Source organism: Columba livia, chromosome 14, assembly GCF_036013475.1.
Source record: "Columba livia isolate bColLiv1 breed racing homer chromosome 14, bColLiv1.pat.W.v2, whole genome shotgun sequence".
Lineage (NCBI taxonomy): Eukaryota > Metazoa > Chordata > Aves > Columbiformes > Columbidae > Columba > Columba livia.
In genome coordinates this window covers 3,144,516-3,216,604 of record NC_088615.1, presented here as the reverse complement: position 1 = coordinate 3,216,604, position 72,089 = coordinate 3,144,516, and the positions used below count along the sequence as shown (strand labels likewise).

Genomic DNA, 72,089 nt, shown 5'->3' with positions numbered 1-72,089 from the left:
AAAAGCAGCCCCTTTTCCTCAGCCCATTTCCACTCCTTCTCATTAGCGCAGATAACTCTGGTAATGCTAATTCATTAGGCTCTTCCAGGATTATTTCCCTTCAAACAGCTGCTGAGAAAATAGAAATAATCTCCTTGTTGTTGATTGAGCCCATGATTGTGACTGCCAACAATACGTCTCCTGCCAGCGCCATGGGGAGGTGCCAGGTCCCAGCCCTGGGTGGCTGTTTGATGTTCTGGAGAACAGAGAGAATGAGGGCAGGAAACCTGATTTGGGCTGAGTTTTATGGCTTGCATATACTTCATACATAATTGACAGTCATGATTTAAGGGGGAATCCATCTTTGACTGAAAGCAAAGAACAGTGTCTCCTGATGGTACTGGGAATGGTTTCTTGGGGGGTGAGGTTTAAACGGGTTCTGGACAGTGTGTGGGGGTTTTCTTCTTTTTCCCCTTTTCACTAACATCTCACAGCTGCAATGACCATGGGTATCATTTGGCTGTCTGGGAGATGGGTATTTCTCAGTCCCTCTGTGTCTCTCTTACCCTGGGAGGCTTTGGTCCACATCTGCAGTTAGGGTGAGGTTATCTGTGTTTTGCACCCACCTTTGAACCGAGGACCTCAGTTTATACAAATAGGGAGGAGATAGAGGATTAAAAATATCACTTTTCAAACCTTTTTCTTTCTCCTTTTTCCAAAGACGTGAAAGCAGAATCAAAAAGCCTTTCCTGTAGCCCAGCATATAGCAGTGATGGTGATCTGAGCTGCAGTGAGTTCCTTACCTCATATACCTGCAACACATCTTAGGGGAAGAAAAGGGGCAAGGAAAACCCTAAAGTGACTCCATCTTCTTACAGTCTGTCCCTTGTCTGTACAGAAAGCCCCAATCCCAGAAGCAACACAGAAGAAATATGGCGATACGAGTCTTTTTTATTTCAATGGGAGATGGACCACAATACGACTTTTAGGATTCAGGCGTGGTTTTCCTCAGGCTCAATGGCCAGCTGTCAGTCAGGCTGTGCAAGCCTCAGCTTCCCCATCTGCAAACAAAACAAACCAAAACAAACAGAGAGGTCTGCACAGTGCTGTGCATTAGCAGAAGTGTAGATAAGGTCCTTTTAACATGTAGGGCGGTGCATAAAATCCTGCACGCTCATGAATTTCCCATTACATCTGCTGGGTCCTCCACTGCAGAGCACCAGCTATGTGCAGCAGCCCAGGAACCACCCGGTGTTGCTCAGGGCCGGGTAACATGGGCGACTTAGGACAAGGGAGAACAGTCCTTGTTTTTTGGGGGGATGGGAATAATTTCTCTGCAACCATTTTTCACTTTCCCATCTTCTTGCCTTCTTCATGGTGAGATCATCTGAATCCACGCAACACGTAAGGATCTTGTGGCTGTGTAAATGCCAGGAGCTTTTTATTCCGCACTTGCTAGTCCTTCATGGGTTTTCTGGTGCATTTTACAGAACTATTTCCAGCTCTTTTCTAGCAGTTGCAGAGCACAAGACAAATTATCAAGGATTCAAAATAGCACAAAAGGTGTCACTTGATATTTGTTAGTCAGCCAGATATTTCATTATAATCCCACATATCTTCCACCTATTTAAGGAAGCAGAAACACACACATTCATATTCACAAGCTTTTTCACATACATACCAAATAACCCAATGACCAGAGGATTGTAGCACTTGAATATCTTCCTTCCACCCTGCCATCCATTCATCCCACATCTCCCCAAAAAGACAAAAATAGTCCAACATGTGAGCTGCAATTTGATGAGAGGTTTCCAGCAGCTATGAGGACGTGCAGAAGGCAGCCGGGTAGCCTAGCAACAGGATGCAGTTATTTGAGGCTGGTCCAGACAAAAAGCAGAGGAGGACTGATTTCCCTTGGGGAAGGGGCAGTAGCAGAATGGGGACGAGTTTTCCCTCCACAACCAAAAAGCAGGCGGTACCAGGCGTTGTGGTTGCACTTATACCTACATCCTGCTGCCTGTTGTCCTCTGGGACAGAAGGACTTGCAGCTTATCTGCATGACTGTCAGGGTGCTGATGTCCCAGTTGAATGAGTGGGGTGGAAATAAAGACCTCCAAGGTGTTAGGACTGAGGAGGAGTTACATCTAAATAAAAATGCTTGTGTTGTCAGAGCATCTTAAAATGGTCCCAATATACTTTGAGTTACCAGGAGAGTTTGTCTTTAATCATTTCCCCCCACACACACAGAGCAGAGATTTCTGTGATGACTAGAGGGAGTCTTCTGCAATTTATAGTCCCAGCCTGCATCCTCACAACCTGTGGGGCTTTTGCTTGAAGCTTCACCGGTGCTTCATCAAGCCCTTGCATTGCATCCTGGCAGGGCTGCCCTTTCCAACTGACTGCATGGCAATTATTCAGTGCCCCTTAAATCACACCTGGCCCTTCTTTCAAATGATCAGCTCTTCAAGCCTTGCAGTAGGGGTAGCATTACCTACCACCTCAGCCTGGGCAGCAGATGAAGGCTGGAGCCTTTCCTCTGACACTGGCTGGTGGTTGACCTTGAGTCAGCTGTTTGATCTCACCAGGTTTCAGTTTTGCTGTTAGTGAAGGAGCAACAACGATATTTACCTCCCTTTATGAGGCATTCTGCAAGCTAGACATGAAAAACACGTATAAAAATGCAAAGCATGACTATGATTTATTTAACAGCTTCTCCACCCCAGTCCTCAGCCTCTTCATTACCAAGATTGACAACTGTGCTGAATGCAGAAGCAGAAAACGTGGGTTTCCTGAAATGAGCACACAGGCTGGATCTGAGGAGGCAGGAAAGGAGGTTTGAGACATTAGCAAAGGGACGCCTGAGTTCAAATGAGGCATCTTCATCCCAGGGTGTAATTCTACATGTAGGGGGGGCAGTGGCTGGAATTAACAGACATGTTGGAACAGCTCATCTCTTGTGATTGCAAGGCACAACTGGACACAAACCACAAGACAAATCAGCTGCAGGAGGGAGGGATCACAGAATCACAGGATGTCCTGAGTTGGAAGGGACCCGCAAGGATCATCGAGTCCACCTGTCTCTGCACAGGACACCCCACAGGTCACATCGTGTGTCTGAGGACGTTGTCCAGTCTCTTCTTGAACACTGTCAGGTTGGGGCTGTGACACCTCCCTGGGGAGCCTGTTCAGTGTCCAGCACCTCTGGGTGAAGAACCTTTTCCTCATGCCCAACCTAAACATCCCCTCGCATATCTTCTGCCACCCCCTCGGGTTCTGTCATCAGTTGCCAGAGACAAGACATCAACGCCTACTCTTCCTCCTCCCCTTGTGAAGAAGCTGTAGCTGCCTTAGCCTTCTCCAGGCTGAACAAATGTGGACAGAGCAGCAGGACAAACCATGACATGGCACAGGACTTCAAACCAAGGAGAGGGTCCCTTTTCTAGACAGATTGGGTGATTTATTGGTTTTGCTGTCGATTAAAATAGCCTGCTGAGGGGAAGAGAGGCAAGACTACTGTCAGGGTCAATAAGGGGCCTTCTTCCCTTTCCATCCTTATTGTGACCGGTTTTACTCTCATCTAAATGTAAATCTATTACCAGCCTATAAATGATAGTCTCAAATAAAAGGGGCAAGAGAAGTCCGTGGGCAATGTATAGGTGACTGATTCCCTAATGCCAGAGCTACTAATAACTCCCCACATGAGTCAATGTACTTTGGAGCTGAATCCCAGTGAACAGGATGAGAGGTCTTCTGAACGATCTATACACTCCTCACCAGGGACTCTCTTGCATTGATCTGTAAAGATAGGCATTTCATTTCCATAATTTGTCTTGGATAGGTTCCTCTCTGAGTTCTCTAGATGTGTTTGCAGTCAGCTCTCGTCTGTATTTCAAAATGCTTTTCAGCCCAGACAGAAGAATTTGTAAAAGGCTTATGTGTGTGTGCGTGTGTTTTGTGAGCGGCTTTAGCCAAAAACCTTTCAATGCGGGCTGCTATTTTAAAAGTAAGCATTAAATTACTTCAGGATAAATTCCTTTTCTTCGCTTTACTAATAATACAAAAGATCAGGCTCTTTCAGACACATGACATTCCTCAAGACAAGACAGGAGATACTGCTGAGTGACATATTGTCCTTCCATTCCTACAGAGACCTCAGCACTTACCTTCACACTTATTTTCTCCTCATCCTCCCCAGCTCCTCCTCTCTGCCACTGTCAGTAAAACCGATGCGGTCCCCCATGCAAACGGCCGGTCCCGAGCCCTTCTCTTGAGAGCCCCCCCTGCTCTGAAAAAGCAAACTCACCTCTCCTGACCTGTGGAACGGCTTCACACATTTGTTTCGTAAGAAGAGCCCCAAAAGCACTGAAGCAGACAACACTGCAGTCTGTTTCACCTTGATTTAACATCAGATTTTAGGTCTGAAATGTCATCAAGTTAAGCATATAATGACAAAACAAGGTCCCAAGGCAGCAAGGCATTTAAGCATGCACTTAAGCATATGAGTAATCTTGCTGACTGTGTATAGATGTCTAGTTTTGGTGAGAAACATGACCATGTTCTTTGCCAGACTGCAGAGCTGGTAGCCCAAAATATTAGTGTGTAAACAAATCAGGAAAGTGCATGTATAAATAATCACCTTTAACCTTTATTGGTTAAATTATTCAAGTACATATACAATTGCAGTAACTGCACAACCACTTCGCTCCTGATAATGGGCCTGAAAGTTCCTCAAAATCCTGGTGTTTTACCTTTTATTCTTAATACTCACATTAACACACTCATGCCCAAAGTGATGTCTCTACACATCCCTTGTACTTGCTGGTCATTTGATTCTGCTGCAGCAAATCCTGGGGTCTTAAGTAAAAATGCGGTTTCATTCCTAGGGGATAAAGACTAAAATGCATTTCAGTAGTTTGCCTTTTCCGGATTTATTGCTTCAGCATTCTGTCTGGCAAGTCTCTGCCAGGGTGGTGTTGCAGTTTGGTTCAGTTAATTAAGGTTTGGAGGCTCTTTGCCTGATCCCACCCCTGAGAAGGGGACTAATGTTGCCTAACGAGTCTCATCCCCCAGACTGGATGGCACAGGGGGGATTTTCCTGATCCTTTCTACATTAGCAGTGTCACCTGGAGCTGGGAAGAACCCCAATGATTTCTTCACCACAGCCCCTCCACTAATTGAAGACCTGCACTGTGTTTCGATGCTGCCTCACCTACATCATCCCCAAACCCCATGGAGGACTCTGCTCTTGTCCTGATCTCACCCATAACCAACATTAATGCCCAGGGAGGTAACCTGAGGGTTTTAACATCCCCACTCCTGACCTCCATCATGCCAGATTTGCTCTCTGGCTTTGTTTTCTAAGCCCTTGTCTAGCAGCGTTGCTTCTCCCTCCTTCAGTCACTCGCCTGATAAAGCTGCCCCGAGCCCCATCATCCGCTCGCTTCTCCGACACACAGATTAGCCAACAGCTACAAATAAAGGCACCAGCTTTGCTTTTCTGGAAGGGATTAGTGCGCTTCCAGAAGAATATCAAACCCACAAGCTGGTCCCTTTGTTCTGCTCCACTTCATACACATGTGTTTTTGTTGAGGCTTATAAAAAAGAAGAGAAAAAAAAGCGGGGTGGCGGGGGGGAAGGAAAAGAGGGGGAGGAAAAGAGACAGATTGCTTTGCTATTGCTTGGTGTTATCTCTCCTCGGCTTTATCGGGGGCGGAGAGGAGGCAGCAGTGTCAAAGCAACAGTAGATTCTCTGGATGGTGCAGCCGCTCGCCATGCTGCGAGTCAGATGTTAATAATTATTTAGCAGTTGAGTGTGCAGGGAGAGAGAGGGGGAGAAAAAGAATTGAATTTACATGCATCACTACAGTGGCCTTTTAAAGTCTTAGCATGAAAAATGCATGACTGCCCATGCATTATTTATTCAGCAATGAATAGAATTTCCCGAAGATCAGACTCGCAGGTCAAGACTGACAAATTTGGCAGAATTAAGCATTGTGTCTATCAGCCCAATAGCAGATATGAAGCAGAACAGTGCTTCGACATGTAAGGCATTGCTGCTTTGTTGCATAAATCTGGCTTTAGAAGGGCATGCAGGGTTTATTCCGAACAGCGCTCCCTTGCCAGGCTGTGTTTAGTAGAAGAGAGTTGTTTTTCCATTCATGGTGGATTCGGATTGGGTCCACTCCCTCTTTCCACAACGAAAAACCTTTTAATACTAAGTATCTGTGGCAAAATCTAGTCATTTTGATCCATTTCTTTCAGGTTTTCTTGTGTTTATTCTGTCATCAGCAAGGCAGCTTGAATGCAACCTTGAGGCTTCCAGCTGACAAATGCCCCCCAAATTATCTCCATCTCTCTATTTTTGCCTTTCCAATTGTAATACTTGTTTGAAAATAATTTTGTGCAGTCTCTAGTCCAGCTGTCTCCAGAATACCAATGAAGTGCATCTGAGACAGCAACTCTATTTTCACTAGCTGGCCTGATCCAGTATTAGGCAGTATGCAGACCCTTCCAAAAACATGTTTCCCCCCCTACACACGCAGGCTTGCATCCATCGCTCCTGGCACGCCAGTTCCCCCACACACCAAACTTCTAAGCATCCCAGCTGCAGGGGACGAGCTGGACGGTGGGGATAGCTCTGCATGCAGAGCACCCAGCTCCAGGCTCCTGCAAAGAATTACCAAACCTCATTAGCTAATGAATGGGGAAACATCTGATCACTCTGTGGGCTCTCACTCTGGAAAGATAAATCAGACATGCTGGGAGTTCTCTCCCTGTCAGGACTAGAAAGCTATGAAAACAGACACACAGCAGTTTTTTTTGCCCACAGTTTTGCAGCTTATTAAAAAGGAGAACATTTAACTTTTGTGCTGGTTTCCTTACAGAGTCATTTGTTAATTCGTTTGCCTCTGAGCTCTGCTGGGAACACTCTTGACATAGGAGACATGACCTGTAGGTTTTGAAGTCTAATAAATACTTATCCATTGTTTAGTGATGGGAGAAACACATCTGCAATCACTGTATTTTCCTTGCACATATCGACTTTTGAGTGGGAACAAGTCCTTCTCTGTCACAGCTGCTCCAGGGACTCTGTCCCAAAGGGACCCTGTTGAACAGGGCAGACAGACCCAGGCCACCCCAGCAGGACCTAACAGAGGCAAATGTCCTGGGGGAATGAGGAGGGAAAGGGGTCTGGAAGGGGATGAGCTGCATGGAAATCATCATCATTTCCATGGCAAGAACTGAGCAGGGCAGACAAGCAAAAAGAGGCAGGTGGGGAGTGAAACAGAAACAAAGCAATTTGGGGGAAGGAGAAGCATATGGTGCAAAGTGCTACCAAGTGGAGGCTGCAAGAGTGCAGCCAAGGCCCTTCTTGCTTTGGCTCACTCCCATCACATGTAAGCTTTCAGCTGGAGAGGGCTGGGAAACACTGCTTGAAGCAAATTGATGCTGTTGCTTTGCAGGGTGGTTGTCTCCCGTGGGGACAGAGGGCTCAGAGGACAAATATGTCATGGGAAGGGACAGCAAACGTCTTGTGTCCTACCACTGTTCCCCACTCTTTGTGCAGAGGAGTCCATAGCATGAGTTCTAGTTCTGCATTCAGAAAGAAAACAAAAAATAAGGTTGTGTGAAACAGACACAAGCCATGCACACACTAAGGAAACAGGAGGGGTTAGCAGCTTGGTTCACTGTTATTCCTGTATAAGGTCAATAAGATTTTCCCCACCACCACCCCCCTCACAAGTGCCATAAGTGCATAATCCACATTCTACGAGTACAGAAGCATCTCAGGAGCAATCTACTCTGGAGCTTGCTTGAAAATTGCTGTTTGCTGTAATGGTACCCGCGGGAGCAGTGCTTTCTAATATTTGTTTAAAGCAGACTGGTAAAAGTAAAGTAATGCCCTTACTTTCTGAATGCAGGCTGTTCGCCACAACATTGAGCAAAATTGAATTGCTGAAAGAATAGCAATAAATTGCTCTGCTCTGGAGTGAGGGATCCTAATCCAATCACAGCATACAGGTAGAGAGGTGAAGCCTATGTAGGAGGCAAGTAACACCTACACTTGGCATTTCGTGTAATGCTTATATCAAGGTTGCCCACCTAAGCTGGGTTTTAGCACTTTTTTGTTGCCTGATTAGGAGCTTGTTTATTTGCTTTTTAAAAAGCAAATGAGAACCTCAGAAGAGAGAGAAAGCATCTGCAGTGGCAGTGGCCAAAACCAGGATGAGCAGAGGCATTTTTGGAGGCTCAAGCTCTAAATGCCTTTAGGAAACAGTCCAGAGGGAAGGCACTGTCAAGGTGATATCATGCATGATGACATGCACAGACTTCTGTAACGAAGCCGGTGGGAGAAAGAGGAATATAGGAGCGCCTGAGAAAAGCTAGAGGCACTGAGCCTCATATATAGTGTTGTGTTTCTGTACAGCGTGGGCTTAGGAAGTGGATGGGGTGATGTGAGACCATTCTCACCTTCTGGTTCAGTGTTAGGGGAGCCAGAGCAGCCGCTACTGCCCTTCACTCACCTCCCAGCTGCATTCAGAAAATAATAATCCCCTGTGCCTAAAGTATCTCCTTTCACACTGAGGCTGCTGCTTTTCACTGCCCATGCTCTGCTTCCCAACAGATGGTCTGATGAAGGTGGCAGGGCTTGTACGTAGAACAATTTTTTCCTTTTTGTTGAAGTTGCCCGGTGTCAGTGTCTCCTTTTGTACAGCTGCACATTGAGGCCCGATGGTGTCTGCCCATGCTGACATGAGGTGAAGCCTGTTCACCCGAGGTCCCTCAGTAGCACTCCCGTTATGCTCTGCATTAATAACGGCAGCAAAACTCAGCCCTGGAAATCACCCATGCGAGGCAATAACCGTGTGTGAACCTTAGCGTTAATGTTTGTGAAGTGCTTTGAGATCCCATCAGGGAAATTGTGTTACAGTGAAATATTAAACTACACAGATACCTACAACCTTGCAGGCAATCGCCGAGTGACCTGAGAGGCTTTTTGTTCTTCCCCAGCCTCTTAGTTTCTTTGTACAAACTGTGGTTTGCTAAGTACAAGATCATCTGCAGTTCAGTTGTAAGGTATATCTTCATACCACTTCCAGGCAAGAGGAGAGGGCGAGTAATAGAATGTAATGCAGAAGCTTTTGTTGCTCGAGTCATATTTACCATTAATTCAGCTACCATTTAGAAAGAGAGAACTAAAGTGGCTGTCCTTAAAAAAATATATTGGTTGAAATAATTCTAGGCATTGTTATTCCTATTGCACGCTGTCGTGTTCATTGTTACCAGAACAGTTCTGTGAAATCGCCGTGGATGTACGAGGCTATTTTCATAATTCACTTTTGACACACATTCTGCGCTGCTGCTTTTACAGTGGACTTTTACTTCTTACCTTTAATCATTTGGGTTGTATATTGCTTTCTTTGCATTCCCATTGCAGCAAGCAGTCATCCCAGAACAGGTATATATATCTCTCCTGAATTTGGTAATTCTGCACGTTCCAGGCAGGTGTGGACTCTTGAATTCCCAATGTGCCTCAATTTGCCCTTAAGTACTGCAACCATTTCCAAAACATTCAGTGTTGCCCCCAGAGCTCACCCTGGGTTCTTTCAGAGTTGTGTTTTGTTAGGTTATATTGGATCACAAAATCCTGAAAACCAGCTTGTGCAGGAAGATTTCTTACAACATTTTGTAATTACTGTAGTAACTTCCATACAAAGATCTCTAAATGTACATTACCAAATGATATTTGTGGCACTCATTGGAGGTCTATAAATATTATTATTCACACTTTTTGGGTAGGGAATTTAAACAAAGAGGAGGAAAGGCGGTGTATCTGAGACTGTGCTGGAACTATTTGGAGAGAATAGGATAACATAAAATCAAATATAGCTCTGACTTCCTAAATCTCACTTCATTAATTTGAATTCTGAACGATGCATCCTTCTTATCCAGAGGGCTGTATGTTGATGTGCTACCACTGGGGCTTTTTTCTGAGGATCAAAAGGGCCATGAGCCCTGTTGGGCTTGGTTGGAGTTCTACATCCTGACTACTCAGTAGCTACAAACACAAAAATGAGAAAAAAAAGAATCAGTCATAGCAAAAATGTTTGTTTCATCCATTTAGTGAGATGGGCACGCTGTGTCTCTGCTGCCCTGGAGATCTCTGGCAATGAGAAGCTGGGGCTACCTGCACAGGTGGCTTTTTGAACTCGGCATAGCCGGGAGTTGATGTCCCTGTAACCAGAGTGAATTAGTGGACTTTCATTTCAGAGCTATCCCTTTGGTGTCCACCTCTTACTAACCTTTAATTATGCCTTCATGCTCACTCTCGCAGGCTCCGTAATTGACCACAAATTTAGTTGTGTGGCCCAAATCAAAGGCAAAGGCACATAACTGTATTAAGGTCAATTATCTTGTGCTACAGTTCTCCTGCAAAGTGAGCTGCTTCTGATAAACCATATTATTAAACAGGCAGTTATTCAAAGCTAAAGTTGCTTTAGTTGTGCCTTTTCCTCCAAGTAACACTAACAGGTCGTCAGCATCACGGAGGATCGCGGTGTTGGAGACAGTGTGGCAGCCAAATCTCATTGCGTGCCTGTGGTCAGGGTTTGAAGTTCCCTAAAAAGGAACAGCTGATGGTGGACTACGGGTTTATCTGCTTTACAGCCAGTTCTTCTGGAGGGTCTAACATCTGAACCTACTCAAGTTCTGCAATATTAATTAAGTCGTCTAATACCCTGTCGAATTGGTATGCATTTTGCAAATGAAAATAGAGCCCTCAAAGTGCAGTTTGTCTGAAGCCAGTCTGAAAATCGGTGGCGAAGGATCATAAAAGCTAGAGAGAGGAAAATCCTGTGAGAACATCAAGTCGCTCCTCTTTTAATGCAGGATTACTTTTAAAGAATAGTGGGCTGAACTGTATGCAGCAGAGGTTTTAAAATCCCATTAAAACAATTAAAAGCGTTAGGGTGATTTTTTGCATGGTGCTAAATGGAAAATCACTCTGTACCCTTGTTTCGCATCTGAAAAAACGCTAGAGAAATAAAACATCTATATAAATGCGGGGAACTGTGTCAGGTAGATTAATTAGGGAACTTCTTGATCTGTGAAAGATGAATTCTCCCTCCCGTATTGCAGCAGGGATTTCAACAGTTAGCAGGGGATTTCTGAATTGCATGGTGGTTTCACAGCTGAGTTTCTCACGGAAGAGGTAAATGGAAATAGATCTCGGTATTAAACAAAGCAAACAAACAGACCGAAAGCCCCAAACTTGATGGTTTTAGTCCCCAATAAGCCACAATCAGCAAGGAAGCTGTGGGTGAATGAATGGGCAGGTACATCCTGTAATCGGGCAAGAGATGGTGTTCCTGTCTGCATTGGGATAAATTACCTATTTACACCTATGGCAGATATTCATCCTCTCTGCTGTCTTTTCAAACAGGGAGCTACTGTTGGAGTTACAGACATTGCTGCTGTTTGTTAAAAGCTGTTGTTTCTATATCAGCGAGAAGCACCTTTAAGGTACAGCTGTGTTTCCATTGCACACCATTTTGCTGTGCTAGGAAGTATCACTCAGGTGTTTTTCTTTTAATAAACATCACACATACAGAAAAGATACACATAGAAAATGCTGCTGTTTTCATTTACAGAGGATAATGCGGTGACTTTTAAGAGAGATAAGGAAATTGTATCACTGTGTCAAAACTGAACTTGGTAACGAAATCAGAAAATAATCGCAGTTTAAGAGAGAAATACTTCAACTTCCAGGAAAAAAGGGCATGTTATTATGAGCTGAAGGTTTATGAATAATCCATTATCTGGAATCTCCAGAGGATTCAATAGGAAAGCCATTGTTGTATTTCCTGCTAGAATTCAATTCAATTTTGTATTCCTCTTTGACATTAAAATATTGATGTTTACATCACTGCTACAGCTAGACACCAAAACTGGTAATGGGAAGACAGTGGGCCACAGTTAACATGAAAATTAGGAGAAAAGGCAGTTCTATTCTAGATTTATGGCTCCCGGTGGTTTTATGGCGTGAGGTGGCAAAGGAATCTCATGGTTTTGTAGTTCAAGATGGGATCTTAGTTTAGGATTTCAGACCTTGACTAAAACAGCTTTGCACTTTCTTTTTCATTTCCCTACAGACAGTATTTTTTGTCAGGATAGTCCTTGAATCTACAGTGCTAGAAAGTGTTGTGTGTCTGTCACACCTGGAATAAATCACTTTCTGTGTGATACACATCAAGCCCCCCAGCCCACCAACCACGGGCAGGATCTGGCCCCTCATGGCTGGTGGTCACTGGGCACATCCCAGTGCCCTGAGCCGGGTCCCCATCTCTCCAGGGGACCCTGTTGCAGGGGACTCTGCCCAGAAAACAGGAGATGGTCCCAAGGACCCACCATCCACAGGCAAACACAACACCCAGGACAACACTTCTCAACCCTAAACCTGAGCTACTGTGGGAATAGAGCTTATCAGTTCATCTCATCTTGATTTAAAGCCAGGATTTCCAGACTCTCTTGATCACTTGCTCTGATGGTAAAGTGCCCTTGCTGTTAAAAAAATAAATTTTAATCATTTGATTTCTAATTTAATCATTGCTGAACTCAACTTCCAGAAATTTAATGCCTTTGTCTGTTGGAATAAAGAACCCTCTTGTACCAAATGTTCTCCCTATGTAGGTACTCACAAACTGTGATTAAATTGTCTCTTAATCTTCTTTTCAATAAGCTTAATTGAACATCGTATTACCAGTTGAATCTCCCAAAAAGGGCCACCTCTTGATAACTGATTTTCCAAAGAATCTTAAACCCACAGGAACAAACTAAGTGTCCCAGTTCCCCCAATATGTTTTTTTCCTTCTGGCCTCTGTTAAATAAAAACAAAACATGTGGCAAGGATTCCGACTTCTGCCCGCTTAGTTGAAGCTCATTTCCAAGGCAGGCTGATGATACAACAAATCAAAAGATTCAAACTCCCCCATGTTGCCAAGGTGCTCTTGGCACTGAATTAAAAATGAATCTGAATAATGAAAGAAATCAAATAAATTCTGGGGCATGTGAATAGGAGATATCCTCCAAGATATCTTGGTAGAGCTATTAAATGGTAACTGGTTATCTATTATCAGTTTCACCAATTATAATTGCTTTTCCCTCCTTATGGCTGTTTTACGAGATCGCCATTCCTCTTTCCTGGCGGCGGGCGAGCTCCCTGCCAGGCGCCCCCTCTCCCCTCCCCACCAGCCGATGCTGCTCAAGGGCACCGGGAGGAACCCACTGGGGATGTTCCCACACTGCCCAGCTCCTTGGTCCCTCTCCCCGTCCCCCCCCAGCATCCCCCACCTCTGCCCAGTGTCCCCTGGGCTGGGGACCTGGCCTGGCCACCTTGTCAGAGAGCAGTTTGCAGTCTCTGGCAAACACCAGGACCAGGAAGGCAACTGGGATTACCAGGTAATTCTGAGCTTTGAAATGTGATGGGAGTGAATTCCTGGTACTTGATGTTCCCTTTCCTTGTATGGAGTCAAGGACTAGGATGTGATTTTTCTTCTTTTCCCCTGTGAGATCTTTGCAAAACTCTTTTTCTGTTTGCACCACAAGCAACACCAAGCCACCAATGCGAGATGCTCCTGTCTGTATAATCGCAGGTTAAACACACAATGCGATCTAAGGGTATGTAAGCAGCTATTCCTCCTGGTGCAGCAACAGAGCTTCTCTCCCCAAGACAGCTAACAAAGCGCAGCATGCAACGGTTTCCAAAATGATCTAAAACTTGTCAGACATTCCATTCACGCCTTAGAAATAGGGATGTCTGCTCAGCAGCCAGCTGACCTGTTCCACTGATAATCCCACATTGCACTGCTTGAAACACTTGCAATAACCAACACTAGAGAAAAGTCCCCAGTCCAGCTGTAGGGCTGTGAGCTCACCCTGCATGAATATGGCTGGTGCAGCATCTTCATCTCCTGTTAGAAGCCTTTAATTCTTTTTCTTTTCCTTCATTTTAAAAACCATAAGCTGAGCCCAGTGCAATAGAAAAGATGTTTCAATCGAGAAATTTGGGGTGTCCCTCCACGGTTGCCTCGTGTAGGCAATGCTATGAAACACTTCCAGCAACAAACAAATGAGAAACAGAAAATGAGCAATGGCAAGCTAAAGCTTGGATGTCAACTTTGCTTTGCCATTTCTTCCGCTGCCTATGTCAGTCACTTTGGCAGAGTGTCAAAAGCTACAACGTTAGCATGTATGCCGAGTTGCACCCCCTCTTATGCCTGTATGTCTGATCTGAACACGTTCACTGAGAATCTGCTTCTCTGCGAATCTCTGCACACGCATCCTCCTGCTCCAGCCATGGGTAGGATCGGAAACAGTATCTGCGTGACAGCTCTGAACAGATGGAAAATACTACTGTCAATGTCTCAATTATTAAGCTTCTGTGTACTCCCAGTGATTGCTGCCATGCTCTAAAGAGCTAAATACATGCACTAAGCCTTTTGTCTAGACTTCCAGGTGTGGCTTGGTTTTGAGTTCTTAGTTCTGGAAAGCATTACCCAGAGTAGCTGATCCACTGCAGTTATTGGTATTTTCTCTTTGACATCTTAACTCCCTTCTGAATCTCCAACATCCCCAAACAAATGCCTCTTGTTCTTCCACTACCATTTTTATGTATTGCCAGAGGGCACGCTGTGGGGCATCACCAAAATAAAACAGCAATTGCAAATGGATATCTTCAATGCAAAAGCCTCAATTGGCAAAAAGAAGGTACTTTGATTGCCAGTGGGAGTCCATGGAACTGCAAGTCTCCAGGTCTTGCATCTGTGTAGCCCCAGGTGGCTTTGAGGGGAAACTTCACAGTGGTGCACATGCACACACAGAGCTGAGAACATAATCCTGTAATCTGGTTATATCTGGTGCTTAGTTGCCAAGGAGCTGCCCGCATTACAGCAGTTGCCAGGTCAATGAAACTCGGCAGCCTTTGGTGTGTATGCACAAGGAACCCAGAGGATGTCGGGGAAACTCCTCTCGAGTTTGATGTTAGGCTTGTGCTTAACTGGGCCTTACACTAGAAAAACATCCATAGACATTCAAAAAATCAAAGATGTATTGCTCTGAATAACTTAATATTTAGAATAAACTTCAGGAATGTACGGTTACTGCACATTGTTTTGTTTTGCTTTTTCTCCCTTTCTGGTTGCCCATTCATTTTATAATTAACAAACCCAGCAGGATAAATCATTGTTTCCAGCAGCTTAGTGTGTATTTCCTGGGACAATGGCCTGGAAACTCTGTATGATACTGTTTATCAGCTATTTTCCATACTCTGGCTGCCAAATAAGGATCCCTGGAAAGAGCTGCTGTTGGCGTTCAGTAAAGTTGTTGCCTGCATCTCGGGGTGCTATAAACTCTGAATTACCCACGCTGTGCTTCACTGGGCTGCTGGGCCTGGCAGGAGGCTGTTGTGGCTCAGCTCCCCATCTCATCTGTGGGAACATTGATTATTTATAGCCCAGCTGCCCTAAAACTTAATCAGTTGAAAAAGCAAGAGAGAAAAGCAGCATTCCCAGGAAAATGGTCAGAGCTCATGGTTCCTTCACTCTGTGAGTCTCCTTCAGGAGATGAGTAGTTGGATCTGTTTTTTCTTAAGGGAAGCACTTAATCACAAGCTTAACTCTGGGCAAGCTTAAGTAGTTTGCTGGATTTTCTGATTGAATAGAAGAAGAGGTGGCAGGAAGGAAAACAGCATAGAGGTTTCCAAAAGAATAAAAGTTAAAACAAAAAAAAAAGACACATAGTCAAAATACACATTTGCAAGAAGAAATAAAAAGATGGGGATTATATTGGGAGGGGGAAAGGGAGAATTCAGGTGTAGTTGAAGGAAAATAAGAGCAGCATAGGCCAACCCGCATACCCCAAACCTGCCCCTCCTGCCAAGTTTGGAAATAAAAAATCAAAGACAAAATACACCTGTCTTAAACTTGAGCTAATATTCCAGTGGTCAGAATAAATTATTCATACTTTGTAGCCCACTTCATGTTTTCCTGATACACAATTGGAATGCTTATTATTATTATTATTATTATTACAAAGAGTAGTTGGTTTCTGGGGGAGTACTAACAAACCAGATCTATTCTTTCCATTTCTCCTTCATGCTCTGCTTGTGCAAGATGAATGTGAATGAAATCAGTGCTCCAACCCCAGCAGTCACACCCCCAGCATCACGAGGCTGTAATATGTTGAGTCACCCCAGGCGTTTGCAGCTGTGGCAGGTGAGGGACCGATGCTTCGGTGCCTTTCTGGTGCTGCAGTCAGGAGAGCTGAGCAGCCTGTGCTGCGCTTGCTCTGATCGCTCAATGTGAATGTTAGAAATCCCGTCTGAGAGCAGGACATGCTGCAAGATGCTGCTATATTCTGTGCTGGAGCTTATGCCACGCTGCCAAGCAGCAACGTACGTCATATGTGCAAACCCAAAGTGCACGGGCAATAAATATAGTAACAGAGTCTTTATGCCTTATGTTCCAATATATTTGCAGGGCAGCACGTGCTGCGGGAGAGTGGAAATTGCATGGATGGGATATGCAGGGCTGTAGCATGGGAGAAGCAGAGCAGAAGACACCCATCACCTGTGAGGGACAGTAGCTCCACGCTCTTAGTGGGACCCCAAATTTCCTCCACAGCATTGTCCTACCTTGGCAAGATGCACTTATGGTGACATGCTCAGGGGTATGGAGAGAAAAGCTGGTTTGCCTCCGCTGATTGCAGGGGCAGGAGGGGAAGGAGACATTTATCCTTGGACAACAATGTGCCTTATTATGGTCTTCAACATATTCTGCCCTGCCACACACCTCGTTGCTCAGCAATCCTTCACTACAGGGAACTGCTGAGCTTCAGGACTCAAATCCTCACCCACAGCAAGTGCACCTGCTATTGACACTTATTACTATGAGTCTGTGATGCTAGAAAGAGTTACTGAAGCTAGAAGGGAAGTAAATTTTTAAATCTGTTGCAGTTCCCTGCCCTGCTGTGTCTCCTCAGTACATTTGGGCTTCCTGGGCTGGCTTCGCACTGGGGTTTATCTCCTCAGGCCAACATGAAAAGCAGCAGCTTCGGTTGCAAGGGGTTGAACCCAAGCTGATCAACATCTCCCCTGTCACCCCAGAGGGGAAAACAGTTTCTGCAAACTGCAGGTAGAAGCAAAATGGGCTATGTGGCCTGGTGAGGACGAGATGAACATGGTGAGGGAATGTGCAGGCTCTAGGCAGCGGAAAGCAGAGCTTGTTCTGGGAGCTTAGAAACTGAACAAGCCTCGGCTAAGCACAGGCATAGGGGTGCGTAGAGGCAGTTCCCTATAGACAGAGGGTTATATACGATCCTCCAGTTGCCAGGATGAAGGCTGGGGAATGCAGGTGTTGAAGCTGTGAGGGAGCAGAGTATATTCAGCTATTAGTCAAGGACTCCTGCAGCTCGGCAGGCTGCAGTGCCGCAGGAGGGAGGAAGAGGAGGAGCAGGGACATGGCACGGAGGCCAGGAACAGACAGCCAGAGACCTTCGTTTCTGCATGAACCTCAACCTTCTGGTTTTGTGCACAGTCTAAACACCGAAACACAATTGGGAAGGCAGCAAATGCACAGAATAAGGAGCTGTTCCCCAAAAGCCCTAGAGCAGCACCCGTTCTTCCCATCTCAGAGTAGCAGCCAAGGCAGACAAACCCCCCTGCAGGCTTTTTGCCTGGGGGAAGGAGCAGAGAAGGACAGAGGAAAGCGTTCCTCCAAACCTTGCACACGCGTGGCCAAGAATTTAATTACATGCCATCTTTTGAGTCTGTCCCATACCTTGCTCCCTCAGGGGCTTGCTGATTTCTTTCCTCTCTGAAACTAATCCCAGTCACCTTGTTTGGATGGTTTAAGCCCTTGGATGGCCCAGATGACTTATTGCTTCTGCCAAGATGCTGTTCTGTTCTAAAATTCATGTTTCGTGACAGAAGACTCCTGATGATACAGATTTTGCTCGATGAACAAACTGGGAAATAAGGAGGATCTACTAACAGAGAAGTGTCAGGTGGCTTGCGCAGCCAGGGGATAGCCTGTCACTGGCTGTTTCCCCAGAGGACCTATACTGTGAAGATGAAGTTATCTGTGTAAAACAGAAAGCCATGTTCAGGGATGTCTCCCTTCCATTCCTGGGGCTTTGGAGTCATCCTTCCACATCTGCTAGGAAATAGCATCTTGTGAGCACCTGCCAACAGCAGCAGTCTGACAATCGCAGCACAAGGGGGTGGATGTGTAATGTCAGGGATGTGGGTAAAGACACACAGTTAATATTTTACATGAGAGCAGATCTGAGAGATCTTTGGTGCTATCTCATAGACTGGCACTTGGGGCTATCCAGAGGCTTTGCTGCTGTTTGTTTGACTGCAGGGAATCCAGTGTGGCCTGGGACACCCATTCCTCACAGCTGCATTGCGTTGGTTTTAATCATTGTGAAGTTTATGTCCAGCAATCCTCATCACAAACTCTACATGACCGCAAATGTGTCCTTGCTTTGGGTTAAAAAGTAGAAACTTCAGATCTGACAAAAGAATGGAGCCACAAGGAGAATTTTTCTTTGGGATCTATTAGTGAGCTCTTTGCAAGTGATGTTTTGGGTTGATATTTAGTTCTCAGCCTACATGGAGTCCAGTGTAGCAGTCAGTGCCCAGTGTGAAAACGGCTTTCTCTTGCACTCCCAGTTTGGTCCTGACTGATTCCACATTCATGCTCTACTCAGTCAATGCATAGTCTGCGTTACCATCCTGACTTGGGCTTCAGGCTTTGCTGGAACATGGGAAAGCAAAAGACAACAAAAATTATCTCCATGGCCCATGGAACATATGTGACCTCTGCATGTGTCACAGTCACTTAGAGAAGAGGGTGCTGTTTGCTTCATAACCATTGCAACATCCCTCACAGGTGGTTAATGCATTCCACCAGCACAAGAAAGAATAATTGGACAGCCACTCTTTTAAGCTGCATGTAACCAACCGTATCAAGTTTATCACTAAATGTCACAGTTCATCCTAATCTAATCACCAGAGAGCGAGAAAAATGAGCATACTTGTCTCCATCAATAAACGAGTGATTATTCAGACAAGAACTACGTTTATTTGCTTTATTTCCATAAATGTTTGAAGTGTTATGAAGATGCTCTGGAGAAAATACTATTTATGTTGGCATCCAGACAGTATAGTGATAGGAGGTTTTAAAAAGCTAAAGAAAGTTATTCATTTAGAAATGATCCAAAAAGTCTTAATTTTTTTATTCTGCAGAAGGCATTGGGGACATCAGTTTATTATTATTTATCAGATTAAAAATACATTGACAGTTCCATCTTGTAGCACGCAAGCCCGATGCACAACAGTGTCACTGTAAAGCCGGTAACAACGAAGGAGCCAAAAGGTTTATTTTTAAGAAAACCCAGCTGTTTTCCTGCTGATTGGCCCTTCTTCCATGTCCCATTTTTGGAAGTTCCTTTAGTATCAAATGCAGACGTTACCAAAGAAAACCACTCCACTGACAACAATAAAACCAGTTTTGATCAGCGTCAGGAAAAAAAGGTATAAAATATGGCCCCAAGTGCCCAGTATGTTCTAACATGAAGAAAATTATCGCTTGTCCCCAGGAGGCTGAGCAAATCTAACGCCACATGACACCTGCGCGCCCACGCGTGCCAGGAGACAGGTGCATGCTGCAGTATTTCATACAAACAGATGTCCCCAGCCAATGCACCGCCTTGCCTGAGCCTCTTATGAGAAAATAGAGATGTCAGGAAAGGAAAACAATTTCCTCCATGATCCATTTGCCCTTGCAGTTATTCCTCACGCCTCCAGACCACGGAGCGAACATCTGATGAGCACTTGGGCAGCAGCAGCTCTGGGGATGGGAGGAGGAAGCATATGAGGAAGAGCTGGAAAATAAAATATTTTTGTGACAAAAATAGCAATACATCAGCCTGAGTGGCTGATAAGAGATAAGAACTCTCTTTCTTCACTCAAGTGGAAATGCTAGTGACGGCAGTCTGGGGAAGCTTTACCAAATTTGGGTGCTTGCAAGGCAGTCCTGGTTAGCGACTTCTCAGTTTACCTGCAGAGACCTACCAGTTTGAGAGCATTTCCCTTTGATTTCCCTGGAAAAATGGGGGAGATCCCATGAGACAGGAGGTTCTCTGTGAGTTCCTCATATATCTTGAGTGTGTATTGAGGGCAACAGACTGAAATCACTGAGCATGGACCCACGAGATCTGATTGCAGTTCTTCTCTCTTCACTTTTGTCTCTCGCATCCTGACCTTTGAAGCTGACGCATCTCTGCAGACACAAGTTCCCAGTCTTATTGATGGGGAATAGCCAAAATGTCTTTTTTCTACCCCTGCTCTGTTTTATCATATTATGCACTCATGAAGTACCTAGCAACAAAAAATCTGGATCTTTTCAGTGTTGCTGTAACATAACAAAAAGACAGCTCCACATATTTTCTCCTAAGGTTTCCCGTAACTTTCTATGACTCTGGTCTTCCTGGAGGCACTAAGCAAGGGCTGGAAAATAAGCAGAGTCATTGGTTCCTAAAAAGGGTTAAATGAGAACCAAGGCAAATGAAATCCACATCTTGAACAGGATTGCCACTTCATGACTTGGGTCTATAGCTGCTGGAGATCTGCTTTGAAAAAAAATGTCCTTTAACCCCTTCAAAACATACATTTTAAAGCTTCTGTTAGCTGTAGTGCATCACTGCAAAATATCTTCTTAACAGTTGCTGGCAGTTCACAGCATCTTGGTGACATAAATGCTGCTTTTGTGCAACCGTGGCCTGCAAATAGCAAGTGCTCTGCATGGTTTTGTATCTCCTACAGCCCCGCTGTTGGGAAGAGGGGACGGGCAGCAGCAAATTGAGGGAACAGCCATTTATCTAACTGAGATTTTGCTGATGAGACCAAGCAGGCCGGTGAGAGCTCCATCTTGCTCAGCCCTCTCTGTACCTGCACCAAGAAACAGAACCTGCATCACGGGGCATCTCATCTGGACAGGGAGACAAACACCAAGAGGACGTTTTTCCTCCTCCCAGTTCCTTCGTGCAAAACGAACTGAATATATACTCGTTCTTTCCAGTGAACAATGATTTTTAAAAAGGCAGAAAAGGTGCTTTCTTCTTACTTTTTTCAATTACCGTTTACAACTATTTTCCATCACATTTACAAACTACTTCAAAAGCTTTCTAGGAAGTCATACATCCTCGAGTCATTTGGATGGAGTACAAACCAAGCAATCAAAAAAAAGGGAGGGTGAAAAAATTTATTAAAATCACTTGCAGGTTAATAAGATTTCAGATGGTAGAAAAAAGCAATAGCTCATAGCTGCTGTGTGAGAAACTTTGAACCTATTTATTTCTGTCCTCTCACTCCTTATTTTAATGCATCACAGTTGAATTAGCCTTGGCAGCATTTGCAGCCCTTTTGGTCTATTGGTATGCTGAGTCTTTAATGTCCCAAGTGGTCCTATGATCTGTTAATTACCTTATTGCATGCAAAGCTCTGTAGGGCTATTTCTCTATCAGAATACTTTGTCAGGATCAAATTAATTCCAGGGACCCCGTTCTGTGTGATGTTGAGCATCCTCAGCTCCGCACAGGGAGTGTAAGATCCTCCGCTCATCGCAGGATGAGTTCAGCCCTTTGCAGGATGAGGCAGTTTGTGAAGTAAATGATCAAAATGGCCCATTAGATAAACCCATGTTCTCATCATTAACCATCCTGAAAGTTGTAGGAGAATGGTTTACATTTTTCATTTTGTATTCCGAGCACCATGCTTAATTTTGACATTCCCTTTCTTTGTAAGGACAGTTCTGGTTCTTGGCTGTGGGGACTGAACAGCAGGTGACTGCTGAACTGAGGCAGTCAAACATCGTCCTGTTTCTTCCTAACCCAGAGGAGTTGTCATGAGCAGAGAGAGGTTTTGAATGCATAATATTTCTGTAATGGATGGCCCCGTTCAAAGGTAATAGGAGAAAAGACATTGCAACAAACTGCTCAGAGAGATTTGAGTTTTCCGCATTTATAGAAGATCTTTCAGACTTGGCTGGCAGAAATACCAGTTGAGTAGAGACACTCACTTTCCCATCTGCCAAACCCCATGCGACAATTTGTTCTTCTTCAGGCAAAACTATTGTCCCTTACCTTCTAAAACAGCAAATTTCTACCTCCACAAGCAGCAAAGATCCCTGGGTTTGTCTCCCCATGGTCGCAATGTCTCCTGGGTGCTCCTTATGCCCTTACAAAGCTCACTAACTACAGGGTCACCGTTAATAACACCACTGTGGTATTGTTTCAGCTCCCTGTCCTTATCTGTGCAGAGGAAATTCATAAAGCTTCTCCTCCTGAGGACCACTTGAGGGAGGTTGTCACAGTATCCTCCACCCTGAGCATCTTCTCCCAGTCCCCACAGAATCCTGCTGAGGGAGGTGAACATGGGAGTCTGTCCATCAGGGTTGGATGTTCTAGAGGATGAGGAGAAACTTTGGTTCCTGCAGCCATGCTCCCGTGCCCCTCCAGCCCCACCAGCAGATGCACAAGCCTTGTTTCTCATCTAGATTAGGAACCTGATTTGGCATCAGATTAAATACATGTTCAGTTAAGGCACAGGGGTGAGAATGCTCTGTAGGGTTTTGCTGAGCCTGAAAGAGAACACTTTCAAAAATTCACTGTATTTAGGCCACAGTGGGGGGAAAAACCTATGAATCAGAGAAAAACAAAACAAAACAAAAAGTATTATAAATAGGAATCAAACTACGCTATCATTTCTTCATATGTCTTTTTCCTTCAAGAAGTCATCCTTGATATCTTTCTGGCTTGGGCTGGGCAACTCATTTTGGCTGTGTCTTCGCATTTTCTTCTTGTTTAGATTTCTGATCCATCTTCTGGAAGCGTCAGGGTAGGGACATTACAGAGACACAGGAGGAGCAGGGCCAGTTCTCTGCAGTGCTAAGCGAGCACCGCTTTCAATAGTACAGCAGTGCCTAAATGCGCCCTTGATAAGCAGAATTTGCTAATACTGTCCCCGGTGAGCAGCAGTCATTACCAATCACAATTATTAGACTAACTTGGTTTCCAAAGAGACATCCAACTAAAGTGCTTCTTAAAGCTGTGTAAATTTGTTATCACCACCTGCAGATGGGGAAAGGCGATGCCCACTTTGCTTCTCACCCCCGTTCCCAAGGATGCTGCTTTCGCACCTTCTCGGGCAGAAACAACCACGTTGTTGGGGCAAATGGTTCTGCTGCAGCTCCAGGGGAGAAACAGGATGGGACCCCAACCTGGTGACACCCTGTCCCTTGTTGAAGCTGCTACGTTGCTGCCATGACCATGTGTTTTCTTCCCTGTGTTGGCTCCTTGCCACAGCACATCGAGCCTGGTGCCATTGCCATAGTGATGGGCTTTCAACAAATGGGAGTTAAATTATATAATACCGGGAATAGAAATGGGTAGGATTTTTCTTGCCTTTCCTTGAGGGAAATAACAACTGCAGCAGCATTCATAATAACAACATTTGTACAAAGTTAAATACTGGATTCAGTGCTCATACATACAAAGAAGGACTACTTAATTGCTAAAAAAGAGAGGCCAAAAGCATTTCTTTTGGTATTGAATCTGGAATTACAGAGTTGACACATGTTTTATGGCTAAAACTGCAGACAGTTCATTTATTTTTTTTCTTCTGGAATATATAGAAAGGATATCAAGGTCAAACAAGTATGGGTGCTAATAAGCCCTTCACAGATGTGGTGGAGGATGAGTTAACAGTATATTAGGAGACACTGAGATTAGTGACTTCTATAATCATTTAGAAGCTCCTCAGAAGCAAAAAACTGTTAAAAAATTAGATCTCAATTAGCTAAACTCGGAAGTTTAACATGCACAGTATAGGCAAATGAAGAAGCATATGTATGATATTCAGATGCAAGACAGTGTAAACAGAAGGATTAAGAAGAAATTCACAACATATAACATCACAGTTGTGAACTTATATGAAGATATGTTTTATGCTGACAGAAAGGTCAGAGAAAAGATGTGTGGGTGCTGCAGAATAGGAGCATATAACAATAGGAAACTACATCAGAGATGGACAATGGTCTAACTGGTTCTCTATTACCAAAGCTAAATGAGGACTACCTTGTAAATGAGACACAGTCCTTAGACAGACAAAAGGGAGAAATACACAGTTAAAGAATGGGAAAAAAACAAAGTGGAGACGGTTTTCTCTGAAAAGACCATGTTAAAAAATTATGTGGCAAATGAGAGTCTTATCAAAGCTGGATTAAAAGAAGAAACTACAAGTATAGTCATGTCTGTCCCAATATGCAAAAGGAAAGATAAAAGGTAGAAAGATGTAATCCCTATTATGCAGACACGCTCCGGGTTGTATTAGTTGTATTACAGGAGGATGTACAGAGTTAGCCAGAGGGAGGTATGAAGCACAATATGACAAATGTGGCAGGACTGAGCACTGGACACTGCCAGTTTGAGCTACGTATTACACTGTGAGCCTGACAAAACGATAGGGACTTAAGAAGATAAGAATAATGGAATTTCTCATGCATTGCTTTTCTTAAAATATTCCCTTCAGGTCCTGGCACGGTTAGCAGGAACACAGGTATGATGGCACTTTACTGTGGGCTTTGCCACTCACTTAGTGTGTTTTACTAGAGACAGGAAAAAACCCATATCTGCAGCTGTGACTGTAACTTGGTAAGGGTTGTAAAAGAAGTTGAGAGGTGTAAAAAATGTACCATTATGTGCACTCGCCTGGGACCTCATGAAGGAGGCGTCACATACAACTGAGTAACTGGATCCATCAAGCCCTGCTGGCTATTGTATTGGTGGCAGTGTCTCAAACTCAGAGGAAAGCTTTTGACAGGATTCCTTGGCGCCCCTTGCCCTGTTCTTGTCACCCGCCAACAATCAGGGACTGACAATGACTGTCTCCTTCTGTTTATGTCATGGTGGTGACACAACTGGGAACAGGGAAAGCCAGGAATAGCATCTACTGGAGGATCGTGCACTCCCAGTCCTATTACCACACATTTATAGCCATTTCCTTTTCTCCTTTCCTAGTGATTAGACTTGCTGCTTCAATATCCTGAAATGCCGTGCTCAGCAATTCATGTTTTGCTGCCTGGTACAATTTTCTACAGCCTGCTTCTCAAAGCCACATTTAGCAGCCTATGCAAGGTGCACGAACGTCCGATTTGTAAACAAAAGTGCAAGGACTGTGCACCCTTTGTTTGGATCATAAATACCAGCCAAGTGCTTTGGGGATCAAGGTTTCCCACTGTGTGCTCCTTTTTGAAAGGGACTCTGTTAAATTATATATGTGCTTGTATAAAAATGGCAGGCGTTTGCTGCAAGCTGCGTTAATACAGAAGTATATTGTACAGCTGCCTCATTCATGCTAAAGGGTATGTCACCTTGTCACACAGAGTCACTGAAGAGGACCACAAGCCACCACCGAAGCCAGGACCACCAGGGTCAGCTTGAACTTGAATCTTCCTGGGGATGGAGTTACCCCGGGGACTTTCTGTTCAGTTTTGCACACACAGCATTTGCAGTCACAGTCCTGGGACTGTGATTCAAGGGTGGGATTTCTCTCTGCTCCTCTCTCCTACACGTGTCTTTGTTCAGGGCCACATCCAGGCTGTTGAGCTGTGTCAGGCGTCCTCCACAATTGTCTCTCAGGTGGGCAGGGGTTCTCCCACCCTCCACCCACTCCGTGTGCAGGTCCAGGAGCTGCGATGCAAATCCTGATCATGGTTATCATTCACTTTTTCTGCCTTCCTGATGTCCCCACAACCACCCGTGATGGAGGCACCAGGTCCTTTATAACAAACCTCTGCGTTTGACTCACACTGTTCGAATGAATAAGCCAAGTTATGGCACAGTTCCCCTTCCCTTCTCCCAGATCAAGTGCAATATCACCGCAGCCCAATATGCAAAACCCCGCCACCATTGCCCTTTTCTGAGGGTGATTCCTTTGCATATGGATAGGCTGCAATGCAACCTCTGCAAACAAGGTCACATCCAGCCTCAAAGGGACGCAGGCAAAGTAGGGCAGGAAGCTTCTCGCTGTCATTGACGAGCCACCAAGGTGACCAAGGGGGGTCATACCACACCACAGCTTCCTCCAGTTCTCTCTCGCAAGCTGGTCAGAGCCCAGACTGTGCCCTGTCCACCTCGCTCCATCACCGGCTGTGCTGGGGCTGCCCATGGCTGGCGCTGCCGCTGAGGCTAATTGGGAGCGATGGCAATCTGAGGGTATTCGGAGCTTCCCGTAGTTAAGAGCAGCACAAATGCTTTTTAATATCCTGTATATCATCCTGATTAGCAGCTGGGGGGCATTAAGACTGATATAATCTCCACATGGCAGAGTCAGCTGGAACAAAGGCAAGAACAACAACAAAACCTTTCTCTTATTCCTTAACTCCCCGAATGGGGGTGGCTGGAAGTGCTTGACTTTCCAGTACTTGGAAAGAGGGAAATTATGATATGAAAAGGAGAGTGTCAAATAAACGTCCTCCATTTCCAGCTCCTCCTCCGACTTTGTACTCCCTTCCACCGCCTCCTCCCCGCACACACGCTCTTCAGCATCACCTTTATGAACTTTCAGACTGACAAAACGAGCTGTTCTTCAAGTAGTGGGGAGTTCTCCCCCAGTATTAGGGCACCGTGCACAAAGGCTGAGTCTGCGCACCCTGGTTTGCCGTGGCAGCAGGATTTGGGAAAAGGAGGCTCCACAGGCTGGGAATTCTCCTCCGGGGAACAAAAGTGATGAATTCAGTTCGATACTCCCATGGTTGCATCAAACAGACCAAGGTCAGAGTAACTGCATCACGCTCCAGGCCCCATCAGTGATCCTTTAAATACACTTTCTCTCTGGAATGCCAGGGATTAGTGCAATTAATATGGGATAAGAGTGTTTACTCTGGTACTTTGTGTTGATATTTTGACAAAATGGAGGTGCTGAGAGCAGAGAATGGCATATTTAATAACAGGAGAAATAGTTGCTCTTTATTCTACACCTGTCTAAATTAGATAATTTCCTTTCAGTTTGCTTAGCCTCTGAGTGGGAAAATTGCTGAAAACAGACAAGACTATTAAAGAGAGTTATAGCTGGTGTAAACAGACCTTTGAGGAGAGAAATTATAGGACTGTATTAGAAAAACAGATCTTAGTACAGCCCAGTAAAAAGCAACAGTTTGGGTTTACGATGTAATTTGCAAAACCTGCAGGTGACTGCAGGAACACAGGGTAAAAAAAACAATGGTGTGAATTATTAAAAAAATGTAGGGCCAGATCCTCCATTAATATGAATTCACTTGGTCCTTAGCATCTGTAGGATATATAGATAACAACAAGTGAGTTCAGCAATACAATTTTGAAGGGCAATACAAGGACAGGACAAAACCATCTCATTATAATTTGGGATAAGTGTAGTGTTTGTTAGTGGTGCAGCTGGGAGTGAATGATTCTGACTATTACAAGAACAAGCTGAAAATTCCCTTAAGCCACGCTGCTGTGTCATATATATTGTGTGTGGTAAACATGTTACCCAAACCAATTTGAAAAATGTTTTAGAAGGCTAAAAATACATCTGTGGTACTATTTGTTGCTAAACCCTAAAGCAGGGTTTCTTGGCATCATATAGGATTCAGAGAAAAGCATTTGAAACAGCTGAAATTACCTTAGTAATAGTATTCATAGTAACCTTAATAGTTCTTGTGTATCTGAAAGTTACCTAAGTGGAAATCTAGACATTTTCAGTCAATGGAAGATTTGCTCCTGAGCTCAACACATCAAACCTGCCCTGAGGTGACATTCCCCACTGTGGGGACCTGGCGTGGTGGTAGCTGAACAGTAGCTTCCCAAGAAACGGAGACTTTCCCACTGGAATGGAGCTGCAGGGATGCTCCTTTAGAAAAGGATTCCGTTCCCCATGGCGTCAGGCCTAACTGCGTTTGGTTGGGTTTTCTGAAAATCCAGACACCCCCTTCAGAACCAAGGACGGCTGTGGAATAATTACCTGGAAATATAGTGGGGTTTCGTGGAGAAAATTCACCACTTCCCTCAGAAGGGCTGATTCTTCTCCTCCCGAGTTACCATTCCAGCAAAACAACCCCAAATGATGCTGTCTGCAGGAGGGAGCGTGTACATCTTCCCACCCTCAGGGTGGGAGGGACTGCTGATGGAGCACGGGGCAGCTGCTCTCGGTGGGCTTTGCCCTCAAACCTTGACTGAATTCAAACTAGAAAGCAGCACAGAGCCAGCTGATGGAGCGTGTAAGGACCGGCACCAAGAATCCCTGGGCACCAGCACTCCTCTGCTTTCTCCATGCTTGGGCAGTCGCCACCCATCCGTTTGCCGTCATAACAATTTGGAGGTAGGATTAGTTTGGGATCTGTTTGATAGCCGTGGCACATTCTATATTCAGGGGGATCAGACAGTAACATCCTCTTATTTCTCTATAGAGCCATTTGTCAGCAGGTGCTCGCAGTCATTCTGGGTTATATAGTATCTGGTCCTTTTTATAGTACAGACTCATTACATTGATAATTAATCCGATAATGCCTATACGGCTGCTGTTATCTCCAAGGAACATGCAGCTTGAGCAGTGCCATTAACACTCCTCACCGCTCATTGTCTTGTAACAATGACAAAAGCTTCCCTAAACTTCACTCACTCTCCTTCCAGCCAGACTTTACAGTCAACATGAGATTATACCCAGGTGGTGGGTTTTTTTAAAGTGATTTTTTTTCAATTATGCAGCCAAGCCTTGTTCTTGGGGCTGGTGGTGGCATTCCCAGGCAAGTGCATGGGACCGTGGGCTGAAAGACAAGTGAGAGATCTCGTTCCTTTGGCTTTGAGCCCCAAGCTGAGTGTTGCAGCTCCAGCCCTCACCAGCTCTCGGAACTAAAGCGATGGGTGCATGAGGCAGCCTGCCTGGGCAGGGACACACGGTTATAAATGGCAATCTGCGTGGGTCTCAAACTGCAGCCTTGCAGACTTACTTCATGCCTCATAAATATTAAAAGATTAAGTACTTTTCACCCTGTTTCCCCCAAAGTAAGACAGGGTCTTATATTAATTTTTGCTCCAAAAGATGCTTGCTTTTTTACATGTATAGCTACCTGGACTTTTTAAATGAACTGTAGCAAGGGCTTATTTTTGTAGTAGGGCTTATATTTCAAGAATCCTCCGAAATCCTGAAAAATCATGCTAGGGCTTATTTTCGGGGTAGGTTTTATTTTCAGGGAAAATGGGGTATGAAGAAAATCCAGCGTCAGGGGAGATCCTTCAGCAAGGTACCTGTGATCTTCACCAGGGAAAAAATGGTATGTGTGTGCCTGGCTTTAGGGAGATCCCTCATCAGGGTGTCCAGCCCCTCTCATGGTCAGTTAACCCTGCAGGACAGAGCTTTTGTAACAGCCACAGATTTTGAGTGTGTGTTTTCTCATTTCCATGTGTCTGAAGGAACCGGTAACCAGGAGGCCTCCTGTTTGGGTCTCAAAGATGTTTTTTGCCTTGTTTTCCTTGTGCCACCAAAAAAGTCCTGATACAGGGAAAAGAAATAAAGAACAGACTTTAGAAACAAGGGGAGGGCAGCAGGGAAGTGATATGTGCTGAAGCAAATGAAGCTGTGCTGTAGGTAGGGAGGAAAATAAATTGCAAAATGAAAAGAAGAATCAAACCAAGAAGGGGCATTTCATCTCAAGTACAATGCTCTTTTTTCCAGTGGAAGCTGAACGGAGTGGTCTTCAAGCGGTCCAGGGAAATAGAATTCAAACTGAAATTCTATATCCCCCGCTGGCGCCCTGCTGAGCCCCCGGCTCTGCCAACCCCAGCCCCTTGTGCCGCTCCAGAAGCAACAGCCCCTCGTGGCATCACGAGTCTGTACTTTTCCCTTTAACCTCGAGGTGTTGTTTCTCCATCAGTCAAGAAAGAACGTGGCATCAGGCTGTTTTCCTAAAATTACTGTGATGGTTTTTATTCCTCACAGCAGGCAGCTCCCTGACACAAAACGCATCGCAGGCAGAGGTAATCAGGGATCCCACACCGGCAGCCTAACCACACCAACCAACTTTCTCTCATCTTTCTACCCAATTACAGGCTGTAAAATGCTCTCTCTGAAAGTAATTAGGTTGTCTTGTTTAGTCCCAGCACAAGTGATTACAGAGAGATTCTCGCTCCTGTGAGTGGTGGAATTACTCACAGCAGATACATCCCAGATAAAAGCGCCCTCGCTACGGCCTTAGTGCTCTTCAAGAGCTTATTTGTGCTGTTTGATTTTAAATATGCAGCAAAAGCTTAAGCTCATGTCGCTTCAATGCATTGCACTGTCTGCACTGCAGGAACACCTCTCTGCCTCGGCAGCTCTCAATAAGCAGAAGAGGACAACTGCCATTTGGTAAGAAAAAAGAACACAAAAATCCCCCCACACTATCACTTAAATGTCTCTATTCTTATGGGAGCCAGCAAATCCGACTTAAAGCACCATATAACCAAACACTGTTGGATTATCCTGGCGATGCTCAGGTGGCCACTCACTTGCTCACAGTTGGCACAAATTGACATTTTTTGTTCCCACCTCTGATACGTATCTTGGGACTTGGGAACTCGTGCCAGGTTAATGCAGGCAAGGGCATATCCAGAGAGGGCTGAGTCCATACCTGCCATTAAATTCAAACATGATGGATTCGAATAGGCGACTGGGTCCAGGCGGTGCCCCGAGCCCGAGGACCTGCCTTCTGCTGGGGCTGTGCCACTGGGCTTGGGTGCTCCTGGCCCTGCAGGGACTGGGGCTGTGCAAGGCTCTTTGCTGGATAAAACTGCAGAGGAGTTTGCACAGGCTCTGCTGAGGTTCCCACCATTCAACCAGGTCCCCCAGTTTAAATTGTCAGACTTCACAGTTGAGCCTAGAGGACATGGAAATCAAAGCTCGAACAGCACGCAAATGAAGGCAAGCAGTTGGGTAGGACATAATTTCTTGTCTGGTTTATGACTTTAATAATTGTTAGATGTCTTCCAGACGGGGGATTGCCCAGTCCTCCCCCTTACAGACCAGTGCATGGGGGTTTTGCTGCCAGCAGCTGCTTCCAGAGTTCATCTCGGCGCAGGGTGCAGGGTCTGCTTGGGAACCCTTGCTAAGACTGGATTGACCAATGTACGTACTGCTGAAATGTAAAGCTCTAAATACCATCCTGGTTGAGCTCCAGTCACTTTCCTTCTCTTTCCATCCCATAAACTCCCCCTTTACCACCACTCTCCTGCATTTCGCTGCCTTATGTCAATTGTAAAGACTTCCCCCAGGAACAATTTTATTACCCGTGGCAGAATAGAGGCAGATTTAAATAGACTCGGTCGAAGCTGTCGCTCAGCTTCTCAGAACAGCATTTCTTCCACCACGGGGCTGTGGGTTTTGTTTACACGGCTCTCCCTGAGGGCCCCATGGCAAGGAGCCAGCGGTGGGATTTGAGATGGAATTGGGTAATACAGAACTCTGCTGGCTGAACATCATATAGTGCCAACCACCAATACCTACAAAGTATCAGCTGTTGTAGGGACCCGAATGTCTTATTTATAGCACTCCCTCCATTGGGTAGTTTATTAATATATGTCTATGAGAAAATCAATAGCTTCTCCATCATGCACATGCCAATATATACTGGAAACAAAAGGGCTGAAGAGATGGGCAGGCATCCTGTTTTTATAGGCAGTCGCCACTGCACCACACAGATTGAATGCAGCAAGGAAAAGGAAAAGCAACAAAACCCTGGTGATGAATGAGGAACAGAACAGACTTTCCTCCTCTTCTTTGTTTGTTTAGTTTGAGGAGGTTAAAGTGTCATATGTTTGGTTTTGTTTTCTTTTTTTTTTTTTTAAGCTTCAGTGGCATTTTTTAAAGCAAGGTCGAGACACAGATGTAAAAAATAATGGGATAGGTCGCAAGGCAGGGTGACAGCAGGGACGTGGAGTGCGCACAGATTAATGTCATTTGTATGAGCCAAAGCCTTTAACATCTTAATTACTCATCTTAAGGTCCCAGTAATTACGCCAATTGATCAAAACCATCAGAAAAATGCCTTCTCAGGGGATAACGTGGAGCAAGGAGAGAATGCTACATTTTTAAATGTTAAGTGACTGTGACACCTCAGTGAAATGGAGCCTGAGTCAGCTCACGCTGAGCGGGACGCCGGAGCCCAGTGGGATCCCGCTTCTGCTGACACGGCCTCTTCCGCAGCAAAAACAGAGACCCGCCTCCTCTCCCTCTGTTATTCTCTCCTAGACCTTCGGCCTGAGGATCAGACTGAGCAAAATAGTTCCTCTGACATACCCGTTACTTGCAGCATCAAACCAAAACTCCACTCAAATGAGCTTGTGGAACCTGCACCCCGCTCTGAGCAATCAGCACCCGTTAGTTAACGAGGTTGTGTTTGAAATGCCGGTCCTGTTTAAATGCACAGGGCAGTTGTAACTGCGAATCGTTGCCGTGTGTGTTCGCCCGCATCCTCCCAGAGTCCGCAGGGATGCTCGGGTGTTATGAGAGTGCAGGAACAGCCACAGCGCCTGGACCACAGCAGCTCTGCAGAGCAAAAGGGCATCAACGATAAGCTGTGGGTTGGGTGGACAAGGACCCGCGAACTGGTGTGACAGGGGCTGGTGTGTGAGTTTGCTCAAGACATTCCTATGGGAAAGTGTTGGAGATGTTGGTGAGTCAAATATTTTTGGGAAAAGACAGATTTGCCTTCCCCTTCACTAAGGACTTATTGAAAGTATATCTTGTTTGTTTTTTTTCACTGTTTTGATACTTTCATTGTTACCACTATAGTTTTGAAATTCCATTCACATTTATTTTGGGGTTTTTTTTGTTAACATTTATACTTGTAAATTCCCAAAGATGCTCCAGCTATACTATAAAAAATATATTTTCAACAGATAAATGATTTTATTTCATTCCTCCCCCAACAATTCTTTCTTCTTGATGGCAGTGGGGAGTTGTTTTTCCTGTGAGCCAAAACTCCATAATTCACATGGTAATTCTACTGGCTGCTATAAAAATAGCCACATCTTCCCAGTGGATTAAGCTGTCTTGCAAACCAGACTAGCCAGTCCGGACCTCTGCCAAATGCTATATTTACATTTCCAAACTGGAATCTGTTTCTAATACATTTTTATGGGGAGTTTTGACCCTTTATATTTATTGTTAATGAGCTTTCATCTCTATAATAGCCTTTCATCCCAAAGGATCCTGAAGAGTAATTGTAATAACCTGGCATACAAAATATACACAGAACTCAGTTTACCCGCCGTTGAAATGTAGCCACGACTGGAGGGGTTGAGAATAAGGGACTGTTTAGCAGAAACCTGCGCAGTGCTGCAGTTGCTGTTTCTATTTGAGTGACAGGGCGAGCTAATTACCTGGGCTGGCTGTTGTCCAGGTGAGCAGGGTTCACCCATAGGCCTGCAAAGCAGCTTGTGGAGAAGACATTTAGTCACCGCAAGGGCTTGGGAGCTTGGGTTTTTGGGTTATCAAAAGGCCACCAGCAGCTGTGTGCTTATCCAGCTGGGAGATGGTAACAGTGGAGCCTCCAGCATTGGTCCCTGCAGAGACCTGGTGCCACCACCACGTGCAGGCAGGACCTGGCATCATCGCTGGGCATTGGTCCTCTTGCCGGTGCCTCCCTCGGATTTGCACCGTGTGCTTAAAGCAACCTGCTGGCGTGGACCTCCTGACTCCATAGGAGAGCTGGGCTTGCTGTGACTTCACAGCCCCACATAGCATGAGCTTGGCTGTTTTTAACCCCCGAGGCTGTTGAAGGGCCGCGCTGACTCTCCTTGGCCATCCGCAGCCTTCAACAAACCGTGCTGATGGAGGGATGGCAGGGGAACGGTGGGTAATAATGTCACCGTCAATCACACATTGCCACAGGGAAGCCGCAGCACTACAACGTGGTGTAAATATTTTATTGACGGCTGCCTCAGTTTGCAGCGTTTTCATTATTGCTCACGCCAGTCGCACCTGCGCTTTGTATCATCAGCAAGGGAAGCAACGGGGTGTCTCGCTTCCGACCCCACATCCCTACGCTAACCGGGACCACCAGCAGCTGCGGCCGCCCCCGCACAGGCAGGAGCACAGGAAGGGACCCACGTCCCCAGCAGCAGGACAGACTGGGCGATCCCGTCACGTCCGAGTAGGGCACTGGCCAGGTCGGGATGAACTGTGTAACCTGCCCTTAAGAGGCTTTTCCATTTCCTCTTGCTCTGCTCTGCCCATTCGCAGCCTGCAGGACAAAAGCCTCTTCAGAGCTAATCCTGCCCAGCCTTTCCCACTGATGAGCGGTTTGGGCATAACGCCAACGCATTTATCACCTTCCTGTATGCAACCCACAAGCCATCAAATTACTCGTCAGCCACCCTGCTGAGTAAAGTAAAGAAGGATTTCACCTTCTTTTTGCCCCTCAAAGAGCACAAGTCCAGGTGAGACAGGGACCAGCTACCCTGACTTTACTGTGCACTGATCCAGGGCTCAAGGGGATCCTCGTAACACCACTGCACGGCATTTTAAAAAAAGCAAAGGCAAAAGACATGGAAGGAAAGAGCCTTCCCTTCCCCCGGCCCCTCCTGTAAGTCATTTTCTCTGGCCTATTTTACAGGAACTGAAAATCTATTAGAGGAACAGCTTAATCCGGTTTGACTGTAATAATTAGGGTGCTTTAAAAAACCCTGACTAATCGTATAAAATGTGATTGTAGACAGTTCAGTGCACGACCCTTACACTTATCACTTGAGGTATTATTACAAACCAGAAACAGCTGGCAAGCAGGGAGGAGGATAAAGGGGAAAAATTTCACATGCAAAGGGACAGAGCCTGTTCCTTTTCTGCTCTCATAGGCACCGGCAGCGCCCTCAGGGGTCTTTCTAATGTGGATCCAAAGCGTGAAATCACCTCCAAGACCTGGGACAGACAGACACCGCTGGTTTTGCCAATGGTGTGTCCCACCAGCCACAGGGTCCTGCCATCAGCATCTCCTCTTCTTGCACTGTTTTTGCAGGCGGTCCGAGAGGGTTTGAATCGGCGGTGGAGCGATTCCCCTCGGAGCGCGCTGCTGTCAGCAGATGTTTGTAGCAACAATGGGCAGCTTTTCCAAAACAAGACAGTCTGCATTAGTCAAGTAGGATATATTGCTTTAGGGTCACTGGGTTTCAACAGGAAAGCGATGCTTCCTTCCCTGTCTTGGCTGGTAGCCATCTCTTTTTCTCTTGCTCTCGATCTTTCTCAGGCTCCAACAGCCACCATTTCTTCCTCCTCTTCCTGAGCCATGCTGAGTTCCCATCATGGCATCACCACACCTTTTGTAAAGCTATTTTTTTCCCACATGTTCTGCCCGTTATTCCACAGGATTGTCGCCTGCTCAGTATGTCCCTGTCCATGCAACATTTGCTTATCCATGTGTTGACACTTCTCGTTCATCCCTTCCTACCACACCTGCTAGGACAAACAGTCCATGCACTTACCTCCTGCATGACTGTCTCAGAAGACAGATCAACTCTTCCAGTCCCAGTGGCCTGAAAGCATATTTTGGTGGAGAATTCAAAATCTGAACCCACTGCAGCAATCTAGTATAGCGGAGAAGATCGCCCATAGGGACTGATGCCTTAGCAGGGTCAGTCACAGCTGAAGGGGTTGGAGCTGGCTTGACTTGCCCGTCACACGTGTCGGGAGAAGTGCAGGGAAGGCTTTGGTCACCGGTACCATCCAGAGCTGAGACTGAGCCCTCACCCAGACACAAGCTCACAAAACCCAGCTCTGTAGAGCCAGGCAGGAGCTTTAGACTTCACAGAGAGATGACAACCAGGATGAGACTGCGCTATCACCAATATGCTACTTCAATCATCCCTGGAAACACACGATCAACCGTGAAGGAGGCTTTTAAAGACTGAAATAAGAAGATGTACTACAATTTCAATTTACTCCCTCTCTCTCTCTCTGTTACTGTGATTAAAACATGTGGTTGATCTTGGAAGCTGTACTGCAGCTTGTACAAAAACTCTAATAGCAACATTCTCAGTAATGGAACTTGCAGCTGGAGTTGGGTTGTTTGGTTTCTTTTGCTCTCCCATGAGTCTTCCTCGGGTCTTTTTTTTCCATTCTGCTCCACACAAATTTTGATCTTTACTTTATTAAATAGGAATGGTTATCCCCACTGACTCACTTATCTAATAATAACTAGAACCTTTTAATTCAAATTATTTGATTCCTGGGCTTTTTAGATTAAAGCAAACATATGGTTAGAGTATTACTGGGAGAGTGGCAATAGAAATACCACGGTCAAATTATCCCATGACTCAATTCTGCAAAGCACGCTGAATCCTTTTTAATACATTTCACAAGTACTCAGTGGTGACCTCTAACACCAGAGTGGTTTCTATCTTATGGTAGCTCAATTTCACAACTCTGAATATACTTTTTTTTTGGAAGGAAAGCCATCCAAAGGCTTTTATAAAATGTTCTTCAGCCTTCAGGAATGAGCCAATTAAGTGCCAGGGTATCATTCCGTTTCAAATTGCTGAAGGGCTCAAGGAAACACAATCTGCTTTCTGCACAATGTGAGATGAATGTAGTTGTGGTTTCATTAGAAACCGAGCCGCAGAGTTTGGATACAGACCTCAACTTTTCCAAAGTTCAGCTGCGGCTCTCGCATTGGCAGCTGCATTTCCCTGCAGCGCTCTCTTTGTAACGGCCCTCCGTGAAGTCAAGAATCACCCATAGAAAGCAACTCCACTTGCCTGGAAGATCGCCTTGGGTCTAATTACTATTCTTCTCTTTGCAATTGAATAAACCTCCAGTGACTGAAGGGGAAAAGCTCTGAAAATGTCCCCTGAAAATCAGAGTCACATCGGGTCCTTCCCTCAGCATCCTCAGGCACACACACGTGTTCCCCTCCTCACCCCCCGGTCACCAAATAAACCTGCCAGAGCCACGGAGACACTCGGTCACATCTAGCTTTATTTTAATCCCGTCAGAAAAGTTCAAGAATTACACCAAAAAATACTTCAGTCTCTGCTACCTACTGACAAAAAATACACCACAAAATTATAAACTGGTCAGTGGTTTGCTGGAGTTTTGATTGTTGGTGGAGGGGGCGGTTTGTACATTTGGAGTGAGAAATGAATTTACAGGTGGAAGGGGAAGGAAGGATAGGAAATCAGACAATGGCATTTGGCACTACATTTTTAGCTACGCTATACAGTTATTTATCATGATGCCTGTTAGGACTGAGGAGTTCTGCCCTCATTTACACCCTCTAGTGTCTATGTATGCGAAATGGAGGACAAAACTGCCCAATGTGGGGGAAGAAGGGGCCAGTTCCTAATTTCCATCCCAGTGTAGCCACGAATCTGGAAAAGCAGCTGTAGTCAAAAGCGGACCTTGCGCTCCCTGTGCGCCCTGCTCCTGCTGCTCAGCCTCCCCTGCCTGTGCTGCCCAGGAGCGGAGCTGCTTTGCAGCTCAGAAAAGAAGATAATCCTTTTTGGTTTTTTATTCCAAATCCCACCAGTCTGTACTAATTGCACATGCCATTTGTGGGGAGAGGATGTTTTATGTTGTCCAGGACTGGATTAAGTTTGGGGTCCGGTCTGTGTTTGCAAGCGGAGATTTGATAGGAGCCTTGTACTTTGAGTGCACGCTATGGCCATCCCTCTCTAATTACCTACAAGGACATTAAATACTGAAGTATCTGAAGCTGAAGGAGGGAAGCAGGAGCGTCCCATTTCACAGGTGAAGGAAAATCAGGGGATGAAAAGCTAGAGGCTTAATACTGTTCTATACTATAAGCACTCTTGAGAGGCTGCTCAATGTGCAATGGCATTTCTTTGTCTCGTGGTGACCCTCCGGAGGGAGCTCCCGAGGGATGAAGCCTCATGTAACTTGCCAAAGGTCACGCAGGAAATCTTTGCCAGAAGCAGAAATACAGCCCTGATCTCCTGACTCCTAGCCCTGTGCTCAGAATTATATTCTTGATTTCACTACGGCAGCCTCCGTCTGCTTCCATCCTGCTCCGTATCCAAATGCCAACCGGGATTTCAGCCCCAGAGGCCAGCCAAGGTCACCAGCACAGTGGTGGCTCATTACAAACGCCTCGATCTCTCTGGCTTGACTTGGACCACTGTGCAGGGCTGTGTGTGTTTGCACACGTGTGTGACTGAGGGAGGGAGGGATGCTCACATTCCTCTGTCAGCAAATGAACACTGATACTAGATTCAATTCGACAGCGATATATCCCCCCTTTGGCAAGCAAAACAGCATCACAACGTCTTTGTAACAGGTTGTCTCTACCCTCTCTCTCAAAAGGATTTCAGCTCTTCCTTCACTGCGTGTTAAGCCATGTCACAGCTTTCCAGCAATGATAAAACTTTGCGGGATTCTCTTTGCTGCTTTTATCCTCTCTGGCTGTTCATCTAATTTGCTTTTTTTGTTTTTTAGTTTCTTTTTCTAACAAATAGTTAAGCAATGATTTAAAAATATTTTTACATCGTAAGGTACAGTCAACATCAAACATGCCTTTGTACAAGAGCTCAACTCGGTTACAAATCAACAAGAACAATGCACGAAAAGAAATATCCATTAAGATGACTCCTGCACTTGGTTTTTATTTATTCCTGCCGTGCTGTCAGCACAGCACCCTCAGCTAGAACAATGCAGTATAGACATGGTATTGTCCCCCCACCCTCCCGCTTTGCCCTTCACCACTTGGTAGCTTTAATGACCTTCTGTCTTGGCAGCCTTGGCTTCGTGGTTTACCGCTCCTGAAGACAGCCAGGGCGATACGGCCCGGGAGCTGGTCTGCTTGGCCATGCTGTAGTGGCTGATGACGGTGTAGAACCTGCCCCGGGAGTTGGAATCCTGTGCGGAGTAGTACGCGTCCAGCGAGGCCGGGATGCACCGCTTGTGCTGGAAACAGGGAGAAAGCAAGAGAGGTAGAACGTGGTCCCATCAGCCTCAGGCTCTCGCTTTAAAAACCTCAGGGTTAGCTGTTCACATGGATGACGCTGGACTTGCTGCAGCGAGAGCATCTGCTGCGCAGCCCCGACCGCCCGTCAGCGCCGCGGGGACACACAAAGGTTAGAGTCGGGCAGCAGCCCTCAAAACCTGTTGCTATTGGTAACCCTGATTGCAGCTGATTTCATCCGTGGATGGGAAGTGGGGACTGTAAAACAAAGTTCTGACCGGTTTGGTACGTTACTGGCACGCACAGAGACCGAGGCCCCTTGCTGCAGTCTGAGCAGGGGCGGCCGAGCTGCAGCTTCTGCGTGCTGGACTGGAAGCTCTGCAGAGCAAAGTCCAGAATTAATCCTCAGCCAGAGGACGGGCAGAGGCAGAGCAAGGGCTGACGTGCTGCTCTGCTAGAGTGTTTTGTCTCTGAGCTATAGCATGACCACCTTGGTCGGGGACGGTTGAAGCACAGCCCAGCAGACCAGCCCTTGTCAGGCTCGGCTGTGCAGACGCTGCCCACGCGTCTCCATTGCGCCAGCACAGACGCTTGTGCGCTAAGAACTGCACAGATAAACCAATTCGCTTTGCAGCAGCTGTCAAAGTGCAATCAAACAGTAACAAATGTCGGACCAGTTGGGATTCACCCGAGTTGAAGTGGTACCAAGGACAAAAAGGGCCCCAGGTACAATTATTATTAAATGATGAGATAACCCAACTCCCAGGTTAATATGACTAGCTGAAAGCTGAGTCCAAAACCTTTAATCTGTTTCAGAAGTTCAGGTCTGGATCTGATTCTGAAATTCATTACTCCGTTCTTACTTCATTTTTATATACCCTAAGAGAATAATTCACGATGACCAATACACCAACATTCCTACCCTGTTTTCCAGCCCACAGACTATTCCCAGAGTGGTCAAGACTCCTGTGAGTTTATGAGTTTATTCACAGTAAGAAGTCAGTGGACTATCTGGCCATTTTTTGTTCTTTTAATCTGAACAGACAAGGTAGATAGTTCTCTGTGAATATTCAATATAAAACCACTGGGCAGCAGGGTTGGAGCAATTAAGTTACATGGTTTTGTTCTTGCTAGAGGCCTAAAAACACCTGAAAATTAACTACATGTGCAGATTCAGATTTCCTTCACAAAAAGGACACAGGCCAGCACTCCGGGAGTTTGCTTTGCATTAAAATGTATGCCAGTAAACCCCAGTCACTTGACTGTTTGGGAAGCAAACATGGGATTCCAGCTGCAAAAAATCCATTCACAAATATGAGGGATTGTTCCTGAACATCTGTCTGTAGTGTTCACCAAATGCTAATCCCAACAATTACAGTGTAACAGTAGCTGATGGAGGCAGATGGAAATCCACATTTCCCATAACACTCTTCCCATTTCAACACATTCTTGCCAAATGTTCTGTTTGGCCTGGTCAAAAAAGCAGACTAGACTGTAACCGTGTAGTCAATTAGAGTCTATCATTATCTCAGGCAATTCGTCCATCTGAAGTTTCTTACCTTATAAACAAATCCATCTGGGCAACTGTGGTCGTAAGTAAAGGCTTTGTATACCACAAGAAACACTATGCAGGCAAGGAATGCAAGAGCCAGACTTATGAGAATGGTGACCTAAAAGAGAGGGATAATATTACTCTACACATGTTAAAATGGCATACGAGCAACCTCATAATTAAATGACTTATAGTAACAGCCATCCTAACAGCCTGCAGTCTTCACTCCACTGTGCAGTACTTAACTAAGCATGGTAATTGAATGAATGCTACATTCAATAGCCCTGAATTCTCACATCATTTCCATCCCCCATAGACCTTCAGGAGTGCACATTCCTGTGTTTAATCCCTTGCAAATGTATGGGTTTTGCTGAGGCATTTGGTGTTCTCAGTGGCTTTGTGTTCCCATGCTCAGCATCATCTGCTGGCCCAGCAGGACCTGTCAGCAGCCAGACTCCATCTTCAGGCTCTAATCCGTCCAGATAAGCTGCCTTATAACCATGGCAAGATCCTGCTTTTCTGATAGCAGAGCCAGGTGGGCAGGTAGGATAAATGAAGCCTTTGTAGGACACGTCCCTTTGTGCCTTATAAGCAATGTGATGAGGATAAGTTATGCCTTGAGTACCCTGCAGAAGGGAGGCTGGGAGAAAGGGAATCCTCCTTCATTTATCAATGCTGTGAAAGGATAATGCCCTGAGCACCGACAAATCCCAGCCTGTAAGTCCCACAGCATGTCCAAGAGTAGATGTTGGTGTTGGAAGTACCAGACACAACACCCTCTTTGGGTCAAATATTCCCCCTCTCCTCATCCCCAAGCAGGTCGCTTTGCTGCACCATTCTGTTGCATTGCTGTAGCTCCCTTCTCTCCAGCCCTTCCAGGTCCCTCTGGAATAGTTCATTCAACAGTGAGTTTCCTGGCCCTATTCAGATGTCTGGACCTGATTTTAGCTGAGCTGTGTCCTCCCTAAGGACTGAGCAGGGGTCCCAAATGCACTCTCATACTCCTCTTGCCCAAAGCTTTCTTGGTCCTGGCTGGTCATTCCACAAATGCCGCATAAATGGCCCTGGACTTCTACTGCCTAAACACAGCAACCCCTCCTGTTGACACTGCTGTCTCACACTGATCTAGATTGGCGTGCAAAATAAAACCATAATCCCTGTGGCTGCAGTGTTACCATGCAAACCAGAGCTCCTAATCAAATGAACTGACTCGCAGAGATGACGGGGGCGGGAACAGCGTCAGGGAAGCGTTCGGAGCTGCCGCACGGCCAGCGGCGCGGGGAGGGAGCCGCGGCAGGTCCCGGCTGGCCCCGGCACCCTGGGACGGAGCACCGGCAGCGCACGTCGTGCAGGATGCGCTTCTGCACGGGGACGGGGCTGCAACGCCCCCCTGCTCGCTGAGCCCGAGAGCCCGCGCTGAGGAGCTCTTACAGCAAAACACTGAGGTCAGCAATGGGTTGACGGGAGGGACAGTGAGCAATGAGGCTTTTCCCTACGCACAACCTCAGTCTGTTTGCTTCTGAGTCCAACTTTCCCATTGTGGCACCAGAAACCGAGCCCATGACAGCAAGTTTTCTGTTTTCCTCTGAGAGAACCACAACAGCAGGACATGGCAGGGACTGCAGGCATCCCACCACCCCACCATGCACATGCTCATCCTTAAAAACATGCCCCCACCCAAATATCAGGGCTGCACCTACCAGTACTAGAAGCAATCATCACCATTTACTGCCCTAGCGAGGACATTTTTGAGCTCTACCTTGTTATTTAGGGTTCATCCACCCTTTGGTTGTTGCAGTTATGTCACAATCCTCTTAATTTTCTTCTACGGGTGTTCAAAGAAATTGAATAGTAGATACAGGTGGAACTTGTTCCTCAGCTAATATACAGGAGATTGGTGATGGTAAAAAGTGGGGAAACACAGAGATAATTCCTACAGTATAGTGGACAGGCTTGTCAAGAACAGCAGATAATAAAAAGCAAGCTGGCCACAGAATTCATCAATATAATATTATTAATATAAAAATAACATTATGTAATACTAGTAATATTATATCAACAAAGACATACTAATTGCTTAATATTGTTTCACACTGAATTTTGCTCTAATTCTCTCCTTCGGTCATGGTAGCAGCTGTAATTCTGACAAGCTCTATGACACGCAACGCCTGTACAGACTCCAAGGGGCCACTGGAGCTGCCTGCAGTGCAGGAAAAGACTTCTCACCCTCATCAATCCTGCAGAAAGATGCACTGCCTGGTGACATGTGTTCCTGTTAGACATCTCGCACGGCACACTGGGACTGTTACTCAGAGAAGCTAAAGCAGCCCTGGCAATGCCACCTGCAACGCTGGAACACCCAGAGCTCCAATTCTGGAGGCTGTTTTAAGACAAAAAGAGCGAAGGTAGACCTGCATGTACGGTGTTAAATCTGACCCAAGAAATCCAGTTCAAAAGTCAGGAAAGAGAGGGGTGTGGAGACTGTATCTAGTAGGAGAGTTCATAAGTTCATTGTTAAGTCAGAATATTTTAGAATAAAGTACTAAAAGGTAAGAAAATTGGGGCTAACAGGCTTTTCTGGTGATGAACTGAAGCCCCAACCCGCCTTTTGGAACAATTGCCTGTATTAACCTCCTCCTTGGGGCCTAATTTGCTGCAAAATGGGTCAGTTAAGCAAAAGGCGGCTGCAGAGGGAGAAGCACTTACTGCTGGATCTCATCAGAGAACATGTGTAAGAGCCCTGGTGTGCTGACAAGGCAGCCGGTAGGAAAGGAGTGCAGTTGTACAAATTGCACTAGTCTGACCAAGAAAATATGGGCTCCACCTCCTTTCCATCCACGCACACTTGCCTGCAAGTTTGAATGGAAATACTTCAGACCAGCTTCGTGGTACCTCGTCCCTTTTCATAGTGCTGAAGAGGAAGAAGTCTCAGTTGGATTTAATGGAGATGGAAATGTAACTTGCTGTAATTTCTGACGCAAAGAGAAGTCAGATTACGCTTGAAAATAAATGTTAAAATGTCACTTTGAAATAGTATAGTCGAAAGGTGAGACTTCCAGATTAATTATGCCAAGACTTTCTACTTTTTCTAATAGACCTGGGAAAAGGTCCCCTCTCCAACAAGACCCATCACAACCCAGCTCTGGCAGGCCAGCGTGGAACAGCATTTCCCCATGTAGAGTGAGTGTCCATCCCAATTAAAAGAGGAGCATGTTAGGCCTAGTACTTCTACCAATGACAAGTTATGCAGTAATACAAAGATGACCATGGCACGAGTCCCCTTTGAGGTCAGTTTGACGGTACTAAAGCAACGTGTACATCTTGCTCTACCAAAGCAAATGCTTAGAAAGCAACTCTGGCTAGAAATTCAGAAAATCAGAAATGCTCGGCTCTCCAGTTTGGCTGTTCTGTCCTAAATACAACGCACAGTGAGAAAAAGAAATCTTGCTTGGGTTAACCTGAAAGAACAAACTGGCGCTGAGGGCAAAGAAAAAGGGCAACGAAATTACACCAAATGCCACCAGGAAATGCGTGAAGTGTAACTCAGTGAGAAAGTACCTCTTGTTCCTGAGCAATGAGAAGCTGCTCATCCTTTAGCTTTCTTTAGTAAATACAACCTTCCTAAAGTTCTTCCTTTAGCTTTCAGAAAAAGGAGGAACAAAGTCTGGAGCAAGAATGAACGTCACTTCTTTTGTTAAATCCCATGCACGTGCACAGCCTATGGAAATGACCATTAATAATGCGATTTGACTGGTTCCTTTCCTCTTGTCTGCACACTGAGCCCCTAAAAATAATAAATTCCCCTCTGGTCTGTCACTCTGCTCTGGCAAAGTGCTGACACCCAATTCATCACCCCCAGGAGCAGGTCCCTCCCTCTGGGCTGTAATTGAGCCCGTTCTCACCTCCCTCCTGCTGCTTCATGCGCTTGCAAAATTACAGCGTGACACAACATTACACACGATGACACATCGTGTAAAATTGCTCTGGGCTGAAATGTCGTGTAAAATGTTAAAACCCAGAGGAAAGGGAAGAAAAACCCACACCCCCCTCCCCGCCCACAGATATTTTGCCATGCCAGAGCTAAGATCCACCTCTCGAGCTATTCCAGAACATACAAAGCTTCATGAACATTCAAACACCAAAGAATCACAGAGCTGCAATACCTAATAAACATCCGCTCTTTTTTATGATGAACATGAACCCTGGCAGACTCTAAGCCATATAAACACTCACGGAGGGGAAATAAAATGTAGTGCGCAGATAAAACCTAGAAGTGCTGCAGGCACGAATCTGTCACGTGTGGCTGCTCGGGTGGCAGCAGAGGGGGATTTGCCTGCCCCCTCCCCACAGTCTTACATGACTCTCAAAGGTTCCCTTAGGAGAGGAGCGTCTGCTGGAATGGAGAAGAGAGAACATCATTATCAGACCAAAAAACTCCCCATCCTCTACAAAACGTGGGAAGAGGCTCTTAACGTCCATGAAAGACAACGTCAATCTCCCATCCGCAACAGCGCACCTGGCTTGGTTCCTCCCTACCTTTCCCACAGATGAAGTAAATGTTGCATTTTCACACCGCCATGGGCCAAACAAAAAGACAAATCCTCATCAGGATGTAAGTTGCCACTAGGTTTTGCTCCAGCGAGATTACATCTAATGGCGATGGTGCTCCAGTTGACCTGGTTCTCACGCTGTCCATCGAAGTATCCGTCCTGCTCTCTTTGATTTCAACAGCTGTCCATGGCTTATTTTTTTCATCAAAAATTCACTTTTTCCCTCTCTAGCTACAGTGAAAATCCTTATTTAAACGCAAACCAGAGAGCAATGCCACATCCAAACAGCAGGGCGTTCTTTTAATAGCCAATTTCGTTGCAAAGTTTCTACATTTTCATTCCTTGTTGCAAAAGATTTCGGATTTATGCCCCTAGTTTTCAGAGGGAGGGTGCACCCTTCACTCCCCATGGCAGCCAACAAAGGCTGAGAACTGCTGGTTCTTCCAAGAATCGAACCTTAGGGGCTTCCTTTGGTTTTTGGGAACACTACTGCACAGAGCAGTTATTCCTAAGGAAGGATTTTCAGACGGCAGGTGGGGAAGGTCCGTCAGCAGATGGCAGTTCCCTCAACTTTACGCACTGTTTGAACTGAGTTGGTAAGTATTATTTTTCCCTGTGGTGACTGGATGCAGACAGCTCTCCATTAGTATTCGGCATCCAACCCGCACTGGTGAGCTGCTGGGGGGGTGGTTTTGTTCCCACTTAAGCCACATATTACTCGCATTAGCAGCTGGAGGAACGTAACTTATAATCACGGCCCCAGTGTCTGGGCTTGTTGTTCCACCTTTCCGTTTTGTTCCAGGCTCCCTCGATGGTGTCACACACTGCGGGGACTCGGCATAAACATGGTAAAAAAGAAATAATAATAATTGGATAGGGAGACGAAATAACATGGGCGTTCAAAGGCAAACCACCTCACGGTGAAGACAGCCTACAGAACTGTGCAGCAACAGCTTTTGAAGAAGTAAAGAGCTGTTTTCTCTAACCCAAACCAGAGTTATTCTATGAAATTAATCGCGATTAATCTAACAAATTTACTCTGTTCAACATGGGTGGCAGAAGGAGCTCGGTAAGATTCCAAAAAGATTCGACATTTGTATGGAGAGCCTCCACATGGCTCCAAGTAGGGCTTAATAAAACAAAAGGTAAAGCCACCTCTTCTTCCCCCACTGCGTTCTTGCATTTGATGGTACGAACCAGTCATCCAGATCCAGATCCGCAAGGGCAGTCAGGTGTCTAAATCTCCTTTAGTTTCCTACAGGACACTAAAACCATTAGGGACCTTTTGTAGGCTCAGGTGTGTTCAGAGGGGTAAGAAATTGTCCACTGTGCTGTGACACATCTGCCTCTGTGTCATTCCATTGAAGGAATTAGCTTGGTTCTTATTTCCACTTTGTAGGAGAAAAAATATTTTGAATGAGGCAAAATTTAAAAATTGGCAGAAATTCTGTCAAGGTTATCGTCACAGAAGGGCATGAGAGCCACACTTGGATAGGCAATGAGGCTCTTTCCATAGTTTACAGCAATGCCATTACACCTGGAAACCTATCAATTCATTGCCAACCCAGTTAACAGTGAAACTTCAGGAAGGTAATTTTTTTCCCCTTCATCTCAGAACTTCTTCCAGCTGATAATTAGATGTAAGACTGACGACATTAGATCTCAACATGAAAGCTATGGCTAAAGTGAAAGACTCGGGAGCACTTCCCAGCTCCTGGTGTCCATCTGGACTGCCCCACCTGCATGCCAGGATAAAACCCAAGCCTGAATCGCTCCGCGGTTTGAATCCAGGCTGCTAATGTAAGAACGCCCAGGCATGGAGGCAGGGAGGGAGCCACAGGCTGACAGGTCACTTGGATGGATCGACTGGGGGCATCAGGACTCTGAAATACACCCCGAGAAGAGCTGCTCCACTGTTTAGACTCGGCCAAAGAACAAGTGTGGTGCATTGCCCGGCACTCTGTTACACAGCCCGAGCTGCAGGTAAAAACTATTAGGCTGCATTTCTTCAAAAATAGCATTTCACTTCTGTTTTTTTAACAGTCTTTTTGTAACAAGTTGCTGCTTTTTCTGATTTTATAGCCTCTGAAAATCTGAAAGGCTAACTGAAAAAAAGTGACACAATTGGGTCTTCATATTTGCTTGATACTGTTCAGGAAGATGTAGGATTTGTCCTTTATTATTACAGCACAGCTTTATTCCAGATGGTGTCCAGATTCTTAAATAGCATCTCTCAAGAGACGCTTTGTAAGAGGGAAATGTCCTTAGTCATGTACCTAAATCTTCAGAGCTACGGGAAAATATCCTTAGGAACGCATGGCTTCTTACATGACACTTAGGCGGGTTTCTTTTTCATCCTTTATCTTAGAATCCATAACCATAAATTGCGCCCAATTATCCTAAGAACACCGAACACCATCCATGAGGATGGTGTAACCTTGGGGTTCAAAAACACCTCACATCTGCTCCACTGGTTCTTTTCAGCCCAGCAATCGAAGCCCAAAAGGCTCACACAGCAGATAAATGAGAGGGTCACTTCTCCAACTACCCTAAAGCCTCCAAGGTGTTGATCTGAAACAGCACCAGCTGTTTCCCAGCCAGTTTGCTATCCCCGCCATGTCCCCACCATGTCCCCATCTCTGCAGCTGCCACCTCACCAGGACCACACCAGTGACCCTCTCCCAGTTTGCAAACTAAAAGAAACATCCACCTTCCAAGATGACAACGTACCCACCAGCAATTCCTCTGTGAGTGCAGCATGAGTGTGGAACAAGAACACCATGTATCTAAGCGATTTGTCAAATAATTAAATTACGCACACAATAACTAGCTGGCTCAATTATGTTAGCCAGTCTCCATCATGTAATATAATTTCTAGTGGCTGTTTAGGCACTAATAGCCTCAGATCTTTTTAACTGTGTCTGGTGCCAGCTGCGATCTGCATGACGTCTTTCTGTGCCAAGTCAAACCCCTTGAAAGGAAAATTCATGGCTCATTTGCCAAGCCCCCATTCCTTACAGAAGGTCTAAAATGACATTTTCAATAAGGCTGCTTCCACCATTGAGTATTAGTGAATTTCTACTTAGGTAGAAAAAAAAGCTCTGTTTGGTTGGTTTTTCTTTTCCGCCATTTAATGTCATTAAAAAATCCCTCATCAGAATAGGCTGGCATATTCAGATGCCACCATATTGCTCCTAGGAACACCAAATAAGTACATGACCTTTTTGGCAGAACATACGGGTATTTAAAGGTCTTTTGTTCCCCCCTCCTCCTCCTAGAATAATATTTTCTCCCCTTTTCAACTATCATAAGCCTTCTGTCCTTATTTCTGTGACTCTGCTACCTTCTAAAGAAAAGAAGCAAAAACCTAAAATTAAACAAGTGGGGTGACTCAGGGCCACTGCTTATAAAGGCACTTTTCTTCCTAAACCCGCGGTCCCGATCACACCTGACACACCATTTCATGAGCTGAGCAATGCTGGAAGGGGCTTCCTTCCACATCACTAATTTGAGATGGTTTTTCAATTAATGGGATTGCAGCAGAGATCCATCATCTCCGCAGATAACCCTTCATGCTGCAGTTTCCCATCGCACTGTGCAAAGCTTCGGTTGTGACAATTCCTTCGGTCCCTTCACGTGGGATGTGACAACGGGTGCCTCAGCTCATCAAGGGCCCTTTTAAAATGCATTATCAGCAATACAAGACAAATCAAGTCATCAATAAAATGTCTCCTTGCCTACCCTTTGCCTGCCAAGTTGTAACCTCTGAAGAGTCTCATACATGCAAAATCAGCCCCTCTGCCCGCTTCCCTCGCGTTGCTTTTGGTGCGGGGAAAGCATTGGGAGCCATGAGGAAGAACATGGCAAAAGACTTGGGACATGCAGGGTGAGGTTCTGCTCTGCTGCCTGTCTTTGGCAGCTGATCCACACTCAAGCGCAGCCCCACGGCGAGCTCTCTGCTCACAGACACGCCAGCCAGATCCACCCAGAGCTGCGAGAGTCCAAGTCCCCAAAAGTTTGGCTTTTTCTGGGCCTGTTTGTGCAAAACCACCGAAGAACCAACACTGCGTGCCAGGACATGAGATAACCTTCCCCTGCCACTCCCCGGTCTCATGGACTTCTTAGATAAAACACAATCGAAGGTTGAGCTTGCACAAATTAAAACACCTTTGTTCAGTGCACCCTTGTGGTTAAAAAAACAATCAGTTGGAAGTTCACTCCTTGCAGAAGGTCAACATGTTCATATGCATTTCAACATCTATATCCACCACCACAGGTCAGGTAATAAAGCTGATAATAGAGCAACATTCATGGTCCACTACACCCATTTCTCTTAAAAAAAACTCTTATTATGTGTGTGCTTCATACAAGGACAAAGTGAGGGCTTGGTGAGCAAAGTGTCCCATGGCTAACTTAAGAATTAAAAGCCTTTCCATTTTAAATTAGAAATGTGAAGCTTTATTGCTGCAAATGACTTACAAAAGCTACTCTTTTAAAAACAACCAACAAAAATGAATAATCTAGCTGATTACGATGCCTTCAAAGGCATGAGGCCAGTCCCATTAGCTGTGGATCTGACACAACAGGCTTAATACATCTGCAAGTACTAACGAGAGGGAGCTCAGGTCTGTTTAACATTCAACCAGCAGCCTGCACTGCTTTATAAAGAGAGAGAATGAAACAGTACATGGGGAAAAAATGTACGAGTGAAGCATTTCTCTTCTCTGATTATTATATTTTTTTAGCATTCTGTGGTTTGGCTACAAGACTCCAAATGGACTTCACGATGGTCAATAATCTTTGCTTTGGCTTCAGTCTGCTGAAAACTCTCTCCTTCTCCATCTCATTTGGTCCCTTTTGCTGCATTAGCCAAACTGGTATTAAGCACATTTCACTCCACCCCAAATGCTGATGAGAAAATTACTCAAAAAATCGGGTTTACTGTAGGGTGGCAGAGGTATCAGAACGTAACACGGCTTTGTGTTGTTGCAGACAAAGATGCAGCGTAAGACATCATTCAGATGAAATGGAAACTGCAATTACATTTTGTAATGAGCAGAATGGGTATCTCCGTGCAGTCACTTAGGAAAACCTTTTTCAAGCATTTTGTTCCAAAGCGTAGGGTTAGTGGAGGTTTCTGCTCTGTAACTCCGTTCTTCCTCCAATATATCATAGTTCGGAGAATTTAGGTTCAGCAGGTCTGCCCCACAAACCCCTAGTCGTGAATATTCTTCCATTTTTAGCCATTAACTTTCTTCTTCTCTTCGAAAATCAATTAAAGGAAAAAAATAACCCCAAACAAGCCTGTTCCGCTGGTTACTCTGTCAGTGCTTGCAGATGGAAAAATACAATATATTTGAGGTGATTCTTCTGACTTTGTAAAACAGTATGCACGTGTGTTTCTACAAAAATAAGCATAAGCAATGATCTATTTAATACAAAAGCTATGTCTTTATTTTCTTTCCCTTTGCTTTGCTAGGTGGTCCCTAAGCCAGCCATATAGAGCATTCTAGTTAAATCAAAATATAGTTTTTTCCGTGTGTTTTACACATGGAAACTCTTCCTGGCTTCAGCTTCTTGGGCCCCAGGCTGCACCAGGAGGGCAGGGATTAGCTGAGAACTCTTACAAAAAGCACAGACTTGTACCCAGACAGGGAAACCTTGCAGGGTTTATAGCACCAGACCTTGAGATGTGACCAGAAATATCTGTTTTCTGCCAGCTTAGCCACAAATCCACAGTCGGCTCCTCCCCACAGCTCCAAATTGTCACTGATGATCACAAACGGCTCCATCAATCTACCTGAGTGCCAGCTGTGAGACCAACTGGGACAGATGTGACCGATCCTCTTCTCTTCCCATCACAGCCAGAGGAGGAGAAGGACGATTTCTGTACCCAGGCAGAAAAATGATGAGCGACATTTCGCACCTCCCTCCAGACACACCGTAATTGAGAGTCTGGGTCCGCACAGGTGCCCGTTTGCGTCGGATGTAAGTGGATGCAAGGGCAGAAAGGGCTGGGCAGTGGATTTTTGACAAAGGAGAAACTGAGACCCTCTGCATTGCAGTGGAAAATATTCAGGCTCCAAAGCCAAGGCAAAGCTTGGCCTTGAGAGACACATCATTCCATCACTGTCTGGAGAAGACCCAGGTGTTGTGAGGGTCGCCTGACCCCCCCCTCAAAAAGCACATGCCCACTGGGAAAGGAGATCGCCTGATGATATTATAGCTGAGAACTCCCCAGGGAAGCGAATGAGCCTCTAAATCAGTCCCTGGAGACTGAGATCAACCCCTTCACACCGACACCTCTCCAAGGCTCAATGGGGAAACACCGAACCATCCCCAGCGCTGGTGCAAAATGCCTGAACACTATCACCCCGACTGCCTTTCTGGTTTTCCTCCCCTTCGTTCCTTGTTCTCCCGGATCACACAGCCCATCGGAACGCTGCGCAACCTGGAAACGTCTCAGCCACATTAGCAATTATCACCAAAGTGAGAAAAATCCCAGTGTATTAGAGCGTGTTCCCTCCCTCGAGCACCGCGCACATTAGTCAGTGTAATGGGATCTTTCAGCAGCCACTCTGCATCGCCCAGATTACTGATGTGATGTGGCAGTCACCATGGTAACGTTGTTATTGGTAGTATTAAAAAGCAGTAAGGAAAATGGTCCTGCTCACACTCAGGAGTCCTTTCTCTAGGAGTTACTCCTGCTCTCCGATAACTTAATAATTAAGGGAATCTTGTTTTGTAGGGTGCGGCCGGAGACAAACCAGTTTTGTTCTAAGTCTTTCACATTCGGTCAGACAAACATAATTGTTTCAAGGCATGAGCATTTCAATGACAGAAACAATTGAACGGGTTCCACTATATTGTAAGAACCTGTTGAAAAGTGTGTTGAATAACGACATCCCGTGGATAGTGGACCTGCATCTATCACAGCAGTTTCAGGGTGGAGAGAGGTGAGGGTTGATCTAGACATAAGAAATATCTTGTCATTGCATACTCAAAAGGAATGGACTGCACAGCCAGTGACAATACTTGCAGATGATTTTTTCCAGGTAGATAAATTGCTCACAATAAAACATCTTAAATATCTCAGTTTCTCCCCTGTACAACCACTCCCAACTTATTCTGTTAAAGACAAGTACACAGTTTAATTATTCCAACTCTGAAAAAACGGTAACTTCAGCTTTGCTAAGAAAATGATCCAAGCAAAGGAAAGAACTGTGGAAAACCTGAGAAGTCAGATAACTACAGCAGGTAACTATAATGCAGCTAATAGTTACTAAATCACTGTCTCCCCAAAAAAGTAGTAATGAGTAGCTCTATGGTGTTTAGTGATACCCTGTTTCCCTGAAAATAAGACCTACCCTGAAAATAAGCCCTAATGTGACTTTTCAACATTTTTGAGGATGCTCAAAATATAAGTCCTACTCCAAAAATAAGCCCTACTTACAGTCCATAAAAAAGTCAATTTCAATAGGGTCCAGGCAGCTATACATGTAAAAAAGTAATAAGTTTTGGAGCAAAAATTAACATAAGACCCTGTCTTATTTTCGGGGAAACAGGGTAACAGAGGTCAAATGGTTTGCATGTGAAGCTGTGTAATAAAGAGCAATTTGCGCAAAACCAGTAACAGGTGGGCAGTTATGTGTGTCGACCCGACGCTCCGTGTTGTAAACCTACGCTGAAAAGCCTCTCCAGTACCTTTTCTGGTGCTATCTGGAGACAGAAAAATCTGGGCAAACTCAGGGCTAGCGCAGGTCTGCCCGCACTCAGCGGGTCCGACTGCACTAAGCAAAAATCCATCAGCAACTCTTCACCAGCTTGTTTCTTCTTAAGCAGGATGCTGATGTGTTGAACACAAGCTCCAGGTAAGTAACAGTCAAGAAAGTGAGGAGAAACCCACTCTTCACCTTATAAATGCTTCTGGTTGATTTCTGTGTCATCTGGACTGGCCAGAAGACAAAAGGAGTCATGAGAAAGTCTGTTTTCCAGAAGTAACAAGACCTTTCATTCAATGGATAATCTGCTTGAAGAGGGAAAGAGCATGTGATCTCATTTCAGCACTGACAGAAAGAAATAAGGGCAGAAACTCGTGAGAATGAAGACACTTGCATATGAGAGATTGTTCTTAAAAGCTGTAACATAAGATATCACTGGCAAAAAGCAGTAAGCCCTCTCTCAAATGCAAAGGGTTAGACCTGTTGTCCCACAAAGGAACATGATTCTGTGGAGCCATCACATTTGCAGACCTTTCCTAGTGCACCTCAGTGTCATCACTGGATGGCCAAGCATGGTAACCTGCACCACTTCCAAAGCGTGCAAAATGGAAGGCAAACACCAGCCACCATTTCCCTCCAGACTGAGAAACCTTGGTGTTCATCGTTACTGCGAAATAAGATCTTTGCAGTTCAAAAAATTCCTAGAGGGACACACTCAAAAGGCATCGACACTCTGGAGGAGACGAGGGCTATAAACCATTGCCAGTCAGCTTGGAAAAGATGTTGTCATTGCTTCCCTGAGGAGGAGTAAAATGATATAGGAAATTTCTTTTATGTACGGAGGGCTCAACCATAATGCTATTTTAACATCATTTTCTTGTAACTATTTAAACATTTGTTATAAAGTATGTATGGGGTGACTCATCCCACTGAAGAATTAGCCTAATTGGTCAAACTTCCAGGACACTGTGTGCTGAGCTACAGAGAATCATCATCTCATCTATTAGGAGATGTGACAAGTTGCAGAAGCGATCTAAAATTACTGGAAGAGGTGGTGTGAAATAAGAACCGTCGCCTAGGGACAGTCTCTTCTTTACGATAATTAAAGAGCTCAGATCTGTGCTATTCTGGATGGATGAAAAATATGCATGCATAAGCTTAGATTCTGGCTTTGGCTTGCTCATGCGAGAAAGGTGTCTAATAATTCATTAGCCTCTTCAATAAAAGATACCCAAAAGGTGGAATAAAGGGCATCTGTGGATTTGACTGCCATGTTCATATGGCCCCAACATTCACACCAGAGATACTGCTCTTCTGTATAATGCAGCTACATGACGCAAGAAAATAGAGAACCTGGGAAAAATGTCCTTCTTCCCTGAGCGTGTTCCCATAGCAAGTGACCACAAGTAGAGGAAAGAAAAGCACTTCATCTACTGAAACAGGAATGTTCAAACCCTCTCCAAAGAGAATATTATGGGGTGGGGAGCACAGCCGTAAGGATGGAGTCCCAGCAGCGTTTTTCCACAGTAATGACAGAGATTCACTTTGCCATATTTCTGTTTCAAGTGATGGTAATTGTACTCTTTGGGTGAAAAATAAAATATAAGACATCTCACTTCATGTTTCCCAGGATGCCAAAGTAGTGCAATAGCAGACAGAAGGGGATCTCTTGGCTGATTCTCTGCACTGTCTTTCTTTCCAGGCTCTTTCCGCAGCACACCGAGATGGATTCCTCCTCAGATTAGTAAAGCCATGATAGCAAAATTGCTCCCTACAAAACCCCTTGAATTCAAGCATTGCTGTGGACTCACCCTAGTTGTACCCACATTTCCCATACAGATCTGACATATTTAGAGTGCGCTAAACCAATGGACCATCTACACTTGAATGGACTTTTTGCCTTTCCCTCCATTATTTCTCTCGCACAAATCAATGGGATGATTTACTTGCTTCTGCCAGTATATAGCTACCAACAGCCCAGCTCAACTGCAGACAAATACTTTGATTTTAGTAAGTGCGTTAGAAGAAGGTATGGATGATATTTCCAACGCACCACACACTGGAAAGCTATATAAAGCCACCAGCCATGATCTCATTTATATTTCCATCTTTTAAGCTTTTTAAAGTATAGCTAAACTAAGACAGTAAAAGTTAAGTATTTACTACGATTTCCTCTTACAAAAAACAAATGTAAAGTGATTTCATCAGTACCAAATAATAGGCCTGCGTATAACCAGAGGGCAGTATTTTTAATAATGTCACTAAAAATATGCTCTGGTATAAAAAAAATGTGATGCAATAAAAAAAAAGTACAAAATTTAATGAAATCTTACCTATTATCTGAGCTCATTTTTGTCAGGAAATAATATTACAAACTTAATACGATACATGGAAGCCTTATGAAAAGCAGGCAGGGAGAGGCTTATAGTCTTATCCAGTATTAGACGAGGGGCTGAGTGATTAATAAGTTGACATTGAAGTGCCGGGAATGAAAATCGTATGGACTTTAGGGAAAGGAAATAGCTGGAAAATGAAAGTGCGGTGCTGCCAGGCTGCAGAGGAGGAGGCAGAGGAAAATCAGATGCTCTCTAGCAGGAGTAGATGAAGTGAGATCTATCTGTAGCCGTGGGCAAGCTGTGTATCTAACCTACAGGCCATCGGCATACATGGTGCGTATGGATGAGATGTTCTTGATTGTTTTTTTTGAAATAACAAGGCCAGATCTTCTGATGGGATTAAAACCTGGTCTTGCACTGACCTTAACACTGTTCAGGGCTGCAGGATTAAGTTTTAAATACCCAGCGAAGCACTAGTATTTGCAATATCAATAATGCCATTTACTGCGGGTCACGAGCCAACGCATCGCTTCCAGGAGACTCCACATTTACTGGTGTTTCTCAGGCACAGTGTGTCTGGTTCTGATTTGTATGTTGCTCACACTGGAAAACATCTGCTGTGGTTTCCAAGCCTGGGGATTTAACTGTGGCTGTTTAAGTTACTAGTGGTAGCAATGGAGAGTCACTATTGGTGGTAAACAGGTGCTACACATGCAATGAGATCAGTGAAGGCTTCAGTCCAAAACAACAGTGTGTAAGTCCCTGATAAGTAATTTAGATCAAGACATGTGATGTCCACTGAAAAAAAGAAAGAAAAAAGTAAAAATAAAAGCTATAAACATTTATTCACAGATCTCTTAGAATAAATTATGGCTTTAAATACCCTGGGTGAAAGCAACAGAATTGTCCTTGTGAACTATGTGTCAGTGAATTTGGGGAAAAAAACTGAAACAGTGTCACTCTATAGTCTTTAGAAGAGAGTAGGTAAACATTTCTCCTTTCAAAAACTGAACAAACCTTATTGTGAAGTTTATCGAGGATGAATGGTAATCGTTTTTTATGTCTCACTTCCCAATTTTAAAGGTGATCGTTTTCTTCTAAAGTACTAGAAAATTATTATAATAAACTTATTTATTTCTTGCAACACCAAGAACAACTGGGCCAAATGAGAGGCCACGCAGTCCCTGGAGTCGATTCCTGTTGATTGCCAAGGACGACACCCTTTCACCAAAACTGATAAGCCAAACCCTAGCTTTCTGAGGAGCAGCACTACACCTGGGCACCGCCTATTTGCTGTGTTTTCTACTCAAATCATTGATATTCTCTCTGATTTTAGAAACATGAAATCAGATCTCACACGGTTATCACTGCCACGCTCTGCGGTTTAGGAAAAGCACCGTATCTTCTCAATGAAAAGGGAGAAATCACCAGTGGCTACCGAATGTTAGGAGGAATGGAGCTCTTCTAATATGCTGCAGCCAACAGGAACTGAGGGCACTCAATAGTTCATGAGTTTCTTTCCATGTTTGAGTAGTGTCTGTTGAAATTGCTCAAGGAAATGTTTTTTCATCAAAAAATTCCAGTTCCTGTGAAGCAAAACTGCTTCCAGGATGGGATATGCTCGGATTCTTGTCTAACACCTCTTTTTTAATCCGGTTTGAAATGGATTTTAACTTATATCAGTATAAATATGTAATAATGAAATATTTTAAATAGGAAAAGGGTTGTTTGACTACAAGACAGAAGACTGTTTCAAAGGAGCAATAAACTGGCTCAATCAAGCTTCACTGTGATATTTTAGTTCTTTTTAAACACAAATGCCCGAGAAGAAGAAAAGAGTCAAACTTGTTTTACTTTCAATTTGGGATGGAAAACATTTTCATAAGTTCTCCTGGGAAAAGGAAAACATTTCCCACTTTAGACCTAATTATGAAAAGGTATTTTCATGACTGTCCCCCCAAAAAGAAAAAGCTTTATATTCCTGGAGATAAACCTCTCCTTGACCCTAGTGATGAACGAAGTGTTACATGTGTTATGTCCTTACTGTCACTTGGATTCGGTTATTTTAAAACAAATAGCATTTGCATCAGAAGGCAGCACAACAACCATTTCTTACCTTTAGTCTTTCTGTGACACCATCAGTGAAACTGACTGTGAATTCAGCAATTTTGGGCACTCTGAGTTTTCCTTTGTTCTTCTGGTCAGGCTGATATTCTGTTCTTGTTTTCACAATTACCTGGAAAATACCAACACTTTTAAGGTTTCTGCACCGAGTATACATTTGGTTGTTTTTATTGTTATCTAAGCTTTTCTATATAAACCATCCCCTGGACCTACACAAGTACCTTGGGACCATAAATCAAGAGAAACAAATCATACCCTCAGCAACTAAGGGAGACCGACAAACAGGCAGATACACAGACCTAGGACAGTGATCTTATCACGCTGAGTCTTCAAACAGAAGACAGCAAAATGTCTGACACCCATTTTGTTTTAGGACTAAGCATATAATTTTTATGTTCTACTCAACAGGCAGAACACACAGAACAACAGCCCATCCTAAAGAGGAGCCTCGCTTATTAAAAGCCCCATCCTAACAAGTTCCACTGAAGCCAATTTAAACATAGGCCATTTGGTGTGTCATTTATTCAGGCTCCAGATTATCAATATTAATCTCATATTATCACCTCAGGTTTGCCCCAGAAGATCTCAGTGTCATTTGCTGACTAATCCAGGTCCTACTGATGGTATAAAAATGAGGTGTCTCATGCCAATGGAGAAGCCCTAAGTGGCTTTTATAAGGCTACGGTCAAATTACCAAAACCACATTGTCAATCTACATCAAATTTACTTGTAACCTAGAATGACTCTAAAAATTTTGGGCAAAATGCACCCAGGGCAAACACAGAAAAGGTAACACCTAATGCCAGCTGCTCCCAGAGGGGACGAGCATCAGGGCTCTGCTCTGAAACTAATAGTCCCTCAGAGGACTGAGTGCATCCATCCCATTATACACAAGAAGCTCAAAAACTACCCATCCATGAGCGTATGCAGCACAACAGCGATGTGAGAGCATGCCAGGATAGCTACACTGCCCTCATCTAGCTGGAAAATGCAAGAGAAGACAAAATGGCCTTGTCTTCAGCACTGGCCAAGAGCTGGAGCTCATCCATAGAGAGGGGGTTGAGGTCTTGAAGGACAGAAAAAGATGAAGCGATGCACAAGGTTGAGTTACCAGCTGATGAAGACCTTATTTCCAAATGAAGACAGCAAAGTATGATTTGGACCAGAGAAAACCCCAGGTATTTAATCCTCCTGCACTTCACACCATGTGAAAAATCAGTGAGGGAAAATCAGCGTGGAGGCATAAGCCAATTTTCTGGATTCAAATGCAAATCATTAAAGACTGATGAATATTTACATCCTTCAGTGAATCCCTCTCAATAATATTTATTACAGTAGCATTTGCAACATTAAGACTTGGGAAGAAGAGGGGACAAAAAGCCACTCACACATATTTATATCAGCAGTTTGGAACTCAGGATTTCTGATGACACAACATAGATGATGAGATACGACACGTGGGGGCACCCGTGATGCGGTAAGTTTGGGATGAACCCTGACCCTGCTCTGAACCTATTATTGAATCTAACCCCACAGAGTGGAGTACATAAAGCAAAGCTCCCTCTCCATCCAGGACAAACTGGCCCAGTTTAGCTCTGAGCTCTGAACAAACAACAACCTCATTTTTTCACTCAAAAGGAGGCAAGTGCACTCAGGACTCCACACACCTGGCCCCCAGCTTCCCACCCTCCTCGCTGGCCTTTTGTAAGCCCAGAACAGTAAATTCTGTTCTCAAATCTATCAGTCACAGTGTCCAGGTCTCCCAAATTGACGCTTCCTGCCTGAGATAAATCTCAGTTGCTGACAAAATCTCTAAACATACACGAGGGCTTTCTCACAAACTCTAACGTTAGATCTTAATGAACCACCACGAAGCCAGAATATAAGGAAAAAATTTAAAGCCTCACTTGTTTCTAGATGTAATTTCATTTTCCTTCACTCTATGTCATTAATGCTAGTTTTCTTATGTGTATTTTTTAATTGTTGGTACACTCAGCTAATATCTTATAAGCAAGAGAATTTGAATTATGCTGTCTACAGGGATCCAGCATTAGACTGAAAATAAACCCACACAGCCCTTCGCGAGGCATCACATTCAAGTCCAGTAGCAATATCTATCATGTCTGCGAATAAATAAAGCAGCTCAGTCCCCAGCCAGATCAGAAGCTCCTTGAGACCCATTTGCTGCCTGTGCCAGCAGTGAAATGTGTCTGTGTGCACAAGGCTGGACTCATCCCGCTGGTCAGTGTTTCGCAGAGAAACCTGCAGAGGTATCAAAAAGCTTTAGCAGAGGAGCTAAGAAGTACCTTTGCTAAATGCCTTTTGGCATTGCAAAAGCTAAATATCTGCTCTGCGGGAGTATCTTTGTCAGACACCTGGTGGAATTACTCAGCAGAAGAAAGACAGGTCAGTCAGTCAGGTCTCCTCTTTAAAGAAGAGCACAGAAATAAAATGACAAAGGACAAACAGAACACTGGAAACCTGTAGCGCGGGGGTAGCGTTCAATATTGCGGCAGGAACGATAAAAATGCAATTTTGCTGAGGGCGCTGGGTGCAAATTTAGAAGAAAAGAGCTACCTCTTGTTCAGTCGCCTACGGTCCAAATAAATACGCCCGAGCACGGATCCCACTTTGGCAGCAGCGCTCACCCGTCTCCACCTGGTGAGCTGCCTCGGGGAGCCCACGCAAAGGCGTGGAAACAGAGTCGTGTTCACCACGCTCCCAGAGCCTCCTGCAGCGAGGGCGCCCGGCCAGGGCCCCCCCAGCAGCCCCAGGCAGGAGCGAGCACCGCGGGTGGTGGCACAGACAGACACACGTGCAGCCTTCAGCGGGGCGTCTGCTGCCCTGACAGTGCAAATGCCACTTGTGTCACTGAAACGACTCCACATCAGAGCTGCTCACAACCCAAAGGAACTTTTCTAACGCACCAAGTATTAATCTAAGCACAAATTTAGAAAAGGAACAATTAATCTTATAAAGATTTTTTTTTTTTTCCTATATTTGTAGCATTATCGGTTATTTCCCATTTTGGCTGGTTGTTCTGTTTTCATCTTCCAGCTTTCTGATTTGGGTTGGGTAGGAAAGAAGATTTGCCTTCCCCCATTTTCTGCCAACACTCCTTTTTCGCCTTTCTTTTCCATTTTGTCACTGAGAAAAAATTCCTGGCAGCAAAGTCTTGCAGAAATTCTAACCAAATTGGATGTACAGTAATAAAAACCCCACTGACTCCGCAGTGCAACGATCAGTGTTCATTTATCACCGGCTGCCCCAAAGCGGTTCCATCACAGCCCTGGATCCCACTGTTTCAATGCAAACAAGGTACATCCATCTCACACCACGACAGGTTTCCTGGGAGCCCTACTGGCGTTTATTACAAACCACAGCAAACAGAATCATCCCCCTTCCCTCTTCTTGACCATTTTGCGGCTTTGCTGACTTTACAATAGAGTTATTTGTGATTGAAACCAGTAAAAGGGAGTATAAAATTGAGGTCCTGGGTAGGTTACAATTCAAAGCAAACTAAAGGGAGAGAAATGCCCAGCTCCTCATTCTTTGCAATGCTGTTAAGGTTGTAATGAACCGATGTACGGGTGTAAATCCCAGAGCGGGCAGCAGTGCTTGGCTGTGCTCCGGCCTCATGAGTACGGACGATAAATGCAAACCATTGAACCAGCGCTTAAATGGACAAGCAGCCTCTTGAATACTCCTCAGAAAAGACAATTAGCCCCTCTCCACCCCCGCTGCAGCAACACAGAATCGCAGGATGGTTGGGGTTGGAAGGGACCTCTGGAGATCACCCGGTTCAACCCACCTGCTAGAGCAGGGTCACCAGAGCAGATCACACAGGGTCGTGTCCAGGTGGGTTTGAATGTCTCTGGAGAAGGAGACTCCACAACCTCTCTGGGCAGCCTGTTCCAGGGCTCTGGCACCTCGAAGAAGTTTCTCCTCATATTCAGATGGAACCTCCTGTGCTTCAGTCTGTGCCCATTGCCCCTCATCCTGTCGCTGGGCACCACTGAAAGGAGTCTGGTCCATCCTCTGACACGCACCCATGAGATATTTATAAGGATTGATGAGATCCCCCCTCAGCTTCTCCTCTCCAGCTGAACAGCCCCAGCTCTCTCAGCCTTTCCTCATAAGAAAGATGCTCCAGACCCCTCAGCATCTTTATTAATATTATTAATCTCATGAAGCAACCTGATCACCTGCAAATGGACGTTAAAAAGCAAGAACAGTCCCATCAGCTTTCTGGATTGTCTGAGCCTTTGCAATATCCAGATAAATGCCATTTGAATGTTTTTTGGACACTTGTCAGCCTTTGTGTTTCATTATCTAGACCCTGATCTAGCACCAGCTCTGCCTGTGCCTCATTTTCTGCGTTGTGATCATGCACCAGGGAGCTGCCTTCCTGCCAGCTCAGCCCAGCCTATCTACAGCACTTTAAACCAGTGCTGTGGATGGAGTCGAGCAGAACACCAGCTCAGGGGATGCCCCTGCAAATTACGCTGCTGTTGTAACCTGTTCTTAAAGTTTTCACACTGTTTCCCAGACACCCGCTGCCTTTAAACTGCACAAAGACTGTGCTGTTTATGGCAGATGCAACAAAGGAGATACAAATAAATTACCTGGGACTTCCTTCATTTTATATCCAAAATAAAGCTGTTCTTTGAAAGCTGCTTTCCCGCTAACGTTTGTGCACTGATTGTAAGAATATAAGAGAAAAGGGCTTCCACAGAGCAGCAAAAAGACATGACTAGTTATGCAAGTCCACACGGCCAGGCCTTGAAGGTTCCTCCAAAACTTAAGCTTATTGCGTGAACTCATTACCTTCCAATTCACCAAAGCACTTAAGCATGCAAGTAGTCCTATTAAGAGTCCTATTAACATCAGCAGGACTAATCAGATATTTAAAGTTAAGTGTGCATTCAAGTGCTTTGGCCAGGTCAGAGCTTAAGCTGGGCTTAAGAACCTTCCCACAGCCAGTTCTAACACCGATGCTCAGAGCTCCTGCGGCATTCTTCAGCAAGACAGTCAAAGCACTTTACACACCAGCGTGACCCCCATATCCGCATATTGGTAACACACTGAGTCACAGCAGCACTTGGGGGTTGAGTCGGGAGGACTGACCACGCTTGCTGCTACCCACAGTTTTTCATCAACTCAGCGATAATAGTAGCTCCAGCGCATTTTCCATATAAATATAACATTTCTGAGATCAGGAGCTAGCAAGAGATATGGCTGGGCTGGGTAGGAGTCAGATGCTCTACAGAAAATGATGCTCTGTGAAGAATTGTTGTCCTCAATCATCCTAGGTTAGCAGATGCAATAACATTCTCCGTGTCTCGAAAGGTTGTTACTTTCTGTTCTCTTTCTTCTGGTTCCTCATTCCAATCCCTCAGCAGCTTTTCTGCAAGAGCTCAGTAGCACAGCATAGAGAATGGCCTGTAAAAGCTATAAAACCCCAAACAGGACAGGACAACAAGCCACACCTGTCATGCTGCTCCACATGAGCAAGATTTTTCTAATGACGCCGTTTGCTGATACATTTATCGAGTCCTAAAACTAAATGCACTTATTATTCTAGGCTTAACGCTGGTGACACCACTGGAATCAATACGAAACTTTTCCTCGGCTTTAATGAATGCAGGACCAGGCACCTTCTCTGTAGTGATGCTTTGGAAAATTATAGATGTGCTGAGGTGAGAACAGATGAGGGTCTGTGTGCACCAGCAGGAAATCCATCATCGACAACCCTGAGAAAGTAAACAGTGGGAGAGAGCTGGGAAAACGAGAGATTCTGGGTGCTGAAAGAAAAAAGCAAGCCAGCTCCCAACCAAGCTGACTATATTAAAAGCATTTGCTTTCAGGAGGAAGGAGCAGAGTAGATGTGAAATGTGACAAATGGGAGAATATCACATTAAGCATGGAACCTTCAAAAGGATTTTCCTGCAATGGGATGAAGTAAGTGTTTCAGAAAATGAACTGATATGAATTCTGAGTCTTGTCTCAGACTGGCTAAATGTAACATCATTTATTGCCACTTTATATTTGCGTTTGAGCTCTATGGTTTTCCCTGAAGAAATGAGTAATAATATTTAACATAACTGGCATTGTGAAAACTTTAAATTATTCATCTGGAAAAGGACATGCAGCCCTGCTGTAATTCCCACTTCACTGCCACGGTGCATGTAATATATTGTGGTTCAGGTGCTGCAAAGTGCAAACCATAAAAATTTAAAATACTACTTCCTGGGATTATTAATAATGAAGAGTCTCTCACTCAGAGTGGCTTTCAGATTGACAGAAGAGATAAACAAAATGTGTTTCTCCTACTAAGGAGAAAGGTTTCCTCCAGGTTCAAAGCTGGACTTTGTAGTCCCACAAAATGGTTGTAATACACCCCTCAGTTCCATGTGGATTAGTCATGCTCACTTTTAAATGAAAATGAGACTCTTGGCTTCCAAATACCTGCCTTTCTTCATTCCTTGCGGAGAGAGAACAGAAAGTGTACACTCATTCCTGGCACTGATGTGGGGGTTTCTTTTGCCTTCGTTACCCAAATGAGCATCAATGTGAAATCCCTTAGAGGGGATGGCGGGTACTGATGGGAGCAACGCGGTGACCTCCATGCTTGGCACTAAACCTGCTGTGACTGAGTCACTTCCTATGCTTATATATTACAAGACCAGGGATGGCTAAAACCACCTGCTCGCACACAACATTCTGCAGTGACCTCCAAGCCCTAATGCTCACACACAGCCAGCATCAAAGAGCAAACAAGATGTGCGCATTGCCAACAGTAGCTGAAGTTCAAACACTTAGCAGTAAAAAAATATAGGAAAAGAGATGCAAGAATCTCATGTTTCGGGGCTTAAAACAATCTCTTCCTTTGCAGGCTTAGGGTGAAACATTCATAGACGTGCAGCTCCACGCCTGCAGCAGCACCCCCTGTACCTCCTGCTGCCTCTTGCACTGGCTGCTGCCACAAACAGGACACGTTGGACTGGACGGACTGAGCAGAGACCTTATCACTGTCTGCAATTCCTGAATGAGCTTGGAGCATGGAGGGGGTTGGTCTCTTCTCCCAAGTAGCAAGTGACAGGACAAGAGGAAACAGCCTCAAGTTGCACCAGGGGAGGTTTATATTGGATATCAGGAAAAGATTCTTCCTGTAAAGGGCTGTGGGGCATTGGAACAGGCTGCCCAGGGCAGTGCTGGAGTCACCATCCCTGGAGGGGTTTAAAAGGCGCTTAGACGAGGTTCTTAAGGACATGGGTTAGTGCTGGAGTGAGGTTATGGTTGGACTTGATGATCCTGAGGGTCTCTTCCACCCAAAATGATTCTACGATTCTATGACAAGTCATCAGAGCCTACCTGCAATCACTGTGCTGCAAATTCAAGGAGTTTTAGACAATTAGGTCTTTAAAAACTGTCCCAAATAATTATGAGTTTATCCCATCTCATGGGTGAGAAAGCTGTGCTTCCAGATCTACAGGATGAACACATCCCAGCAGGCACACTTCCCAGAGATTAGAATTACAACTGGCATTTGGGATGTATGTAATGGCAGCCCGCATGGCGTCCTAGTCACTATTCAAATACGTGGAATATCTGAAACATCGAGCAGCAAAAGGAAAGTAAAGAAAAAAAGGATGCCCAGGGATCAAATCCATAGTCAATGGAGAAAGCCACAGTCAGAAGAAACACTCCTTTTTTTTTTCCTGTATCAGCTCATTTAATGGATGTTGTGCTGGAAATGAGTTTCACAGAGGGTGGTAGAAAAAAGTGGTCTCCTGAATCAGTGCCAGGATATTCCAGGCATAAGGAACATCACAAAAGGACAAAGACAGCAAATGTAATCAGCCCTGGCATCACCGATGAAAGGCAGCACAGAAAGCACAGGCTGCACTGGGAGCTGAAAGCAGCTGAGAAGGGAAAGGCACAGCTCGCAAGCACAAAGGGAGCTTGGAAATGATTCAGCTAAGTCTCCCTACAAATCCCTAGGTGACCATAACCATCAGGAACCCACAGGAGGCTGCGAAGGGGTGACAAAAATTGATTTCAGTAGGTTCAGCCAGGAGAGGGTATAGCAAAGCAGACAAAAGAATCAATCACTGCGCTACAGTGATGGCAGATTGGCCACGGTAAATTAGCAGAGCCCCATTGATTTCATCTAAACTACACTGATTTACACTCGTCAAGAATCTGCCCAGTCTTACTTTCCAGACCAGTAAGTAACTGGTATGCAGGGTTCACTTCACAGCCTTGTTGAAATAACGTCCACCTGCAGCAATGGGCTTTCATGTTAGAATAGAGAATAGATCACAATGGGCTTAGTCAAACGTCCATATCTTAACACATTTCTGTGTCCATTCCTGCTGTTTCTGCAGAACACGGCTCTGGGATTGCAGCGCAGACATGACGGGGTTTAAGGGATGCAGTGGAGCTCACAAAACCAGCCATGAGCTGGCTTTAACCAACCTGACCCGGACATCGGCAGCAGCGCAGTTAGGGAGAGAAATTTCTGCCCAGGCTGCACAAATCCTGAGACTTCCCACGCTCAAAACCAGCACCGTGTTTTCCGTGTGCAAGAGAGGCAGCCGAACGCTGCGCCGGGTGTGAGCGAGGGCTGCGAGCATCGCGTGGGCTGCGGCACAGCCCGTGCCCCGCGGCGCAGTGTGCTCCGGGGAGGGACAACCCCACAGCGGCTGCGTCCACGGAGAAGGAGCGTGAACTGCCCAAAACCCCGAGCAGGGCTGTCCCAGACACGTCAACAAAGTAGAAAAGGTTACCCCAGAAGCCCCACGCTGCCAGAGTGCGCATTGCTGCATTTATTATAGCTCGATAGGCAGAGGCAGTGTTTACATTCAAATACACATTTAGAGGACAGATGGATTTGCGTAGTGCAGAACGGGGACAGATTTCGCAGGAGAGGAAGGCTCAGACCTTGGTATTGGTGGGGATTAGACAGAGTATCCCAAGTGAAGAGAGGAAAGGATGGGGAAAAGCAGGATGGCCTGACACTCCTTCACATTTGCAACGCTCTCTTTTTATTCCTTTCTTTTTTTGCACGCTTCTTTTCCCTTCGCATCCTCCTCCCTTTCACTCTTCCTTCCTTCAGCCGTCACCATGACCAGCCCTGTCCCACCTCCCCTTCTGCCATATGCTCCATCCCACCAAACTCGGTGGGAGCGCAGACACGGCCCTCGGCTGCAACAGGAGCCCCCCCAGACAGTGTCACGGGGGACTGAGCCTCCCCCGGCCCCACATCACGCAGCAGCACCCCAAAACCAGCCCCATGCTTCCCGCCGGGGAGCACCTTGGGGCTGGCTGGAGCTGCTGTGCAGAGGAAAGCCTCACGTCAGTATTTCACGGCAGAGCCGCAAGTAGTCCCCCAGGTACAAAAGCACTCATCCGGCGTACTATTAATTATGCCTGCTCAGCTGGCCAGGACAAAACATTATCTTCTGTTAAACCGACAGGGAGAGGCTGTGAACACAAGGGACCCCCCCGATCTTCAGGAAGCCTTGATTACTCTGCGTAAATGCCGCGGTCTCGGCCGCTCGGAGAGGGACACAGCCAGGGACGGCAAGAGGCAGGAGCGCGGGATGGGAAGAGCATCCGAAGAGCACAGTTACACCTATTTTTTCTTTCTTGGGCTGGACGGCAGGAATTCGTCACCAAATAAATGATTTCTCAAGCCTCCAGATGCATTCAAAATCAAGAACAATGGAGCACATGATAAGCCTTCTGCAGCCTCCACCACAAAAGAGACGCCGGATGTTTTTTGCAGCCCTGACAATAGCTTTCGCGTACTTTTGTGTTATGCAAAATTAGGGGTTTTACTGCCAGAACAGAGACATTTCCTGCTGGATTACACTGAAGCAAGCCTATGAGACCAAGGGCTCCCCAGTTGTTGGTCTCATTTAAAATTGCAGCGAAACAGTGTGGTCCCAGAAAAGCTGCGTGTCTTTCAGTATTCTCATCAGAGACACACGTAACAATCACTGCCGAAGCAGTTTGTCTGTGCCTAGGAAAACAAGCGAGCAGCCAGCCTTTGCCCCTTTGGTCCTAAAAGCAAAAAAGGCTGCTTCTTTTTTGCTTTTTGAATACAGTAGAAATTAAATTCAGAGACATAAAAAGCCAGGTGAGGGGCTTGTGGCCGGTGACGGCCATTATTCCTGTTACATGGAGGGATTTCAGATCAACAGGACACACAAGAATGATTGAAGAGCATCTGTCTTTGCTTTCTGCAAATGCCACCCCAGCAAGAGAAGAGGGAGGCAAGGAAAATGCTTGAAGATAGTCAATAAATATAAATACACAGCAGGCTTAGCACCCTAGGGGAGAAATCACTGTCCCGGGGACATTTCTCCCATGGCAGCCACACAACTGCTGACAGAACAAGGAGAATGCTGATGCTGCAGGAGGAACAGCACGAGCCTTGGGAAGAGACGTCCTCGTTTGGTGGAAAAAGTCCGTCCAGTGGCCAATAATTTGGAAATAGAAAGGTTGCCAAATTCAAGCTTCCTGAATTTCTGCCTGGATTTTTCCAACAGCATCGAGGTGGAAGGCGGAGGGAGCTGCTAAGCTCACAGCGCTTCGAAAAACAAGCCTGTTAGGAAAGCATCCCCAAAAGGACAGCCAGCAAGTTTTACCATACCCTTAAGAAAGTGTTTCCCTCTATTACTCCCTCCCCCCCAGAGGATTTCATACAATCAAAGAGATGGGCTTCAGGGATTAAACCACATGCGCTAAAGCCTCATTTTTATACTCTTTCACTGTATCCTTTCTCAGAAAGGGGAGCCAAACGCAGGAAATATTTTGAAAGAGATGAAGCTCTGGTGAAACACCTGCAGAGGTTAATGCTTAGAGTCACTCCGAGTGACTCCCAAGTGATCCAGTTAGAAAAATATCCTTAAAATGATGAAAATCAAGTATTTACAGCCCTTAAATCACAATTTTCAGTTTGCAGATTCCACGGGCTTTGCGGGGTGCTATTAAGGATCTGCAAAGGTAAGAACACTGACAAACAACAGGTTTACTTCTCTTCAACTTGCATGCAGGTGTCTAAGGCTCAGTGGGAAAAAGCCTATAAATGAACAGAGCTCGCAGACCTTTGCCATGTACTGTACACAGACGAGGTGAAGTCATTACTGCACACCGGTGGTAACAGCAGTTGCGTTGCTTTATCCCCCCCTTAGATTTGACTCACAGGACACGCCAGGGCATGCCAGCTCTGTGTGTGATTGCAGCAGGGCTGGGACCGTTGCCGCCTTGTGGTTAACGCTCAGCAGCAAGGGCTTTGCATTTCAGAAAACCAGCGAGCAAAGCCCTTCTGAGCTGCTGCACCCAACGCCAGTCCTGCTTGGGCTCTGCTCACTTATGCATCATCCCTTGCAAGAGACACAGGAAACATCTTGGCTTGCATTCTCACTTGTCCAAGCTAAAAATCAACTACTGGCAGGTTTTAGGAATAGATAGAAAAATAGTCAAATCAATTTTAGGGTTCTTTTTAATTTTTCTAACCCAGCATCCTGACTGTAAGGCAAGTCCAAGCACAAATACACTGTGAAAGACTGGAAATCCACGTCTACTCTTCCTCAGGCTCACAGTCTGAATTCTGCAGCAGCTTTGCTTTCCTAACACAAAGCCGAAATTTCCCCCTCTCACTTAACCTTTGTCCAAGCTTTTCACCTGAGGCTCAACTCCTTATTAGCAGGTCTTTAAACAGCCCCTCTGCCCCAGGGTGGACTTACCCCTACAGAATCTGTTCTACAAAAAGCTAAGGAAACAGATTGTGAATTATTTTGCTTTTATCATAAATAACCTCTTCTCCTTGCAAAGATTTCCAGTCGCCGTTAACTCCAGGCCTCCTGCACGCAGGAGCTGAAGCACAGCCTGCAGAAATCAATAGCAGTGACTCTAATGAGTTCTGAATCACGCTCTGCACTCCTGGAGATACATCTCACTCTTCCAGCAAAGAAAAATATGGATGTCAGGAGGTGCATTGACAGTAATGTATGCTAATGAAGGTAATGTAACCTAACAACATGTGAATTATTGATGTAGGCATGTTTAAACAGAAAAATCAGCAAGGAATCACACCAGACTGATACACTCCGGTGTTTGTTCACCAACAAGCAATTGGAACACGGTGGTCATGAGAACACTCATTACCACTTTATTAGCTTGAAAGGATTTTTGTTGGTTTATCCATGTCTCGTCTGATACATGAATCATTTAAATTTCACATCATGTGACAGGGTGTGATCTCAATGAGCTGTTTGTACCGGCATCAAATGAGTTACTTTTACACATCCCTAGTTTCCTCTGAGCCTTTCAGATATTTATGATAAATCACACTGCTTTGCTTGAATTATTTTCCTTAATCTCATTTATCAGAGTCATAGATAAGGGCCGGTTTAGTCTCTCATTCACAACAATTCATGGAAGTGTAAGTATCCTTAATGCAGCGAAGTTACTCTGGATTGCCACGAGGCACATGGAGAATGGAACCAGCTCCTTTGACACGGCTCTGGTTCCCAGGATGTCAAGGCAGTTGACTCAGCTCTATCATAAAATAAACATAATTTATCTATCTGGACAGTTTTATCACATCCATCATCATGTTCTCCTGGTGTATTTAGAGAAAATTCATTTTGTACCACAGTAAAAACAGGATACACATTCAATAATCATCAGTGTTAATTTTACTATTATTCCGTTATCCTGTAAGATCTAATCATTCCGTCTGTACTTTCGGGTGAGTTGGCTCCATCTCTGTGGCATCTGGGAACTACATTGCAGACAGGCTTTGTTTTTGTAAGGACTGTCAGGGCACACAGATTTTTACAGTCTCATCATGTCCTCACCAGGTTATATTGATACGCACCATCACTGCACCGACAGAGACAAAAGATTTCCTCGTACATACTGCATCTAAAAAACCCCAAGCACCGAAACGCAGCCCACGGCAAATGCACATTTCAGGGTATTTTAGTGTTGCGTTCAGCTCTGACAGCGGTGAGTGGTCAGGGGACAAAGCTGTCCCACCCAGGGCATGGGGACACAGCCACAATCCTCAGAGAAATCACATCCTCCACGCCCAAATAAGCTTTGCAAAGCCAGAGAAAATCAAACAAACCTTAACTGAGATCATTAAAATAGCTGCTTATTTCAGAAGAGTTGTCACGTTACTCTCAATTAATGTTACTGATAATAATAACACACTGTAAATTGTTCCTCAGTTTCTGCAGCGTTTGCAAGAGAAACACACCAAGGCTTTTCCAGTTATATTTATGAAGGAACATTTGGGGTTTTTTTGAGGAGGGAAGAGATTGGGGGACAGCTGTGTGCTTATTTGCCATATTAAAACAGGTAAACACACTATGAAAGGAAACCTCTTTTATTTATTGAATAATCACTATGCCTCTTTCCTATAACCACAGACCAGTAAATCACCAAGACATTGAAAACCAAGGGATATATCTGTGTGCATAATCATGCAGAAGTGCCATTCAATTTCGTTTTACCTTTTCCGGAGCTGGGAACTGCAGGTGATTTACTTCCAAAGGTGTGATCAAAGGAACTGTCTGAAAACCATCTTCGGTGGATGGCTGTTTGTTGTTCTTGTCGTTCAAATTACTCCCCAGCTTCACCATTCTTGGACCTTGCTTTCCAGACCTAAAACCAGCGAGACGAGCGGTGTCACAAGGGAAGGGGGGGATTTCTGCCTCGCCCCGCTCGGTTTGACTTGGCGCACGGGTTACCTGGGCTCGCACACCTGGGTATCCAGACACACCGCGTCCCACGCCGCCACTTGACCTCCCCCGTGCGTTTTGCCTTACGCAGACACCCCCACACCCCTTACGACCCACGCACGGCTGCTCACAACGCTCCCACCCCCAAAGCACCCCCAAACAGCGGGGGGACGGGGAGCACTCCCCGCGGGCAGCCCGGCCCCACCGATGCTTTGGACACCCAGCACACCCCCCCTATATTTTTCTATTTTGCATCCCCAGTGAGGGCGCAGAATCACCCCCCTCTTGCAAACTCCGCACCCTGGGAGACTTGGGGGTCCCCCCTCGCAGCTCCCCCTGGGGGTCGCGCTGCAGGGGGGGATGCTGGGGATTGGGGGGAGGGGGGCTGCGGGCACCCCCAGCGCCCCTCCCGCCGCCCCCGAGCCCGTACTTACTGCAGACCACGCGGTGACTGGCGGCGGCTCGGCCCGGGCGCTGCGGCGGAGGGGGGGGCGGTGCGGGGGACGGCAGCGGCTCGGAGAGGCGGGGGGAAGGTTTCCGTTACCGTTCAACGGGCGGTGCCGAGGCGCGGCGGTCGCGGTGCTGAAGGGACAGCGCTGCGCCCTGCGCTCGGCTGCGGCTCCGCAAGCGCGACTGAGGGCGGGCGGCGGCTCCCCCGCCCGTTCCCACCTCCCGCCGCCGCCGCCGCCCGCCGCGCGCGCGCACGCCCCGCGGCCTCGGGCACCCCCTGGCGGCCCCGCAGAGCACGGCCGCGCGCCCCGGGAGGCGGGGGCGCCCCCTGCAGGCTGGCGGGGGCGGGGGGGGGAGTGCGGATGCGGGAGGGATGCGGGGACGGATGGGACTGCACGGGGGGGACACCCGCGGCAGCTGCAGCGCTGCAGGGGTCAGAGAATCCCAGAATGTCAGGGATTGGAAGGGCCCTGGAAAGCTCATCCAGTGCAATCCCCCCATGGAGCAGGAACACCCAGATGAGGTTACACAGGAAGGTGTCCAGGCGGGTTGGAATGTCTGCAGAGGAGACTCCACAACCTCCCTGGGCAC

At 45.5% G+C, this 72,089-nt stretch overlaps 1 protein-coding gene across 2 annotated transcripts; it reads right to left on the bottom strand.

The window, feature by feature from the left end:
- Window positions 1-37,042: 37,042 nt before the first annotated feature.
- On the bottom strand, window positions 37,043-71,678 carry NSG2 (neuronal vesicle trafficking associated 2). 2 transcript variants are annotated; one of them, XM_065029539.1, is made up of 5 exons: window positions 71,483-71,678; window positions 70,821-70,971; window positions 57,278-57,397; window positions 40,562-40,672; window positions 37,043-39,004 (listed from the first exon to the last, which is right to left on the bottom strand). In XM_065029539.1, the coding sequence occupies exons 2-5, from the start codon at window positions 70,947-70,949 to the stop codon at window positions 38,813-38,815; spliced, it is 552 nt and encodes a 183-aa protein (XP_064885611.1). In that variant the 5' UTR covers window positions 70,950-70,971; window positions 71,483-71,678; the 3' UTR covers window positions 37,043-38,812. The 2 variants fall into 2 exon arrangements, with proteins under 2 accessions (XP_064885611.1, XP_064885612.1); XM_065029540.1 differs by having other exon boundaries at window positions 71,058-71,485.
- Window positions 71,679-72,089: the final 411 nt, after the last annotated feature.

Bases quoted from the DNA above. Each gene is read 5' to 3' on its own strand.
- NSG2 (XM_065029539.1), bottom strand. From the start codon at position 70,949: ATGGTGAAGCTGGGGAGTAATTTGAACGACAAGAACAACAAACAGCCA. The intron at 57,398-70,820 runs GTAAAACGAAAT...GGTATTTTCCAG, and splicing joins AGTTCCCAGCTCCGGAAAAG to GTAATTGTGAAAACAAGAAC. The intron at 40,673-57,277 runs GTAAGAAATGGT...CCTCTCTTTTAG, and splicing joins GTGTCACAGAAAGACTAAAG to GTCACCATTCTCATAAGTCT.